General features: G+C 34.1%; 2 protein-coding genes across 2 annotated transcripts in view; one reads left to right on the top strand and one right to left on the bottom strand.

The window, feature by feature from the left end:
• Positions 1 to 26,203: 26,203 nt before the first annotated feature.
• On the bottom strand, positions 26,204 to 58,668 carry LOC128231338 (sodium- and chloride-dependent glycine transporter 1-like). Its single transcript, XM_052944013.1, has 14 exons — positions 58,062 to 58,668; positions 57,022 to 57,268; positions 54,155 to 54,286; positions 51,400 to 51,558; positions 50,606 to 50,675; positions 43,421 to 43,553; positions 42,748 to 42,882; positions 40,114 to 40,342; positions 39,317 to 39,429; positions 37,570 to 37,710; positions 35,360 to 35,459; positions 34,787 to 34,887; positions 33,484 to 33,648; positions 26,204 to 32,966 (listed from the first exon to the last, which is right to left on the bottom strand). Exons 1-14 carry the CDS (start codon positions 58,347 to 58,349, stop codon positions 32,586 to 32,588), a joined length of 2,394 nt encoding a protein of 797 aa, XP_052799973.1. The 5' UTR covers positions 58,350 to 58,668; the 3' UTR covers positions 26,204 to 32,585.
• A 3,989-nt stretch (positions 58,669 to 62,657) lies between these two features.
• Positions 62,658 to 72,089, top strand: part of LOC128231773 (methylglutaconyl-CoA hydratase, mitochondrial-like) — a 10,757-nt gene continuing 1,325 nt past the window's right edge. Inside the window, exons 1-6 of the mRNA XM_052944956.1 lie at positions 62,658 to 62,807; positions 66,198 to 66,268; positions 66,622 to 66,709; positions 68,179 to 68,358; positions 69,159 to 69,215; positions 71,871 to 72,058. Of these exons, the coding sequence (XP_052800916.1) occupies positions 62,672 to 62,807; positions 66,198 to 66,268; positions 66,622 to 66,709; positions 68,179 to 68,358; positions 69,159 to 69,215; positions 71,871 to 72,058 (720 nt within the window). The 5' untranslated portion in view covers positions 62,658 to 62,671. The remainder of the gene's footprint in view (positions 62,808 to 66,197; positions 66,269 to 66,621; positions 66,710 to 68,178; positions 68,359 to 69,158; positions 69,216 to 71,870; positions 72,059 to 72,089) is intronic.

Raw genomic sequence — 72,089 nt, 5'->3', positions numbered from 1 at the left:
AGTAGTTATAAACTAGACACCATATGCCGCGTTTATCACAAAAGAAGGGCTATTATTTTGTCCATTCTCCATTAATGTGCATCAAATATATTTAGAGTTATGAACTACACAAGTTTACCGGTCAAGAAATGCCTTTTTAGCATATTAAAGGGCAATATTTTTGTATTAACTATGCTATATGTATGTATATATGGTATGTCACGTGATCTAGGCGCGAACACTCGAATTTTGAATGTGAAAATAATTTTGGAATTAATTAAAAATAAAAGCTTTATAAGATTAGTTGAGTTGTGGATTTAATGTATTTTAGTGCATGGAACACATTCACAATGAAATATAATGACTAAATCTAAAAATAAAAAGAGAAAAGATAGAAATAGTAGTGACAATGAAACCAATATCCGGAAAATATGTAAACAAAGAGGCCCGTCCGGAGATTCGGACACTGGAATTACATCTGTAAGTGATATTCTAAACAGGACTAATTCTGTGCTTTACGGTGATGAGAATTTAGACGGTAGTGTATTTTTGAGCACAGTTAGTGGAGTTACAAAGATCAGTACAGCCATGGCAGAAAGCAGCAGTGAACCTACAAACCGGGACTTGTTGAATGTGTTGAATGCCGTGAATGGTAGGCTTGAAACCGTAGAAAAAAAGTTATGGGCCATTGAATCCTTAGAAAAAAGAATGGCATCTTTTGAGGTCGACATAAAAAAGTTGTGGGTAGCGCTGGATGACCGAGTGAAGAAAGTTGACGCGAGAGTAATACGTCTCGAAGACAAGGTGGAGGGGGTCGATATGCACGCGGCTGTCCTGACAGAGCGGATGCAGAATCTGGAAAAGGAGAGAGATACTCTGCGTGACGACGTATCATATCTGCAGTCTCAATCTATGAGAAACAACTTGGTTTTCACCGGGGTGCCCGAGGATAACACCGACGGGAACGAGCAAGCGGAAGCGACAGAGCGGAAGCTGCGTCGGCATCTCCAGGACGCCTTCAAGATCGCCCGTGAGGTAGCGGACAGTATTCGTTTTGAGAGGGTTCACCGGTCACCAGGTTCCCCAGTTGCGGGCAAGACCAGGAATATTATTGCAAAGTTTTCTTTTTTCAAAGACCGGGAAATGGTTCGTAAATCATGGAAACAGCTTGATGGGACCCAGTTTCGGGTTTTTGAACAATTCCCCCCGGATGTCATTCAGAAGAGAAGGAAGCTGGTTCCCCAGATGAAAGAGGCGAGGCGGCTGGGTAAGAGGGCTTACCTAGCCTACGACACCCTCTACATCGACGGAACTGCTGTGAGGGCATAGGGGCACGACGGCGGTGAGGTGTCCATCCTGTCGTGGAACATCAATGGTTTAACTGATTGTAAAAAGAGCAATACTGATTTTACTGATTTGATTAGTTCATTTGATATTTGTTTTTTATATGAAACTTGGACAAATTCATCTAGTAACGTTAATTTAAGCGGTTATAGTTCGTTTAATTTCTACAGAAAATTTCAACACAAAAACGCCCGTAGAAATAGCGGTGGTATCGTTATTTACTTTAAAGACCATCTAGCAAACGGCATTCAAATTGTAAGAAAGCATTATGATAGCATTATCTGGCTAAAACTAGATCGTAATTTCTTTAATACTGAAGAGGATGTATATATTTGTGCATCTTATATATGGGTCGAAGGTTCGCCAGTTTACAATACATTTAACGTAGATCTATTTGAAATTCTAGAAAATGACATCACATATTTTTCTGATTTTGGTAAAATATTTTTATCTGGTGATTTTAATAGCCGTGTAGGCAACAAATGCGATTTTATTACACATGATAATGTTAATACTGTTTTTGACGACCTAGACTATGTCCCTGATTATGCCTCTGCTAGGGCCTCTGTTGAAAATGTACATAATAGTCATGGGATTAAATTGCTAGATCTTTGTAAATCAACTTGTATTCGCATTTTAAACGGTAGAATTGGTGACAGTTGTAAACATACTTTTTATTTTCATAACGGATCTTCCGTAATTGATTACTTATTGACCCATGAATGTAACTTTTCATTGATATCCAACTTTACTATTGGCGATTTCAATGAATGGAGCGACCACGCTCCTATACAGTTTTCATTATATTGTAATAATTTTTCGAATAGTTACGATACATACACTGATGTTAAATTTAAATGGGATAATACTCTACGTGAACAATTTCGCACTGGGATTATTACAAAATTACCTGTGTTCGATGATATTGATGATTGTATAAACTGTTCAAATAGATTGTCAATTAATGATGTTTTAGATAGATTTACGGCTACAATCCGCAGTGTCGCGGACCCGTTATTTTCTAAACGTTGTACTTACAGTAACAAACCATTGTTTGATATTGATAGTTGTACGAAAAATGCGGATTGGTTTGATAATGAATGTGTTAATGCACGGCGATTATACCAAGAAGCTTTACATATTTTTAATTCGATTAAAACCGATATTAATAGAGCTAGTCTCTGTGCACAAAAGAAGTCTTATAAGGATTTACTTCGTAAAAAGAAAAACTTTGCTTATCGTCAAAAAATGAAGGATATTGAGAATTTAAGAAAAAATAAACCTAGAGAATTTTGGAAATTTTTTAAATCAAAAAATAAAGTTAATAATTGTAATATCCCTTTGGAAGATTTTAAAACATTTTTTAAAAATCTTAGCAACAATACGTTTGATTGCAATAACGACGAGGCTGAACAGTTTTGTTCAAGTAATGATTTTGATGAAGATAACTCTACATTTCCAGAGTTAGACCAACCTATTTCTATTATTGAAGTACGTAACGCAATAAAGCATTTAAAACGAAATAAATCGGCTGGTAGCGACTGTATATTAAATGAGTACTTTATTGAATGCGCTGACATATTAACAAGCCACTTTTGTGATGTATTTAATAGCATTTTAGCGTCTGGGTTTTTTCCAGAAAAGTGGACAGAAGGTGTCATCATTCCACTCCATAAAAAAGGTTCTGTTAATGATGTCAATAATTATAGAGGAATTACACTTGTTAGTTGTTTTTCAAAAGTATTTACAACAATTCTAAATAAGCGCATCGAGTCATTTTGTGAGGCTAATGCCACTATTTCGGATGCACAATTCGGATTTCGAAAAGGTTGCTCAACAGTTGACGCAATTTATATTTTAATGTCTATTGTGCAAAAATATATCAATGATAATAAAAGATTATATGTTATTTATGTCGACATGTTGAAGTGTTTTGATAGTATTTATCGCAATGCTCTGTGGCTTAAGTTGTATAAATCTGGTATAAAAGGTAAATTACTTAGAATAGTGAAAGATATGTATGAAAATGTTAAATCTTGTGTGAAATCATGTACATCTTACTCTGAATACTTTAGTTATGCCGTTGGCCTGCGCCAGGGGGAGGTTATGTCCCCGATTCTTTTTTCCCTGTTTGTAGAGGACTTAGAACTATATATGCAAGATAGCATCACTTCCGGTTTAAGTATTGATGACATTGTTTTAATTATGTTGCTATTTGCTGACGATATGGCCATTTTAGGGAAATCGCCCGAGGAAGTCCAAAACCATTTAAACACTCTTTACTCGTATTGCAAAGCATGGGGGTTAAATGTAAATACATCAAAGACAAACATAATGGTTTTCCGTAAACGGGGTGGAATACGTCGTAATGAGCATTGGACATATAATGGCCATACTATCGATGTTGTTGATAACTTTAATTATTTAGGTACTGTGATAAACTACACTGGAAGTTTTACATTGAATCAAGAGCATTTGGTTGGAAAAGCTCTTTAGGCCATGAATACTTTATTATGTAAATGCAAAGAATACGACCTTAAACCTAAAATATTTTGTCAACTATTTGATTCTTTTGTTGGCTCAATATTGAATTATGCCTGTGAAATATGGGGTTTTAGTAAGTCAAAAGAAATAGAACGTATACATTTAAAATTTTGTAAGCGATTGTTACACGTTAAAATAAACACATGTAATGCTACAGTGTATGGAGAACTAGGTAGATACCCTTTATACATTAATCGATATGTAAGAATTATTAGTTACTGGTTTAAGATTTGCAACAGTAATAACATTATAATAAAGTCCGTGTATAAACAGGCTATTAATGACTGTAATAAGGGTTATATAAACTGGGTTTCTAAGGTAAAAAAACTGTTAAATGATTATGGTTTTGCATACGTATTTGATAACCCAAATATTGCGCATGTTAATGTATTTATAAACGAATTTAAATGTAGAATTATAGATACATTTAAACAAGAATGGTATGGTAATATTAGTAACAGTTCTGTTTTGGATATGTATAGAATTTTCAAAACTTCCTTTGATTATGAAATATATTTAGATTTAGTTCCAAAGAATTTACGTTTATACTTTGTTAGATTGAGAGTTTCTGCACACCCTTTAAGAATACAAACAGGACGATATGCACGTTACAATATACCTCGTAACGAAAGATATTGTTTATGTTGTAATCGTAGGGACATAGAGGATGAATATCACCTCATATGTATTTGTCCATGCTATCGTCAGTTACGTGTAACTTATATAAAACGATGCTATTATGTTAATCCATCTGTGTTCAAATTCCATCAATTATTGGTATCATGTGATAAAAAGGAAGTTATGAATGTTTGTAAATATATTAAAGAATCATTTATTATACGCAACTCACTTATAAATAATTTAACTTGATATAGTAGTTATGAAACATTCTCTCACTGCCAAAGTTAACATAATAATTATTTGGTATCCAATTTACATAATATTTTTGCTTATATTTTATTTTATTATATTATGTTTGTAAGTTTAGATACGTGACATGTTTATATGTATAACTATATGTATTACGACGATGTACACATGTATAAGTCGAATAAACTGTCTGTTCTGTTCTGTTCTGTTCTGCTATACTAACCACAAGGTGCAAAACTTCATCACCTTAATAACATTCCTTTCAGGTTCCCTGACGTTTGGAAATAAAGTTTGAAATTTTTGAACAACAGGAGTCCACAAATGCCATTTTTCTGTTAATTCAAGAGCGATACCTTTGTTTTTTTCTGTATCTTGAAACGAAACCAAAGGTGCAAAACTTCATCACCTAAATAACATTCTACCAAGGTTTTTTGATCGTAGGCGAATTAGTTTTTGAGTTTTGAGCGACACAAGTTCGCATAATACTTACGGACGGAAGGACGCATGGACGCACGGACGGACAGGGGCAGATCTATATGCCCCAACCTCAATTGTGTGTGGGCATAAAAACAGTTTTCGGATGCACGTCCGTCTTTTATAACCAGAAATCACTAATAACCATTTGAAGCAGGTATATTGAATACCACCGCTCACTATTTGCTAACGTGTTATACCTTTGCAAATGACAGGCAAATGTACAAGTATATTTATAATTATAATATGCCAAGTTTTTAAATTAAGAGAACAATTTAATAGCGAAATCGGTTAAAATATTCACTTACGAAGTATGCTTTGTCGAAAATGATAAACCATATGTCAGGGAAAAAAGGTTATAAAACACTCAATTGTTATTAAGATTGTGTAATATAATTATCTCAGTTTGTTCCATCGCTAAAAGATATACACGTATTAATCATGATAAACTTTTATTAAAAGCATCATGAAGTACTTGTATTTCGTTATCGGCAAACTTTTATAAAAGGTTCTTCGATATAATTAACAGTTGTTAGTTTAAAAAGTGTTAACATATGCTTCGACTCTTAAAGGGGATATAACATTGTTGTTTATGTTACCACTATGTAATGACTTGTATTGTGTTAGAGGGGCTAGACACCAGATGGTCCCAACATCAGCAAATACATTATTTCAACAAAATAACCCTAGAATTGTCAATACGAGCTACTATGAGGCTTATAATACATCATTTTAAATGATTTGAAGAATATTTCGTCGCTGTCTCAGCTCACGTGATTAGTGCAGATACATATACCGGTGCTATTAGTGAATCAACTGTGTTTACATGGTAGACAAACCAAGTAATTTCGAATTGGAAAAATGCGTAAAAACTGATATGTATGTGCCGTAAGGGATTTGACACACTAGTAAGTATTATGCAATGCGATATACACAACGATGTCAATTTTATTAAAGGTTTGGACAATTTTCTTTTTTTAAATCATTAAAGGGACTAGACTCCAGATGATACACTTGCAAAAAGAATTGAAAATTGTAAAAACCTTAAATAAAATTGAAGTTTAAGGTGACCTATACAATGATTATACATAATGCGGTACTCATCGACTGGTGAAACAATGCGAGTATGGACTTGCCGCACAGCTGGCGATGCTAGTCGATGATACCATAACAATATTTGAAATTACTTCTACGTCATACCTTTAATATTTATAAGGAATATTGTATACATTTAAAGTAGTGATACATATCACTGTTACAAATAAGCTGCTATTTAATATATTAGTCGTATGCTTTAAAAACGACAATTCTAATAAAGGTATTCTTTCAATTTCAACACAGGTAGTCACAGGACATGGTTATGTATCAATTGAACGTATTATTAAAGCGTTGATCAGGTGGTGTTTGCCTTCATGGACACATCGATGGCTTGCAAATCGTTCAAAACATATTTTATCATTGTTTAGCCAATGTTTCCATTTCCTATATTTGAATGTTTAAAGCAATATTCCGATAAAAAGTATATTCATTTTAGATGTTTAGTCTCGGACATGAAAGGTATGCTTGATGTTTTCATTCTGCTTCTGACACATCATCTAGGTTTGGTTAAGTATTGAGAATATATACATACACATGAAAGAGTAAAGTTGAACTAATTTATTAGCTTACACTGAGTATAAAGAAGAAATATATGTATAAAGCCATTCGGAACACCTTGATTATTTTCCATCGAAAACCACCTCGGATGTATATGGACGGTTTACAATGTCAGAAATCTTTACATTTTACTACTCTGCAAGAAGTCCGTGTAGTAATTTCATTTAAGCAGTAAAACTTAATTACTTCACTCCCGAGAATCTTAATTATTCATGCCATAAAAGAATTCACTGGGAATCAATTTGAATTGACGACACTACAATCAATTATAATTATATTATTTAAAGAGTACGAACTACTTCTACTAATGTACTGGTATACATCCAAGATCGTTTTCGATAGTAAATGGCCGAGGTGTTTCGAATCGTACAAAGCCAGAGTTACCCAGCTGTTTGACACTGCCATGTCTTTAGCTTTTTCTCAACTTAGGTGTATTCTACGTCGTATTTTCAGCCTTATCGTTCGATCATCACGAATTCGAAAATTGTCTTGTGTTCATCGCCAGATCTGTATTTCGTATTTAAGTGCAGTTCTCATCACCCACGGTCTGAAGCATTAACATAAACGTGATAACTAGATTTGATTAAGGGTCCGTGTGGAATTGCCGTCACACGATGTTAATTCCAGATGACGTATAAAAACGTATGTCTGTCAAAATGCAAATAGAGATAAAAACTTAAGGCGACACCGTTCTTAACCATTTTAAACTGAAACATGTTTGTAGAAGTTGATGATGATGTCCCTAGAGGAATATAATATGCATCCTATAAAACATTGCAATAGACCTGTTGATACTGACTTAGACTCAATGCCTTTAAAATACGTTCACGTTGAAGAATAAAAACTACATAGTGTCTAAAGGTAAATAAGGTATCTAAAGGCTAAGGCCAAAAAAAATAAAGTATACTACGAGACTGTGTTATTTACTTTAACTTTCAAAAATATAAAAGTAAATACGTTTTTGAGTGCCTTCCAATAGACCTTCATGGTCACTTTAATCGCAAAATTGAGATTTTCTGTGTTATATACTTTTAACTTTATGGTTGTTCACACTTAAATATAATAATTTCTGATACCCGTTGCCTATATTACATAACGGATATCATATGAGTATACGGTTTAATCTGCATATGTCACAAGGTCTGTTTAAGAAAATCCTTTCCTCGGGATTTGTGGTGTGCATATCGCCCTATCTTCGTAGATTTATGCACGGGTTTCATCAAACACCCCGAACGCTCCGTCATATGAATCCCTTGCACAGGTCTTTTTTACGCAGAAGAAATTAAGAAATACTTCAGTATGAATTATATTCAGTTTGTTTCGGAAGATGTGTTTTCGCCATCGATGGGAACAATTCGTTGCAATGTCCACATCCGCTGATTAACAAGAACAGCGAAACAATGCGGGATTGATAGCCACATTCATCTCGCAGACGTGTCATTTTAGGGTAATTCTACAATGCCGACGTGATCTAAAAAGCGAGCGGGCGTACCTATAAGATAGCCAAAGGACAACGTATCAATAAATGGGCTCGTCATTGGTATATATCGCAAGAAGGGATTTCAATAAGAAACATAGCGGTCAATAGCATTAACAAATGAAAATGGTAAACGTAATATAGAGTTCTAAGTATTCCTAAGAGATAAGGTGAAAACTTTACATATTCAAATTCCTTTTTAAAAGAACAACAATTTAAAATGAGTCCAACTAGAAATGAAATCGGTTTAAACATTGCTCAAAACACAGACAGACTTTCCCCATGCAGATTATAAGCTGTGGGAGCCTGCTTTCAAATATCTTTGGAGTAGCAGGTTAAGAATTTCGCCACCTGCAGTTTCCTGAATGTGTTGACCATGGTAGCTTGACAAGATACAAGATCACCTTGCTCAAGGATTTGGAAATAAAAGTAAGAACTGATATCTTGGACGCTTATCAAGTTACTACGTATCTAAATTTTTTTTTAAAAAAAAAATCGGATATCTCAATAAGATCTTTGTAGAGCTTTAAGTAATGCAATGAAAAAAGCTTGATGGAAATAAAATCAATAAAATGGAAACACGAGTCAGATATACCAGAGTGTCCCAAGAGAGCATCTCAGGTTCGAGTCAACCGAGGTCACAGTTCTGATTGCCTTAACTGAACGGGACATAATTAAATAGTCTATTTACGGACACCGGCCTTACATGTGCAGTTGAAATAATTTGTATGTGCGATTATTCTCTAGAGTCCAAAACGCCAATGCGCTTACAGAACTATCCGGAAATTAACTTGAAAATAATAGAATCAATAGTGCAGTCAACAAGAAAGCATGCCAGGTTTTGCCAATTCATCCACCCAGGCAATTACCTAGTTATTATTTCGGACATGTCAAGTCTCTCTGATAGCTTGTCAGTCAGTCAGTCACTTACTCTGTCAGTCAGACATCTAGTGAGTTTGACACTCAGTCATCCAGTCTGGCTCTGTCTCTAACAATAAGTAAGCCAATCAGAGAATCCATTGATCAACTGCCCATGCATCAATCAAAGAAGTACACTATACGAGGCTTACATTAAGCACTTTCGTACCTGCAGGATTAATTGCACGATTGATCTCTCAAACCGATAAAGTCTAGAAGATAACCTGATTTAAAAATAAACCAGTTTAGGCAATGTAAATTAAAGCAAATCGTGTCCTATGAGCAGACATAACGCCATGTTAAGCTGTTTTCGAGTATTTATGAATTAACTGACACTCCGTTTTACTGGCTGTTAACAAATATATCGATGCATGTACATAACCATACTAAGTTTGTATTTCATGTTTTGTAAAAAAGGGATTGTTGGTCATAAAATGTTTGAATTTAAATATTTTCTTAAGTTGCTGATTGCATTTAACTGCATAATATATATTATATTTCCGTAAGGATATAAGTAGGGAAAGTCACATAAGAAAGCAATCCACCAAGTAAGTTAATATATCAGTCAGTCGGTGTATCAGGCACTGAATTAAAGAGATTATTAGTAAACATGATATTCAAAAAATGTTTTTGCGATTTTTCATAGCATTATTATATTTATCACTTTCAGTTTTAAGAACTAGATTCATATACTATTAGGCATTGTTTTGTTACAAGTAAAAACAGCCATGAATACAAAGAAGCATATGACAAAGATGTTGGATAACATATTTGCATTATACGATTATAAAGTTGAGACACTTATTAACATGACCGTATTAACATCATTTTCAAAAAATGACAAGGATGGTTGAACTAATGTACTACTTGTAGTTACTATAATATTTCTCAGAAAAAATAGACAACTTCAAATGGATACATACAGATCATTGCTTTGAAATAAGTGTTTGGAGTTTGGCATTAACAAGCATCAGATAAAATAGGGAAAGTGTTTATTCTTGTCAACGCTGAACAATGAGCTTTCAATAATGTAGTGGATTTCATCACATTTGAATGTTTAAAACTCTATCATTTTGTTCAAGTTACACTCTTTTTCAAAAGCAATACATCAATATGTATAACAAACATACATTTTTACTGAAAATCTTTTTACTACTTACTAAATAATGCATTTATGGAAACTTTTAATTACTGCTAACACGATTGTAAGTGTGTATTTAATATCAGAAAGCGAAAACATATTAAATGATTGGTGAATGCTTAAAGATTTACTGTGATCTACTATAGTCTCATAAGGTAGAAATACCGTGTTTTATGCTCACTCTTTCAAAAGAACCATTGTTTTTGACATTTATACATCTTTTTTGGAATATTAAATCAATATTATTAATTGTTTTAAATGTTATTTGGAAGTAAGAGTGCATCTTTAAATCTTTACAATTGGAAATTCATGATAACAACATCAAACGGATATCGCTATTTAAAATTTCGAAGTAAAGCGTTTAATTCAGTTTTAGAAATTCTAAATTAAAAACATTGACTTAAAGAGTGTACGTTCTCATACCATAATTGTATGTGATTGTCTTTCATTTAAGTTATTAAACACTATTTAAAAAACTCAGCAAATCGTAACTGTTCTAATGACCTATTTACAAAAGTCATCAATGGAGAAAGATAAATGGTATTTTCAACGAGCTCAAACATAAAAAATATTTACCTTACATAACAAATGTTATCTTTTTTATACTGTCATTACTTTACATCGAGATAAGAATTTTACTTTTCACAAAATTATCAAAAGGTAATGCACCTAATTTACCAAATATCTTAACAGTTCTTGTTGATTTCTTGACATTCAAAGTGAGTTTCAAATAATGAAGCTGAAAATTTACAATATTAGAACTATCCACAAATGCCCAAACCTCACAACCATAGAAGTATCATTTGTGATACCATATTATCAAGTGAATGAAGCTGTAAATCTATAATATGAAACAATAATCTTCATTGTTCAATAAACAAGCTTTGAATTAACGTAAGCTTACTGGTATGTATCCCTGTTGCATGGCAGTGCATTCACTGCAAGCGGGGAACCAAATAATATCATCAAAGAGTTTTGAGACGTTGTATAACATTCTCATTTAAAGTTTGGTATACTGAAGATGTGTTAATACAGGGAACCAGTAACTCCTGTTTTCGCCGATTGTTCCAAGGCGGTACACAAGCAATATTAAATTTAAATACAAAATGATATTTTAATATTAATGTTATGTCGATTGTCTAGAAGCATCATAAGCAAAATTATTGTTAAAATTAAAGGTTAAATGGTAAAATTCAGTTTAGTAATATAGATGCATTAGCCTCGTTCTGGGCAAAACACGATTTTGCTGGATCGGACATTTCAGGAAGTTGTATCACATTACGTTGGTATATCCTGAATCGATGTTCTTGTGTTTTCCATTTATGATACCTCGTTGTTGGTTAGACGTTTAACATATAGCGTTGTGGCGATAGTTTAGTTTGATTCTGAAGAGATTAATTTGATTCCACGTGTTGTTTTTAATTCACTTCATTCCATGCATTTTATTATGTGTCAACCAATCGTAAAGAATGAACGTTTTGGCTTGTTTTCAAACATAATGATATGTAATAATTGCGTACCTTTCCAAAAACGGATTCATGGGGTTGGGCCCCCGTCAATCCCCAGCCCCCGTCCGTTTTATGTCAATATCGGAGAAAAAGGAATAAAATACATGTACGCACAAAATGCACCATCGCGGACTAGAAATTGTTAAAATTTGTCTTAGGTGAGTACCCTTAGCCCATGCCAACATTTTCAACCATTTAAATTTCGGTTCTGAGAAACGGACGAATGTCAAAAGGATGTGTCTATAAGTAATGACCCCTTTAACGTATATTTCTGGATCTGACCCTGGTTTTGGCAGGTATTCCTCTCAAAGAGTTAATGAATTGTCTAGCCACCATGGTAAACAAACCTACGCAATCGCGACGTAAATTTCCTGCAGATGTAGTAATGAAGTGTTAAGTAAAACCATCAGAGATTGCCAAAAGCTAGGTTTTTGTACATACATCAACATTCACATTTTGAAACAAGAAAAGCCACCGAGCGCCATGTAACCATAGAATATATTTCGCCTGAAACTTTTTATTATCTTTGCTTAAGCTGATTTACTTTACCAGTTCGTTGAATAGAAACCAAATAAACAACATTGACATTTCCTAAGTTTTACTTCTGCATAATAAATATTATAAACGTATAATAGCCTTGCTGCAATTTGTACAACAGCTTAACAAACAAAAATAAAAGGATTGGCAAAATATGGCCGTGAAAACGAAACGGACTCCATGATAGGTCATAGTGACACACGCCTGGAAGTCCGAATGGAAAAGAACCACGCAAGCCGAGAGAGGCTAGGCTAAGCCGTTGTATTCAATGTATATTCAAAGTGTACTCTATAAATACTATAGTGTCCTATGATATGCCCGTGCCGGAATAGACTGTTTGGCAAAATGCGACAACCCAGCAACTACGGTCTACGTGCAAATGCTCCTTACCAAAAGCAACTGCAAAACCCGCAATATACCCGCAATCTCCTAGCAACGCAACGCAACGCAACGCAACGCAACGCAACAATGCAACCCACAATTGCCAACAGCCAATGCAACATCCGCAATATATCTCCGCAATCTCATCGCAACGCAACGCAATGCAACGCAACAACGCAACCACCGGGACGCCAAGTACTAGGACGTTCCCGGCCTTGAGCAACAGACATGCAACAGACTCCTTAAGAACTTGTTATTCCAGCAACGGGATAATAAACGTTATTTATATCTATATTCATCCTAATTAATTGATTTTAGTTGATAATTCCCAATTTCACATGTATAGCCCTCTTGTTGATTCCCATACCGAGTGATAACTAGCACCGAGGTGCTCGACCAAGGTAAAAGTTCTCAACAAGCCCAAATACATCTAAATCATAAATTATATATGTATGCATTTTTAAATTGAAATGGATGACATCCTAGCCAGCTCTCGGCTTGCGATTTTTTTCCCGCCACAAAATTGTTACACAATTTCCCCCAAAAAAAATATGTTAATGAAATTATACGTAATGCATTATCGAATCCATCAAAGCGTCAATATAAAATCCAATCCCCCAGGCAGCCGAGATGTACTCTATCCGGGCGGAAAAACCCGATCCTCGTGTGAAATATCTACGTTGAGTAACCCATAGGCCCCCGTGCGGCCTGATTATTTCGAGAGAAATTTGCAGGGGTTACATTTGCATTCTGGTTTGGCGGGAAATGACTGCAATTAATCTCAGCATGCCTTGCACCACACCGTGAACAAACATGGTTAAATTTACACATGGCCCATGAGCAATACCCTTTATTAAAATCAATGCACGCAAAACTTGTAGACGATCGTGTTTGGCTATGGTTTACCGGGACCGTTCGAGTTCCCTGGGGCGTGTCACGAACAATCATACAACGCCACCACAGATCATTATTAATTTTGGACCATGGTGACGGAGTTATGGCCTGGCGTAGCCTGAACTGCTCATCATATGAGCGCCATGCAAAGCCGCCTTGGCGTGAAGACCCTCTCAAACATTGTACATATATTGTAACATTTCGTTTGTTTTATGGGGTTGCAAAGCCAGATAGATGGACATGTAAATCAAAAATGCATCAGTCCACTTTTCGACGGATTGTACCTTTTCCTTGCACTGTTTTGGTTTGGCCTCAAAGGAGCCATCTAGTGATATTGAGAGTGTGTAACTTTTACACATATCGTTCAATTCAATTGCCCCTTTTAACAAGATAGCCAAATTTATGTATTCTCCCCTCATTATTTGTTGCTTCAATTGCGTTGGTACATGTGATGAAAGATCATCGTTCGCTAACCTATATATGTCCATGCTACCATCAAAATTTGCACCCATTTGGAACTCTCCACCTTGGCCAGACCCCGCCAAGCCACACCCAGTATCTGAAGGACTTTGTCTATTACCCGTAGGAACCACAGTCTGTGGGTAAAGGGGGCAAAATATGAGACCTAGTAATAATATCATGGAAGTCAATTACATTACTCTCATTGTTGTTTCCCAGCTCCGCGTCTGGCAAGGGTATCTGTGGCGCCTGTTGGAGTTGTGCTTCCAAAATGACACGAGGCGGTTGCCTTAGCCGCCGTGCACGTGGCTGTTCCTCTTCCTTTACTTCTGCTGCTTCCGCCACCTTCCTTTTCCTCCATTTAGGGCGTCCTCTACCCGGCATTGTTGTAACAGGCGTATTAAGCCGCGAGTGTCAGATATTAAAGTACTAAACTTCTTTATTTTCCTATTTATTCAAGAGCTTTTTAATTTCGGTCCTCTCCGCACGAGATTTCGCTAGCAAAGAAAGATTCCCCGTTAATAGACCGGTTTAATTTAATTCAAAAGTGCACTTTAAACTAGTGTCAAACATCGAGAACCAGTCCGCATTGACTTGACCGATAGAGGCCGAGAGCGTTCCGATTGCTTAGCAACGGAACAACAGACATTAAATTCAATCTCGCGAAAATAATAAAATTTATTTTTAAGCAAAATAAATTAACTTATTTCTTCGAAAACTAATTTTACTTGGATGATATAATATATCATATTAGGTAGAATATTTGCGTTTTTTTACAATCACCTAGGTGCCAATTATTAATCCAATGGTATTTTTTATCGATATGGTTAAATGTATTAGAGACGAACTTGCAATGTCAAACATCAATGTCAAAATATTTTTCTAGATGTCATTCTTAAATTGGGGACATTACACAGGCATCGATGTCCTTAAGGGTTATCATTTGTTATTTTTCTAATCATAGCCATTAAAACTGAACAAAGCTTCAGAATACAATATGAATTTGCCGTATGAACTTTCTTTACTCTTCAAGTCATATTATTGTCTCAGTATTTGTCTCCTAAGAACGATTTAAAAGTGCACATCCCTGTCCATTCTCTTCATACAATAACAACCCATTGGTGCGTAACCCCACTTGCTAAAACTTGTCGGCGTAACAGAATTAGTCTGAAATGACACGTCTGCGAGATGAATTGTGCTATTTACAGCCATGTTTTCGTTTATCTTATTATTCAGTAGATGTGCAAACTGATAGAAATTGTTTTCATCCAGGATTGAATTAAACTGGTGCGTACAGACATTCTAGAGAAACTGGTCAACAAACATTTGTAAATACTTTCTAAACTTCGTATAGTTTGGTTGATTCAATGGCTTCTGTTTATGAGTACAGATAAATATACTGACGCTATGTTTTAACTTACTGGGATTTAAGTGGTAGGCACTCCAGAATATTTTGATTTGGAAAAATACGAAAAAAAACGCGAAAGATGCATTTATCGCAAGCGATGAGATACATCATTAAGTAAGATTCAATGCAGTGTACACAATGATGTCAATGTACATTTTTGACAATTTTCTTTTTTTTTCTTGTAATTGTATCATCTCTGCTGTCTGTTTCTTTTAATTGATTCCAACTGTTCAAAAAAAAAATAGTTTAAATAATACCATTTTTCAAATTAGGTATGTAACAACAATAAAAATGGTTGCCTTTAAGGTAATCATTTGTTAAAAGATTCAATAATAATAGCCATATGAACAAAGCTTTACATAATGGTATAATCTTTTGAGTCCTTCAAGTCATATTATTGTCTGAATTCTTGTCTCCCAGCAACTATTTATTAGTGGACCATTTCCTGTAAATCTGTTTGCAATGTCTGTTTAACTTTCTTAACCACATACCGTTTTCTTCATACAATGCAAACCCATATACTGATTTGACGCAATTTCTAGAACCCGTCGGCGTAACAGAATTAGCCTAACATGACACGTCTGCGAGATGAATTTGGCCATCAATATCGTCGTTGTTTCGTTTTACTTTTTTAATCAGCGGATGTGGAAACTGGGGGAAATTGTTTCCATCCATGATTAAACAAACCTGTGTATCGAGCTCTTCGAGAGAAACTGGTCAACATATGTTCCTAAGAATTTTGTAATTTTCGTATAGTTTGGTTGTTTCAATGGCTTTGTATGAATGACTGACTGATTGACTGGGATGTCATTAACCGGCTGACTGGATTACTCATGACATTCACAATGTTTACGTTTGCATATCAACATTGATGATTTGTTCAACGAAGCGCTACGTAAGATCGACCTTGACCTACATTTGGGTCCAGTCAAACGCTTTATATATCGAAAACACAATGTAGAATATGTAGAATATTAAACTTTTTTGTTGGTTTATATTTTAAGCGAAGGTGTACCAAATGGGTTTGTCGTAAAAGCATCAATAACTTTTTACGAACTTCAAGGCTTTGTTGACACTGAATGTCTTTATTAAACGTGGACTGAGGGGCTCAAAGAATGCGATTACGCACCAAGATATCGTGTATGGAACAATTACAACATATGTTATTAATTGTCCCGCAGACATTTAATACGACGACTTGTTGTCTGTCATTCGGGTGGTGGGGGATGCATGCTTTATTAAATCTTAAACATGATTCTGACAACGTGACGCTCTCTTGATTTAATATGTTTACCGGAGTCTACCAATTCATATCACCCTGCTTATTTCCATCACTTATGAGAACGTTTAAACTTATGTTTATACTCATTCGAATTATGATAAATATATTTCATCATACTTGCGGCTTTAATGTATTGCATCAAAATTGGTCTTGTAATGCGCTTTCAGTCATAAATTGATTATTAATGTACTCATTTATAAAATGCGTGAACCTGTACGAAGCGAAAAATATGGTCAAACAAAAAATCAGGCCATTCGTTAGGTCATCTGAAGCCATCGTATGACTTCGTGAGCGGTTGCAAAACCTTTGACATGCCAAAGATTGCCGAAAGATTATGCGAAGATTCATGTTAGTGTTGATTTTGTGTATCCATTTTGCCCTTTGTAAGGTCATCGTGAGAGCATCGTGTCAAAATGTGTCATTTTCACCATCACTTCGTATGATCTTCGGAGCTATCGGGCATTTTCGCCCCACGAATACAATTCTAAGCAACAAGAAGAGCCAGATTTCTAAGGAAGACAACACGACTACTTGAAGCCCTCGCGACGCCGTCGCGTAGCCATCCGTAAAATAGTACGATGACATCAAGATGGGACACGGTATCGGGGAAGCCAGCCGAATTTGAGAAGCACAAGTGCTTCCCATGTGGTCACGTGGACATATAAAAGGCTAGCCTTAGAGCATTTCCCTCAGGCAGTTAAATCACTAAATTTAATAGCAAGCCTATTTTTCAAACATAAGAAATGTTTCGGTTGAAATTTGTAAACTGACCTCCTAGTGGTTGCCAAAAGTTTTATTTTTTATGTCACTTGAGCCTATAGTTATCATGGTTCATTGTTGGAGGGCACCGTGTGTCCCTTTCGAGTATTAATTAAGGCGGTCACACCAACCCTTAATGATATTTTGATGCCTGTGTTGACTGCTGTGTGGCTCTCGCTTAGTGCCTGTAAGCCTCAGACTTATGCCTTTAAAAATATCTTTTTTAAAGTGTTGGCTTATTGGATTGTCCCTGTAGTTAACAAATATATTGTGAATGTGCATGTGCATGTCTGAAAATACTTTTGTTTGGTAAATTGTTCTCCTCAGGAACTTGTATATATAATATATTTCAGCATGTCTCTTATCTTGTCAAACGTATCTAGCAAGATACATACCTTTCCATGCACCTTTGCGCACTGGAAACATTCACGTTGCTATCAGTCTGACAAAGCAAATCTGGGGAGTTTGTCACGTACATGTGACATCTCTTGTTCTCGTCACTCCTTGAAGTATGTTGTAAATGCACGAATCGTCTAGAGGTCATCTTCGAATCTAAAAGCTGATATATTGCAATTTACGGTGTCCATCAACCAAAGCTTGAATCATGAGCATACTCAGTCAGAATCATAAACATAAACGCAAATCAACTAGACATGATTTTATTGCCCTCGGAATTTCTATTGAGACCATTGATGTTAGAAAGCTCATGAATGACCCTTTGTCTGCCATAATACAGATGGTTACAAACTGTAAAAAGCAGACAGGACAGAATCACATTATTCAATGTACTTATATGCAAGAAATATATAACAAAGTACAAACAGGCATTATTACAAAGACGAAATGACAAAGATATAAGCTAACATATTTGCATCATAGTATCATGAAGTTGATCATCCTTGATAAACATACATGTACTGTGCTGTTTGTGGAGTTTTATGTTGTTGTTCCATGTTACTTGTTTGTTTTTGTGTTCCATGTCTTTGGCGTTTACCCAGTGTGTCATTAAACGGGGTTTATGTTTAAAATTTTGGCTACTGAGCTTGTTTCTGTAGTTTTTCACATAAGTATTGAGACGGTTATACACAAAATCGTATTAAAGTTTGTTTCATATAATAAAGCAATGAATGTGGAATTTAAATACTACTTGCATAATATTTCTAAGAAAAAATAAAGAATTTCAAAATATAGATCCATGTAATTGTTTCGAAATAAATGTTTAAAGTTTGGCGTTAACATACATGAGAGAAAATGTGGAAAGTGTTTATTTTTGTCCTCATTGACGAATGTGTTTGCAATAACATAGTAAAATTCAACACCTCAGGAATGTTTAAAACACTTTAAACATGCTCTGTCATTGCGTTTTATATCATAAAACTATAATTTTCAATTTATAATTTATGATAACAACATCAAAAGGATAATGCTAGCTAAAATTAAGTATAAGTAGAGCTTGCTTTAAAAAACTTATATAGTTACTATAATACATTTACTTTAAGATTGTACGTGTTCAATTCATAATTGAATATGCTGGTTTTCATTATAGTTTCACCAAAAATATAGGGAGATGCACCAGAGATGTACCAGACCACAGCAAAACCTTACTTTTCTAATGATATTTTAACAAACGTAATCCATAGAGAATGTTATTTTCAAACAAACATAGATCTATAAATTACATTACAAAATGATGTCTTTTAATACTATAAACAACTTTACACCAAGTTTAGAACTCTACTTTTCACAACACAATCAAAAGGTTATACACCAAATTCACCAAATAACAATGTGTGTTGTTTTCTTGACATTCAAAATGAGTTTCAAATAATGAACTCGAAATTTGACAAAATTAGAACTTTTCACAAATGCCCAAACCTCACAACCATAGAAATATAATTGGTGATACCATTTTATCAAGTAATTGAAGCTGTAAATCTATAATATGAAACAATAACCTTCAACGTTCAATAAACAAGCAACGAATTCACGTTAGCTTACTGGTGTGTTTCCCTGTTGCATCGCAGCGCATTCCCAGCAAGCGGGGAACCAAATCGCAAACGATAGCCGTAAACACATAATGTAAGCCTTTGGGGCCTTCCTTAGTGCAAAGGTCGTTTATAGGACCAAGACATAAAATGTTTAAATATTTAATATTGCATTAGTTTTAAGGATCAATATTAAGTAAGCTTAATGCATACATCCGTTGCAACATGTGTAGTTGTAATTAGGAGTTGAGCAAATATTACGAAAGAGGATTTTATTACATTTTCGATCAAAAAGCATTTGCATTTTTTTCGGAATTGTCTTTACACAAATTGAATATGTTTTGTGTCAAAACTACCCAATCAACATTGTCTTAAGGCTTTGTGGGGATTGCAGCTATTGCAGGAATTGAATTTAATCATGTTTTTTTAATATCTTTCTTATTACAAAATATATCATCAAGAAACATGAACGTTTACAAACATTTTAATTTTTGGCCACTTTAGTACTGTGGAAGGTTCTTAACTGAATTCAGTAGTTTCTATCTTTAATCGTCATTCGTGTGTGATTCATAAATAAATATCAGGACAAGTGTGGGGTTGCAGTCATTTAACCGGTCCAACACCTCATAACAGAATTCAACTAAGCTCGCTTCTTCTATCGGTATGATCTGTGTAATAATCTAATTTTAAGGGGTTTGATACTGTGTATAATATTCCCATTAAAACGTGTTTTGGTATACTTAAGATGTGTTTAGAAATTGTGGCCAGTAACTCCTATTTTCGCTGATTGTTCCAAAGCGGTACCCAATTTAAATATAATTTAAACACAGAACGATATTTTAATATTAATGTAGTGTTGATTGTCTATGTTTTCGAAGACTAATAAGCTACATCATTGTTGAAATTTAAGGTTAAATAAAAAAATTCAGTTAAGTTATGTGGATACATAAGCCGCGTTCTGGTCAGACCAGATTTTGCTGGATTGGACATTTCAGTGTTAACTCGGAAACAACTTTCTGTAAATGTTTTGTTTTTATTTTCACATTACGTTGGTATATCCTGAATCGATGTTCTTGTGCTGTCCGTTAATGGGACTTCGTTGTTGGTTGAATGTTTAGCATCTAACGTTGTGGCGGTAGTTTAGTTCGATTATGAAGAGATTAATTTAATTCGATGTGTTGTTATTTATTCACTTCATTCCATGCATTCTATAATGTTTCTACCAATCCGTAAAGAATGTACTTGGTTTGTATAATTGATATGTAATAATTTGAAAAGCTTCGAAGGTATGAGTGCGTATCTTTGTTTCCGGAACGTTTCCATAAGCGGCGTTCCCCAACCCTCCTTCCGTTTTATGTCAATATCGGACAAAAAAGGAATAAATACGCTAAAAATGGACCATTTCGGACTAGAAATTGTTTAAATTTTCTAAGGTTAGTACCCCTTAACCCCATGCCAACTTTTTAAACCATTTACATTTCGGCTCTGAGGAACGGGCGAATGTCAAAAGGATGTGCCCACAAGTTACGCCCCCTTTTACGTCTATTTCTGGATCCAATCCTGGTTTTGACAGTTATTTTTCTTAATGAGTTAAATGAATTTTCTAGCCACCACGGTAAACAAACCTACGCAATTGCGACGTAAACTTCATGCAGATGGCGAAATGAAGTGTAAAGAAATACCATCAGAGATGGCCAGGAGCTAGGGATTTGTAACCATAGAATAATATTTGCCTAAAGCTTTTAATTATCATTGCTTATGCTGATTTTTTCTTCGTAAACTATTTTTTACTTGTATGATATAATATACCATATTATGTAGGATATTTGCGTCTTTTACAATCACCAACAAGCCAATTATTATTTGAATCGTTTTTCTATCGATATGGTACGGACTTGCAATGTCAAACATCAATGTCAAAATATTTTTCTAGATTTCATTCTTAAATTGGGGCATTACGCAGGCAAAGGTGTGCTTAAGGGTTATTTTTAATCATAGCCATAATAACTGAACAAAGCTTCACATTACGATATGAATATGCAGTGTAAATTAACTTTCCTCTTCAAGTCATATTATAGTCTCAGTATTTTTCTCCCACCTCAGATAAGTAGATCCAATAATTTAACCATGCTAGAAATTCTTATCTTGCCCACGGGCGAAGATAAAATGCCCGTATGGAACTCCTTTTTAATGGTCGTCACATTGTAATTACCTCCCTTGTTAAATACTGTCGTCTGTAGCACCATGGAAACCTTGTCTTGTGGCAATATTTAGAATGCTGAATAATTGTTTCTCGCTTCAAATGTCACTATAAAACAGTTTTTACGCACCTTTCAAGAAAAAATGCTTCACTCTCCTCAGAACTTAATGTTGTATTTAAAGACCGATTTGACTGTTAACATAACCCGAATCACTGCGCGCATTTCCATGACAACCATGAATTATCACATATCCATTCGCATTTATTTTTAAAAAGCACAAAAGAGTTCCAGCAAAAAATACATTTTTACTTTATTTTGTTTAACTGAGGTGGGAGAAAAAGCATCTACCATAGCCGCTCGTGTAAGATAGGTTCATCCAGACCCTCGCGCAGGTTTTTTTGCGGAAACTCGGTAAACCTCGTTTCCGCAAAACACCCTACACTCTCGGCCATGGAAGATACTTATAATCCCCCATCAACGATTTAAAAGTGCACATTTGTCTTGTTAATCTTGTACCAATATCTATATCTCTGTCCGTTCGCTTCATACAATAACAACCCATTGGTGCCTAACCTCACTTTCTAGAACTTGTCAGCGTAACAGAATTAGTCTGAAATGACACGTCTGCGAGATGAATTGTGCCATTTACAGCCATTGTTTCGCTTTACTTATTATTCAGCGGATGTGGAAATTGGGAGAAAGTGTTTCCATCTATAATTAAATTAAACAGGCTCGTAGAGGTCTTCGAGAGAAACTGGTCAACACACGTTCGTAAGTACCTTCTAAACTTCGTAAAGTTTGGTTGTTTCAATGGATTCGTATGCTAGACAGACTGACTGACAAACTGGAAAGCCATTACCTGCCTGATTAAAGACCCAGGGGATATCTTGCTGATTTGCCAGATGAGTCAGATTGTTTACATTTGCATTTCTGTAGCTGATGTTTTTTAATCGTATTTGTATAGATTTTTGCGAAGAACTCAATTTTAAAATTGATATAAAAATAATAACATTATTGTGTATTGTGTAAAATACATACCAGCCCCTTCGATAGCGTCGCGAGTCCAATCAGGTTTCTTTAAATGTGCTGATTATCTTTTTTTTAAAAGTCTTTGTTTTATCAAGGCCTATTGCTTAAAAGAGACTAGACACCAGATGTTTAAAAAAAGAAGTATTTCCTCAAAACAAGCCTAGACTTGTCAATACGGGCAAGTAGGAGGCCGTTAATACATGATTTAACATTATCAAAAGAATAAACCCAACAATCATGTTGCTGTCTCTTCTGAGTTTCCATGTTTAAAAAGAGCATTTAACAGTTTAAAACATATCAATTAATGAGTACAGATAAATATACCGACGCTACTTTAAAACTTACTGGGATGTATGTGGTAGACATGGAAAATTGTGAGAAAATAACTGCGAAAATTGCATGGATCGTAAGCGATGAGATGCATCATTATAAGATTCAATGCGTTGTACACAACGATGGTATCAATATTATGTAAGTTTTTGACAATTTTCTTTTTTTCTTGCAATTGTATCATCTGGTGTCTGTTACTTTTCATAACTTCCAACAACGGCTCAAAGCATTCGTGTAGATGAGACCATCCTCAAATAAGGTACAATACAAAGGAAATGGTTGCCTTTAAGGTAATCATTTGATAAAAGATTCAATAGTAATAGCCATATGAACAAAGCTTCACATTATGATAAAACCATTTTTTCCCTTCAAGTCATATTATTGTCTGAATACTTGTCTCCTAACAACGATTTAACAGTGGACTATTTCCTATTAATCTTGTTGTAATATCTGTATAACTCTCCTGACCACAGTCCGTTTTCTTCATACAATGCAAACCCATATAATGAGTTAACGCAATTTCTAGAACCCGTCGGCGTAACATAATTAGCCTAACATGACACGTCTGCGAGATGAATTGTGCCATCAATACCACCATTGTTTCGCTTTACCTTTTTTTAATTAGCGGATGTGGAAACTGATGGAAATAGTTCCCGTACATGATAAAACAAATTGGTGCGTAGAGGTCTTCGATAGAAACTGGTCAACATAGGTTCGTAAGAATTTTGTAATATTCGAATAGTTTAGTTGTTTCAACGGCTTTGTATGAGTGACTGACTGAATGACTGGGAAGCCATTAACCGGCTGACTGGCTAACTCGATCACAGTTATATTGTTAACGTTTGTATATCAACATTGGTGAATTGATCAACGTAGTGCTGTATAATATGGACATTGACCTATATTTTGGCCCAGTCAAATGCGTTATATATCGAAAACACAATGCAGAATATATAGCAAATGAAAAGTTTTTATTTATTTTTTATTTTAAGCGAAGATGTACAAAATGGGTTTGTCGTGAAAACATAAATAACTTTTTACGAAGGCTTTGTTGACACTGAATGTGAAGCTTCATTAGGCGCGGACTGAGGGGCTCAAAGAATGTGATTACGCACCTAAATATCGATCTTATATGTATGGAACATTTTCGACATATGTAATTAATTGTTCCGCAGACATTTAATGCGAAACGACTTATTGACTGCCATTCGGGTGATGGGGGATACATGCTTTACTAAATCTTGAACATGATTCCGACAACATGGCGCTCTCTTGGTTTAATATGTTTTACCGGGGTCAACCAATTCATGTACTCCTAACTTAATTCCATCGCTTACAAGCTTATCAAGATCTTTCATCGTACAGACTCATCTTAAGAACATGTTTAATATTTCAATTTATTAGAAAAAAATGGAATATTTCAAAAGAATCATATTGGAAGTATTTATCTAAATTTAACCACAAACATCCTTTATATTTAAAGTCCTAGTCCCAGTATCTTTGAGTGATGTAAACTAAGCGAAATGAATGTATATCCAAATGACTTCTCTTAACCTTTTTGACAGTTTTTTTTAAATGTTTGATCAAAAAATGCATTTATCGTAATAACAAATATGCCAAAACACTGAAAGTATAGTCTAAATTTAGCGCGCACCACGTCACTTCGAAATTTGCATGTCACGTGACTTTATTAATGCTAAGAATACCATATTGCTTTATATACGAATAATTTTCAAATTCTAACTAAGAAGTAATTCGTTTAAATAACACTGATAGTTTCATAAACTATTTCAATTGATTGAAAGTTAAATTATATTAGATGAAGAAAATGGAGGTAATAAGACAATGATGCGGCTATTTCAGGCCCCGGCAGTAACTTCGTGAGCGGTTGCAAAATCTTTGACATGCCGAAAATTGCCTTGTGTCCATTTTGCCCTTCGTAAGGTCATCGTGAGGACATCTTATCAAGTCGTGTCATTTTCGCCACCACTTCGTGGGAATTTCGGTTTCATCGGGCATTGTCCCCCCCACGAATACAATAGTTTCGGTGTAATTTCGTAATATTAGACCTCCTAGTGGTTGCAAAAAGTTTTATTTTCAATGTCACTTGAGGCTATCGTTATCATTGGTCATTATTGGATGGCACCGTGTGTCCCTTGCGGGTATTGATTATGATGGCCACCCTTAATGCATGTGTAGTCTGTCTTTATTGATTTGTAAGTTGTGCGGCTCTTGTTTAGTGTCTGTAAGCCGTACACCTTTGCAAATAATGTCATTTTGACTTAGTGGAGTGTCCCTGTAGCTAATAAATCTATCGTTTATGTGCACGAGTGGCCGTTCAAAAATATGTTGTAGGTTTTGGTAAATTGTTCTCCTCAGGAACTTGTTTATAGAAATATTTTCGGCATGCCTGTCACCTTTTGAGTAGAACATGTCAAGCAAGATACATAGCTTGCCATGCACCTTTGTGCACTGAAAATATTCACTTGGATTTGAATCTGACAAAGCCAAGGGAGGGGAGGGGAGTTTGTCGCGAACATGTGACACCCCTTGTTCCCATCACTTCTTGAAGTTCGTTGTAAATGCACGAATCGTCTAGAGGTCATCTTCGAATCTATTATCTGATATATTACGATGCAATTTACGGTGTCCATCAACCAAAGCTTGAATCATTAGCATACTCAGTCAGAATCATTAGCATAAACGCAAATCTGCTAGACATGATTTAGAGTCCATGAGGAATTGCCCTCAGAATTTCTAGTGAGACCATTGATGTTAGATAGCTCATGAATGACCCTTTGTCTACGATAATACAGATGGTGACGAACTGTTAATATCAGACAGGACATCGCCAGAATCACATTATTCAGTGTACTTATATGCAAGTATGTTCTTGGGCAAAATGATACAAAAACATGTATCACGTTTTGACCAATGTTTTATATTAATAAATCAAGCTTGTTATTGGTTATTAAATAACAATTGTTTGTAAATCAACTAAAACTAGAAAGAAGAAAACAACAGAGATATTTTTACTATCACATTTTATTTGTTCGTCTACAGTAAATCATCTTTTTAAAACACAAAGATTGAGTGACAAATAAATAAGACAAAAAAGAACACATTCTAAAACTGCATTTGTTATTTGTGATATAAATAATCATCAGTCGCAAACAATTGATTATAAGCTTTTTAGTTAAAGTACAGTATATTTCAATAATAAGTAGAATATTCGTTATAATCTGCAAATGCTTTCCTTACTTTTACATTAATGATTGCTCTTCATTCGTTTATTGATGCTCATAAACAGGGCACTAGTGTTAAAATACAGGAAAATCAGACCAAAATAGTAACAATGTCGTAGGTTTTACAAAAAAGAGAGCCGCAGAGTGAACCCCAATGCTCGCCCTTTTTTTTTGTTTTTCAGACAAACAATGGGGCATAACTTGACAAATATCAAAGCCAGCGTTATTGGCCTTGCTATGCACGTGGATAGCATCTCTGGTAACATGTATACCAAGTTTCATATAAATATCTTGAACACTTTTTTTTGAAACCTTGGCCACCAAGGCTTGAACTTTTTAAACCAATTCTGATGCGGTGACAGCAAGACAGACAAAACCTCGATATTTCTTTCCAATCGACCCACTTATACAAAGTCCTATACCATACAAAAACACAGTTATGTGAATAAAGCTAGTAATAGAGACATATGTAGTCTTTAATACTCATACTAAGTCATGGAATCAAACCAAACTAATTCTATAACAAAAAGTTGTGCATGTATAGATACACTGTATATATATATGGCAGGAATGACGAAACATGTATAACATACCCATAGTGAGATTCTTAATGAGAGTATACATGTAAACAGAACAGGTATATTGCAGCTCCTAGGGCTGTGATGTGATTACCAACAGTCTGAAGTCAGAGTCCAGCCTTGAGTAGCAAAACTGCAAATCTTCCAATTCATTGTAACTTTTCTTTTAGTCAAGTTTGTTGAATTTTATTACTATTTGAAAGTGTGCAATTATTTGCTTTTGTTAAAGTTAAATGAATAGATTAAAAATGATAATGAAAGTACTTTTCTGGGTCTGAGTCTGAACTTGGACTTGAAGCTGTTCATAATCATGGCCCCTGACGGCAATGAATATGGGCCAGAATGTCTTACAGTACTTCACGTACATAATTAATGATACAATCTGTACTTATCATGTAAAAGCTAAATCATCAATATAACTATAACAAAGTTTTCAATGAAAATCAATAAGTGGAATCAAATCAGATTTATTGAATATGTAAATTAAACAATTTCATTTCAGAAAAAATATTATTGAAGTAACTCCAGTACATGTATGTTGAAACTTTCAAATTCATTTACAAATTACAGGTATGTTTTCCAACCCAAAAATACAACCTCTTCTATTCATAGGGATCACCAAAAATCTTTGAAAATAGTGCATGAAAATGGTAGGATTTTTTTATAAAAACAAACGGCCCTACTACTTTTATTAGACAGGTGTGTCGAATGCCTTATTGATATGAAACTGAACACAAACATTGCAAAAAGACCATAATAAAGTAGAATAACATTATGAATATTAAAACATAATTATGGTAAAAACTCACACTCCACATAAAAATCACACAGACTGAATGTGACAGTACTTTACAACAATAAACATAAACACAATTCTCAACCATTTTTTTTTTCTTATCATGTTTTTAAATGTAGAATACATCAGTTAACATGTACAAATGTTTTTTGTGTGTTTTAAAACTTATTAGTATTATGCAACCCAAACCCCTTCTCCCAAAAAAGCATTAAACATAACTTGCAATATTTTGAATTTTATTTAAAACAATTATTTTAGCATGTAAAAGTATTTGTAAAAGAATCAAGATTTTCTTTTCATAAATTATTAAAATTTGTACTTTGTAAACTGATATCTATTATATTCTTAAAAAACAACAACTCAAAATAGCATAACTACGAAATTTCTACTAAAGTTGAGAATTTATTTAAAAATAAAATAAAATAAAAGCATTCATTTTGACATATATACAGATTAAAACCCATTAAAAATTGAAATGTAACAACTAAGGCCTACTTTAAAACTATATTTTAAATAAGCTTAAAACATTAATACATAATATTACTAAGGCATACTGTAAAACTATATTTTAAATAAACTAAAAATATTAATATATACAATTGTACAATACAATACATAACAAGCACCTGGATAGAACATTCAATGTTAGGACTAGTTTGCCACGATTAAAACACCTGAGCATCACTTTAATACAGTATTATTGGCCAGGCCCAATTCTTAAACAACACTATTTTTTTGTTTTGTGGAAATTGTTTATTTTTTTTCCAATTAAGGAGGTTTGTGACTTTTTAAGGAGACAGTTTTTAAGATCATCTCAAAATTACTATTTTTGTTTTGTAAACATAAAATGGCTCACTGAAGAAAGCATGTTTATTTTGGATATTTTTAGAAAATTGGTGCCAATTTTACTAATGAGTTCATGACAAATTACAATGCTAAGATCCTTTTAGCAAGCTCAATACATTTATTAAGTCGAAAAATCACAAATCTGATGATCAATTGGGTGAAAGAATTGAATCTTTTACAAAACATTTGTAAAACTGATGTCTTCAAACGCTTGACCTAAACAATTTGACAGAAAGTATAATAAAAATTGCATCTTTAACTAAATAATTAAAATGCATGTTTTAAAAAATTAAATAGCATTTAACTTCTTGATATTGTCATAGAAATTTGGTACAACACTTTTGACAGTAATGTTTCTGAAAATTTCCGAATATACTACGATAAAATCTAGAATACATTTCATGCATAATATAAAAAACCTAAAACATTAATTCTTGCTCCATGTGCTTAAGTTAAAACACTGTTCTTTGCCACAATTAACAATCAAATCTGGATTCAATTTTTATGCATTGACAAATTATCTTCACAATTATAAGTCCAGGCTAACCAAAAATACATGTAAGGTATAGGATGATGGATTTACTTTCAAATTTGATTGTCCATTTGGGCAACTGCCAAAATCAATTTTTGTCATAATCATTTTAAAGAGGTTGTTTCTGGATTTTTAGACCATTTTTACCATGAATCTCTTCTTCAAATTAATTTAAAAATATAATGGACTCCTCTTTATGCCATGATGATAATAATGATATATGCTTGTGATACGTTTTACAATGCCTCTTCATATGTATAAGATGTTCATGCCCATTTTGTCATGTACCCTGGTAAGTATTTCATGACTTAACCCTTTAGCACATAGACAAGTGGCCAGATTACACCTCCCAGTCAATAGCCATCTTACTGATAAGCAGTCCTTATCTGCATAGATACTTTTCTGGATATTTGAAAATGAGAAAATGAATACAGCAGTATGACCTTAAAATCAATGTTACTCCAAATAATTGTGTCCAAATCTTTTTTATGTGAATTCATTTTTTATAGATAATTAAATTATCTAATAAATGGTGTCAATGATGAAATATTAAATTATTTTATTTCAGCTGTGAATGTATTTTCAAGATGGATTTGTAACATTTCTTTGAAATGTCATAATTGCATTAAATCAAAGGGTAATAAAATGCTGTGATCGATCTAATTTTTATTACCCCTATCATAAAAAAGACCCATCTGGATTAAAAAGCCGACAATTTATGTTCTTGTGTATTAAGACACAGAAATATGTCAGGAATATCCGGTGTCATCCAGCTGAGAGATCCAGTCCAAGGTGTCTGTTTAACTTTATTACCCCCTCATAAAATTGTTTACAAAAAAGAAAGCCGATAAATGATTTTCCGGTATGAATAAAAAGATCTAGATCAAACAAAACGCTTGCACATGACCTATTTTACAGCCAAAACTATGATGGACATTATATAAGCTTCACATAAAATTTACCCATCATTTTCTCATTTACTAATTGTTTCTTTTGTTTGTAAACAAAATATTACCTTTAAGTAAATATAATCTCAATTGATTTTAATGGTAAACTGAACTGACGTAATATATTTAATGATTTACGCATCAATGAATTTGGGGGAAATTCCATACAGTACTTAGCTCGTGGTCTCATTACGTCACAATGGGATATCACACCTGCGATTGGGAGTATAAACACCTTCTCAATTTAGCAGACGATATTTTCAAGGGAAAATCAATACACAAAAGGTTAAACTTTAATTTTATAAACATCCGGGATATTGTTTACAAAAAGAAAGATGCAAAATTGAAATATTGAAATGACCCTATTGAAATATGCGGGCCATGCGTTTACATCCAGTAATGGATACGGTCGGCCAAATGCGTATACATCTGGTAATGAGCTATGTCGGCCTATCTCGTATACATGCGCTAAAGGGTTAACTGAATAAAACTTGAATAAAAAGAACACAACAGAATTTATATTCCCTGTTAAATATGTTTTCAATGCCTCGTCCTATGTATGAGATGCTCACTTCAAAGCTCATTTTGTTATATACCCTGGTAAGTATGTCTTGACTTAACTGAATAAAACTTGAATAAAAAGAACAGTATTAATATTCCCTGTTAAATACTTCAGATTGTAATAACTGTTATAAATGAAAACAATAATTTGTACACACATAATATTTCATTATTAATCAATCATTTGGTGCGGTTTTAAAATCTAGTCAAATTCCCAACAATGAACAAATGTCTCTTGAAAAAAACAGTTGCAACACACAAAAAACGCACTACATTTCCATACAATCCCTTCTCATACCAACAAAATAAAATACAAATGAAATATGTACAATGTTTTGTATGATAACTTAATAATAAAACAGAGGATAGTTCTAAAAAATACTCTAAGGAAGCTAAAATTTCCATCCATTAGATGTTCGAAGTCTGAGATCTAGTTATATAGAACAAAGTCATTACCCTCATATTTCTTTGTTTTCAAGCCATAGGTGGCAGTAGCAATGTAGTATGGTAAAAGGAGTATTTTCTTTTCACTGTTTATATATAGAAAAAAACAGAATGAAATTAAGTATTTTGATATCTATTTGATGATATAATGAGACTGTATCCTCACAACGCCTGACCAGTACTGCCACCTATGCTTTGCAATTATTATCATATGGTTGTTGATTGTTTGCGCCCATTATCATATGGCTATTGATTCTTGAGAAAAGTATCATTAAAACAAAATATCTTGGCAATAACAGCTTCATAAATACTCAGTCGATATGATTAAAAAATAACTGACTAAACCTTGGCAATTTATGTGAATTGATAAAAATATTTGTAAAAGATCACATATATGAAGTAACTTTGATTTTTCCCCATTACTTAAGGTGAAAAAAAACTTTCACCATAGTTATACATACATTGGAATCATTAACATCATATAAATTATACATATAAAGCAACTAAAACAGAAAACCGATACATGCTCATGTTCCGAGCCTAGCCGTCCCAGAGTGCCACTTCGCCACCTGGTTTGGAAAGTCATAAATGGGTGAAAGCGAAAAGATTTTATTTGCTTTTTTAATTTGAAGCCAGTGATATAGAGGATTATTGTTTGCTTCAGTGTAAGATGGAAATATTTTTCACTGAGTGCGCATCAAAAATAATATTTCACAAGTGGCACATTTCGGAAATGACGTTGCTGAAATTTTGTCCCAGCCCTGTGCCCGCTGATGTTTGATTTGGAACTGAGAAACTCTATAATCCACCGGAAAGCATATAATAAAAAAAAATCACTTTCACTCCTTGTCATTAGTTTACATGACTAAGCCCCCTTGCGGTGCCTTGCTATTGTTTTAGGAAAAAACAATAAAATATTAAATTATTTCTTTGTTCATAATTTTGCTTCACAAACCAGAAAAGTAAAAAATGAAAAAAAATACAAAAACATACTGCCTATTTAATATTTCTGGTTTGAGATATTCTTATAATTATGACATGATCGCATCCTTCCTTAAAATTGACAAACACCACTGCTACAATTTAACTAAAATGAAAGTCTATGATTCTTACCGAATTTTAAATAATATGTTAGTTTTTTTTAACTAAATGGAAACTTTTACTTTAACAACACTGAGTTAACAGTCAATCTGTTTGAAATCTCTTTTAAGGTGTAACCTAACAATGCTTTACACGATTTCTTTCGTTAATGTATATCCAGGTCATCACTTTTATTTTGCATCTGGAAGCCACACAGTTTGTTTATTGTCATATATCCTCCAGCAAAGTACAGCGTTATTTGTTTCATTACTTTCTTAGACTGGTATAAACATCTGCCCAGCAGCTGGAACCAGTCTGGTTCTGTGTTGACCAATCAGACACCATGAGCAGAACTCAGAACAACACAATGATGGCTAGATCTACAACTCGGAGCATTCACTGACTGTATGGCTACGTCGACTCGACCTTTGGTGCAGCTGGGAGAAACTACCGTTGGAACGCGCGATAGCAAGGAGGGACGCTGCGGGGGTCAGGTTTGGGGTTCCTGCGTTGCTGGCACTCGTGATTATCTGTAAAACAGCTTCTGACTGAGCTGGGGTCAGCCCTCGTAGTCTGTTTCTCATCTCTCCCTCAGATATATTTGATATGTTTGACATATTACTGCCCATGAGTTTGCCCAGCAGGACTGGGTCCATACATAAAAGTGGCAAGAAGTCTCCATGGTATCGTTGGTGTCGCTCGCGATCTACTGTGTTGGCTGGGCCCCAGTCTTGTGTAGGCTGCATCTTCAACTTCATTAACTGTCAATGTATAGTAACAGTATAAAGACAACTGAATCATCTTCTTTACAAATGAAAAACATGCACTTTACTTTTAGATTTATCATAGTGATCAACATGGTATAGTTGTCAAAACAATTATTTAATATAATTCACCTTATGTCAAAAGTCATTGCATAAATATTAGATAAAGATAAACCAAACCAAGATGAACATTATTTGTGCTAAACAAATGAAAGCATATAAATTATAATCCATAATTCCAAAAGCCTCTCTTTCACATAAAAGTATGTCCATCTAATAATCAAGGCATGTTGCAATTGGATTTGGCTTAAGGTCAATTATTACACTTAAGCACAAATTTTCAAAGCCAAAAACAAGTTAAGTCACTCAAGTTTTTTTCCTGGTACATTGTACTTCTTAATAATATACAAGAATTTTCCATAAAAAAACAATATTTTGTGATTTGGAAATGAAATTTCTTAATTGTTACCTAAAAGTTGCAATAATCAAAATGTTTATGTTACAAGCTGAATACCTCATATCCGCCACTATTTTTACAATATTCGTACAGGAACCAGCCAACCATGACTGCCATTGGAAACATAGCAATCAACCATGAAACGACCTTGGCAGAGGTTGGATATAACACACCGTCAAGGTCAGGCTCCTTGTAGAATACCATGTTCATCAATATCGTCAACTGAAATGTAGATGCAATTGATTATTAAGATATTACGTTATAAAGTTTCTTATCATCTCTTATTTCTGTAATAAGTCACTGCCATTAAATCTTGGACAAAATTTCTCAATGCTTTGCTTGTTAAATTTATAAAATTTCTATAAAAATCTGACAAAAAATCTAAGATGAGTTCAAACAAAGTTGTATAAGATTATAAGATGACAAATAAGATTTCCAAGCATGACCCTTTCTACCAATTTTTCCATGAGTCTGATTTCGAGACCCGAGACTCAGACAAAAAAAAATTGTTGTGAAAAATTAGTTTTGTAATAATACTGTTACAGGAGCTGTAAGATGATGAAAATTGTTTGTCTAGTACAAATGATCTAATCTACTATCAGGCACATCTTTACCAAAATTAGTTAGTTATATTATACATATTTTGAAACATTAAAGGATTCAGTTTTCTGAGTCCGAAACTCAGGGTGTTAGTGAATTCTGGTCCCAGAAGTTTAAAACCTGGGTGCAATCTTATCCATAAACATATCATACATTCAATTGCTATATCCTTTACTCTTGGTCTAATGAGATACAATTTTAAAACTATTAGGTAGACTGGAAACATAAGATTACCAATTTAATTCTTAATTGAATATCTGACACTTGCTCTGAATTCAACCAAATTTGAACCTTATACTATTCTGTTACGCGCTCATTGATAAGATGGTCCAATATTATATTACTTGCATAAAATGTTTGTTATATGCAAGATATGAGCTAATGACTTCCATTCATGAAAGAACACATAAAAATCACAATTTAATATTCTATTACTAACAATAAAAGAAAAACGTTTTGATCCAAGGTTTAGGCGCAACAAAACCGAAACTTTCCTGTTTCAGAAACTTACCTGTTTTTTTGCACCCAACCCTAATTTTTTTATTGCAACAAGGCAATTGTGTTCTGACCATAGTTTTTTCTTAAGGGAAACATTTCTCTAGTTTCTTACATGGGAATGACACTTAAACGTACCCAGAAAAAACTACAAGTTTTCAGTTTAAAAATGATATTTAAAACCCCTTTTTTTCAGTAAAGCTGTGTCAAGATTGTTGCAAAATATTTTTGAAATCAGAAACAGTTGAATTTTTTTAAGGCTTACCACTATAATAAATGGAGTGAGAAATTTCCAGCATATCCGCCAGTAAATGCCTGGCTTATATCCTAGCATCATTTCAATATCTTCTGCAAACCTTTCAAAATCTGAAATGAACAACACAAAGCTCAAGGTTTAAATTGGGTATGGTTAGCATCAGCAGATGACAACAAATAAAAGTAGTTAATTGTTTTAAAGTTTCGAAATTGTAGGATAGTTTTTATGTAGTATGATTATGTTTTAAAAACAAATAGACATGCATCACATAATGTGGCATCATTGTGCATTGTCGATGAGTGAACAATTTCAGACCATAGTAAATTGATGGAGCAAATACAATGAAGTTGTGAATCAATGCACTTATTCAATAAACAACTTAGATTGATCTTAATGTAAGGAGCAAAATCTAAGTGTTTTCATTGGCCAATTAATCTTATAGTCCAACCAAAACAGCTAGATTTCAATTTTATCTCTTAAGTTCAATCTAAGATGTTTATTAAATACGGCCCCAGCATGATTCCAGTTAACAATTTAGAATGTATAATAAAACTACAGTTGTTGCAGGTCTAATATACTCACGATATATCCAGTTGAGGGCGATACACTCCAAGAGACCGACAAAGAGCAGAGGGAAGCCACTTACACTGTAGTCAACCAGATTTAACAACCACATACCACCCTGAAACAGACAACAGCTCATTAATACTGGTTCGATGGAGTGGGTTCGGGTTTTGAGTTTATTCTCAATTTTAATACTTGTTATTTAGACTTTTATACACCAGGAATCTGTGTAAAGTCACTGACGCTGTCATTTATTTAAGCATAGGCTTAGCAACATGTAGGCACTGTAAGCCGGGACTTGCACATTATTTCAGAAAATATGCTTTTTTCCAGGAGAGACAGAGAAAGTATAATTATACTATGTTTATTCTAGTATAAGAAACGGTGGAAAAAAACTCCTACGAGGATGAAAGAATGAAAAATTTCCATGAGGAGCAAGTAACAGGCCGAATCTGCACAATGAAATTTGGTCTAGCTTTGCCAGTGTTTTTCCCCCACTTTATGGGTATGGTGGCAGAGCCCTGTGAAAGAGGAAAAAATAGCACTGTTTTGGCAAAAGGGGATTTATATAAACATGATTCATATGCCGGTAATGTACAACTTGTTTTCAAACCTTGCATTCAACAAACCTATGGACATAACCATGAATGGCACTATATTGCTACAAAAAAAATAGATATAAATGGAAAGTTTTTTTTATCTGGGCAGGTGAAAAATGTATACTTTTTCAGGAGAGAAATAAGGGCCGAATTTCACCCTAAAAACACTTTATGCCCTTGTTTAGCAAAAATTATAAACATATTACATTGTATCAACTGTATCATTTTATCCTAACATGGCACACATCAAGGAATATTCTCTTTTTAAGAAACTACATAATATGCTAACTTGCACCTTAAAAGGGGTAGTAATGTTGATGGCTCTTAACAATTAGTTCAAGAAAGTTGTTGCCCCTGACATGGAAATTTTCCAAAATACGTCGTGAACTATGAACTTGAATACACTCCAATGATCACGAATGGCTTATTGATTGATAGACTGAAGTATTTCCTAATGCTGGTATGACGTAAACAAACAAAGCCAACCATAGATAAGTTTGATTTACTGTCGTCATATACTTCAATGTTTTGAAAATAACAATGGAAATATTGTCTCATTTGAATATGACGTGTTCATTCCATACGTAATAGTAGTTGTAATTTTAATATGATTCCTTCACAAAATCATTTCAGCTTTTCCAAAAAAAGTTAATGTCAAATATATCACAAAAAAAGATGAAAGGGTTTTTGCAATAAATAAGACATGTTTTTCGGCTACACCGAATGAACACACTTACATAACTTTATTCAGACTATAAACCAGAATATTCCAGTTATAGGCAAAACTTTCCAGATTAGCAATTCTTTGGTGCGGCTTTTGGTATAATCAAACAAACCTTTGTCAGCTTTTTTTATTCCTTTGGGTGGGTGCATATTTATATGATGTTTCGTAAATGGTTATGCCCTAGCTAACTATAACAATATTGTTTGTTTCTCACAATAAAGAATAATACGCATAAAGAATAATACCCTGACGTCTAATAAAACTATGTATAGAAAAAAAAACTGAATGAGCAACAACTGGAAGGCATCCTAAGTATCTAACGAGTTCCTTTCATTGTTGATATGATTTTGTGGTGAAGTTAACATTTGATAATTGGTTCTTCCAATTCATCAAAAATATTATTACTTTAAAGCGAATGCCAACAGTTTATTGTTTTTTTTCCCATTAGAACAAGTTGCATAACTTGAAAATTATGAAAGTCACCAGTTATAGGCCTGGCTTTACATATGCGTATTGTCAACATGTGACTAAAGTTTCTGTTAAATATATCTTAAATGTCCTAAGGTTCTTGAGTAATGGCCAAGTTTTTGCACAATGATGCAGCAGACAACAGTTTTTGCACAATGCAGCGGACAACAGTTTTTGCACAATGATGCAGCGAACAACACTAGACTATCACAATACCCTGTCTTGTCTTTTTGAAAGACAGATGCACTAACATTTTTTTTATATTTTAACATCTAAACATTAGCAATTTGTTTGGCCAATATTGATTTTTCAACCAAAAAAATCCAGTCAAAATTGATCAATGTAATATTGATGAAAACCTAAGTCTGATGGACAGACTGATAGTTTAGTGTAAATGTCTGGAGTAAATCATTAAGACCCATTTGTTAAGTACATACGTTAGTGACCATTGGAAGGCCGAGAAGAAAACAGGCAAACATGACTATAGTTCGATACAAAAATGATCGAACACGTGTCTTCGTCAGCCACTGGGGGTATTCATCTGCAAACGCACTCAACAGGCACTCTACCATTGAAAACTGAAAAAAAATTAATAAAAAAGATAAGGCCATTTGAAAAGCAAACAAGTATACATAATAATAATATAGTAGAAGAGGAAGAACGCTTGTTGTAGTAAAATCTGATCAATATTAATATTAGAGGTATACCTAATTCTTAAAGCTGCACTCTTAACAGTTTGGACGTTTTGATGACTTTCTTATTTTCTGTTGAAACGCCCATAATTTTGAGAAAGTGCATGGAAACCAGTGATATAAGACTGCTGACAAAAAATCAGATCAATGGTTTTCATATTTATGATCAAAATTTGATGTTATATGCATTTTTCTGAAAGTATTACTCACCCTTTTAGCCAAATCATTAATATTCAATGTAAATTTGAAAAACTGCAACCTGATCTTTTGTTAACAGTCTTATATCACTTTTTTTTTTTAGATATTTACGCAAAATTGGCTCATTCCGAAAACAAAAAATAACGAAATTATCAAAACTTCTGTAAAAGAGCAGCTTTAATATTAAAATCGTTCAAGGACTTCAACCTATTCTTTGCAGATCTATAAAACATAAAAGTTTAATTAGAAACAGTTCTTCAATATTCATGAATAGAATGGGTAGGAATCAATAAAGGCTTGTAAAACTTGTCATTTTCAAAACAATAAAGGAACAGTATTGATTGATTTCATTGATTGTATGAGGCACAATTGTTTAAGGAAATCATCAATAATGCTGTAAAGATCCTGTATCAAAGGACTGAGGTAACTCAGGTAAAAAATATTACATCCGATTCAGTTACAGTTGAACACCGCTATTCGGAACACCGTTCATCCGAAATTATCGCTATTATGAAATTATTTTTTGATCCCGATTTTACTCCTTCTTTGTTCAACTAAGTTTTTGGTCTTTATTCAGAATTTGCTATTCCAAAATAATCGCTATTCCAAAGTAAATATTACGGTCCCGATTTGGTTTTTCACACCTATTTATCAATTCATATTTCGAACTCGATCGTGTCAAAGTTTGAGGTGACAATGGAGCACAATTAGCTCTCGTTAAAGAATGACATTGAGCACGCGTTATGTTTCAAACATCGACTCATATAAGTGATGTAGTGTGTATATAACTGCTGGTTAACACAATCTAAATATCATTCGAAAATGTCTCATCTGATTCGATCGCTGCATGTTTTATGACGTTTTAATTAAGAAGTATAATAACAAATTATTTGTCAATTACTAAACACTAAATCAACAAATATTTTTGTATACAAAAGATAACTCAAACCAAGTGTATCGTATTGGTAACATGTAACCGACATTGCAATCTTTACGACTGAGTATTTCACGTCATCTATAATTCGCGAACTGCTATTCCGAAGTAATTTGTTGGGTCCGTACGATTACTGATTAACGGTGTTCAACTGTATATGAAATGAGCTTCAATAACATTTAAATAAACAAAAAAAAAGTAAATTATCTTTATTGTCTTTAACATACTCATAAATGTCCTTGAAAAGTCTCAAAACACTTTAAAATGAGATTATTTCACCAATAAAACCAAACAAAAATAGAAAGCTAAGCTTGATGCTATTGTTAAGAACTAAAGAAGACTCTCTTTTTTCACTCTTACCTCTGATCCGAAGCCCAGCGTAAGCATCATCAGGAAGAAGAAGACTGACCACATCGGGGCCACGGGCATCTGGGCAAGGGCCTCTGGGTATACCTCAAACGCCAAACCTGGGCCTATTTGGGAGAAAGTTATTATAAGCTTTATGACAAGAAAAAATGGATACATACGCCATATATTAAAGAAACAAGTTATATATTATTATCAGAATAATATTGAAAAAGAAATTTAACAAAAGTCAATCTTAGATACTATACAGAGCACTGGAAATATGGCATCTTGTCTACAAGTTGCCATTTAATTAATACGAATATAATGAAACAAATTTTAAGTTATAAATGCAGCTTTTTCCCTAATTTAATAAATGTTTAAATTAAATGGCAACAAATGTAAGAATATTTTATCACATGACAAATAAGTCGCAAAAGATTTTATGCAATTTTTATAAAATATGACATGAAATTAACTGACATCAATGTCAATATATATTATATATTTACATAAGTATAAGAAAGTATGTAATTGCTGTATCATACTCAAGACTAGCAAAGCCATGTGATACATTAAATTTATACGAGAGCTTGAGAAGAAAACTGAACAGAAGTCCCCAGGTTTTGATTCTGGCAATAGGTCCAGAATTCTTACAGAAAGTCTAAATTTTCATTTTCCAAATGTACCAAGAAACAATGCTTAGAAAATATTTTTTTACTAGCATTCTGTAATAACAGATGAATGAATTTATGGTGTTTTTTTTAAATGTAGCAACTTCATTAAATGTGTTCTTTTAAGAATGAACATACCATCAGTGGCAACTTCCTCAACGCTGACTCCCTTCTCATGAGCTATAAATCCAAGAATGGAGAATATCACAAATCCCGCAAATATGCTTGTGGCGCAGTTTACACATGCAACGATGATTGAGTCCCTATAACAGTTGTTGTTAAACTTGTTGTAGCTGGACATGGCGATCATACCACCAGTACAGGCTGAGAGGGAGTAGAAGATCTGGGTAGCTGCGTCTGACCACACCTGGAGTAGAAGATGTGATGATTTTGATTTCATTGGTTTTTATTTTAATTGTGAAATAAGACAACCACAATAATAAAATAGAACTAGGGCATATAGCCATGGTGACAAAATAGAACCAGAGCATATAACCATGGTAACAAAATAAAACCACTTTCTTTGTATATGATGACATTTCATGGGTATAAAGAAAGCTTTATTAAGAGAAAAATGCAGGGGTTCTAACAGTTGACACACATCGCAAAACCTTCAGTCAGACGGTCCTGACCGGTTAATTTGTCTCGGTCAGACTACATTTGAAATGGAGTTGGTCCATCTGACTGACAGATTTAATCTTCATCAATTATCTTTTAAGTTTGAAACGCTGCTTAAAAGTAAGAATTTTTTTATTTTGTTAAGAAGATAATCATGTTTTATCAATGATATTGTCAAAGAACCAATTGTTTATGTGTCCGATGTCATTATTAAAAGTGTATATGTTGGAATGCATACCACACTTTAAGTTATACACCATGCAGCATTTTGTCTCCCTTTGCAATACATTAACAAATCATGTATATTACTGTGTATATATTCCTCGATGTTTTGAAACGCTAACATGATAAACTTTCGTCATGCATATTTGAATGCTTAAAAGGAAAGTTATAAATGTTACAAAAAAAATCTCATCATTTGGATCATGTTATTCGATTCTGAAATGGTCTATGGTCCGAAATAAACACATCTCGACCAATCAAAATTTTCATTACGTTAAAGAGAGAGTCAAGAGCTAATTCCTACTGTTTTTCGAGCAAACATGAGACAAAAAAATCAACATTTTTCTTTTTAAACCTTTCAAGTGTACAGTAGTCTAAAGTTAAATACCAGTACAATTTAATTAGTGAATCTTTCATTATTGCTGATATAATCTGTAAAAGCTATCCGTTTAGCAAGCAATAGTTATATCTGATGTTAAGTATCATTGGTTAGCAGGAAACTGTCACCTACAGTACACTCAATGAGTTAGACCCACTTTCCTTGCTCACTCCGAGGGATTGATCGTGGGTTTCCTCCGAGGGTATTACTGTTGCCCTCGCTAAAATCCCCCCCTGAGTTCCTCGGAGTGGCTGGCTTACCGCCGAGTTTAATATGAACGATAGCGTTGAGAATCGTCCAATTTTATGATCCCGAGGCGGAACTCAGAGTCTAATCAGATAAGCAAGAAATCATTCTTGTTTAGAAGTTATTTATTTTTATGCTTATGCACATTGTTCAGCGTAAAAGATTCTTACATGTACCAATGTTTAATTTGTATTTATGTCCGTAAACGCCAATTGCATATTGAATATTGTCTTAAATAATAAACATTGAATCATTAAAGTATTGCCACTAATTTTATTGCCTCATAAAGCAGCCGACTATTTACACGATTCTGAACCATGACCTCTGACATGAAGTGCGTCAATACAATGTAGAATATACTATTTATTATTGGTGGTTAAAAATAGCTTTGACGTTTAATGGAATTTTCAACAGAAAACGCGGCAAGTAGGCCTTCAAAACCATGCGCTGTGAACTTTGAACGTGTGTTTGACCTCCTGTTTTCTGAGAATGTGTAACCTAGAATTTCTCGGATGAAATGTGTTAATCAGTCATTAGCAAAAACTTGTTTATAAGATCCATGTGTAACGAGTGAAATACGACTGCATTCTTGTGGTTAGCTAACTTCATGCGAAATGGGCAGAGGAAAAAGAATAATACATGTACAGTTGCAATTTACTGGAGCCGTCGTAATCGATTGAAAATTTTAATAAAATAAAATAACTTTAGCATAGATTCTTATCAAGTGTCTGCAGAGTTTGCTGAGTTAACCCCTCCGCAGAACGCCGAGTTCATTAATCTTCGGTCGACTGATCACCCTCCGAGGGCCTTAATTTCAAACTCGGACAGTCGATAAAATCATTGTGTTGGCCGCAATAGCAAAAATCTGCAGAGGGAAACGGAAAGTGGGTCTTACTCGTTGAGTGTACTGTACCAGTATTCACAGTATCATCAAACTTGCAGGCATTTTCATCATTCAGTTTTGCTGGGAAACAAATTACCAGTATAAGGCCTCGAGCATAGCCAGTCATACATTCCATGTAGAAGAGTAACAAAAATAGATGCTTTGACTTTATAACTTCAGTATTACCTTTTGTACTTAATTGCGGCTAAAAAATTCCATTAATCAGTATAATGGAATCATTAATTGTTCTAATGGAAAAAAAATTGGCAACTTAGTTTTTCATTGAAACAGGTCAATAACCATGTACCATGCTTAATTGTTCAGAATTGCAGATCACAGACATGACATCGTAATCCGACACATACTGTACTGTCAATATGTTACATTTAAAATCAGTATTAATGACTACAAAAAAACAACATACCCTTGGGTCAGCAAGCTTCTCAAAATTGGGTTTAAGGTAGAAGATGATGCCGTCGATGGCGCCATCTAGTGTAACACCCCGAACCAACAGGATGGTCAACATGAGGTAGGGAAACAGTGCGGTGAAGTACACAACCTGTAAGCAGCAAGGAAAACGTTGAAATTACTTGAATCCAATAAAGCCATGGAGCGAACGCCAACTTAACTTGGTAACTATGTACGCCAGAGTTATGGGCCTTGAACATTATACATGTGCATATTTGTCTTTGCCAACATGTGTTCCAAGTTTCATTAAAATATTTTCAAGGGCTTGAAGTTGTAGTCAAGGTTAAAAGTTTTTGCACTCAAACAAAAACACCAAAGCTATCACTATACATGCTCCTTAAATTTTTTCTTCGAACGGACAAGTTTACTGGTATTATATCAGAATTATAAGATAAAATGTAGCTTAAAATCCCGGTTCAATAAACTTTCATGTCAGGTATTTCCTTTCAGAAGAAAGGCATTAAACCATACATCTCAAATAGATATATCTAATTCTTCTTAAAATCATACAGTCATGAATAATTCTGCTCACTTCTTATATTGTATCATTTTATGCTTATGTTCAGTAGATAATTATGAGTATACATATTTCATTATTTGTTTTTACGTTTTCAGGTGTAAAATATTACCTTTCCGAGACTCTGGATGCCCTTAAGCAGCACAAGCCACACAACGACCCAGGCACACAGCAGACATAGCGTCAACTTCCATGTCGGCAGACCAAAGTCCTCGATGGTAGAAGACTGCTCCAGCACATATCGCCTGCAACGAAAGGTATGAGCAATTTAGCAACAGGTTGCATATTTTTAACAGGGAATAGAAACCATTTGGACATCAACTTTCACTGTGGCAGGCCAAAGCCCTCAAATGCAAAGAACTACTTCAAAACTCCCTGTACGGAGAAAGAATCTGTTTTGATCTTTTGGTGTGAGCATGTTGCCAAGGGAACACAGGACTCTCAGGAAAGAAGACTTAACTTTATAGTCAACGGAGTCCCAACAAAGACCAGGAGAGAGGACAGCAATTACTTCTTTATAAACTGTCGGTGCTACGGGATCTTTAATTATGGATCTCTCAGCATTTGACTACTGAATTACCACTTTGGCATATATACTCACAAACAGGTTGAGGTGAATTTCCTGCATTGGCATCAGAATTCCACTTTAAGTCACACTGAGGGACACAGTAGGATAAAGCAATATAACAGCCATATACACATATATTTTTTCTTACTTTTGGTCAGGATTCTTTTCTTAAAAGTCTTTTAACTATAATAATTCATTCAACATCCTAATGAATGCGGGATGTAAAGTATTGGGCATTATTGAATTCAGAAATCATTGTTTTTCATCACATTCAGAGATCAGTATACAATATTAACAGTCAAGGTTTATTTCAATATATATATTTATACTCACAGTCACACAGATTAATATTTCAGTCATTTCAGGTCATTTGAAAGGGAAAAGAAACTAATATTTTAATAATTTCCTCATTTGCAGGAGATAAAAAAGCCCATTCTTTTAACTGTAAAATTCCCTATTTTTTATGTAAAGCGATTATTTTTCCCAAAAAAGGCATATTTCACGACATAAATTTTCCAAAATGTCTAGGGTCTTTTTCAAAAAATGGAAAGAAAAGGCCTCGTAATAATGAGATAAGAAACCTAAACCTTTTTGCTTTGAAAATCAGATAAGCCAAAATAAAAACACAAACCAGAATAAATATGCTGAATAAGGATTTAAAAACCGGATATTTTTGAGATATTCAGGCAGGACATGAAGGTGTGTTTCGAAATGTTAATGCCCTCTTTATCTTTATTGACATTCCCAAATACCTGAATAAAAGATAAAATCTTTCCACCACCTACACAACTGCAAAACTCACATGAATGTAGTAAATGTTACAAGTTTATATTTTCATTCATTACCAGTATTGAGTTATCAATTAAAATGAAAGTTAAATCTTTCCACCACATACACTATTGCGTAACTCACTTAAATTTAAATGTTGAGTGATTGTATTTTTGTTCGTATTAAACCAATACTGAGTCATCATTTCTGTATTTCAAAACCTGGTTTATTTTGCAACAGGGTTTAAACAAAAACAGAAATTAGGCAATGAACCATATATTTTAAAATAGTAGATTTCAACAGCCTGTTAATTCATGTCTTGGCTGGGAGGGCTTATCAAAGACCAGATTAGAATAATCAAGCCTTTATTTAACTTTTAAACTCACTTAACAGAGTTCAATAGGCCATTTATTTTACGGTACATAAACAAATAGAGCTTTGCTAGTGTGAGAAAGTGCACGATGATGAAATACTGACATCACCGCGGGCCATGTGACGGCCAAGTCATGGAAAACTACTTCTCACAGTCAAGATCAATGCAATTTTCATTAGACTTAGCAGATGTTTACCTAATTAATCTTTGTAAATACTATCTGAATTGCAAAATAGAGGTCAATTGCACAATGGTATACAAACAAAAAGTCAACAGGATTATAGTAATAACCAGAAGTCAATAAATCCTGCCAGAGTTCAAGTTGGTAACCTATAACCATATGGCCTGAATATCAATAAAACCACAGGGAACAGAAGCAAACTAAACTGTATTTTTTACGTTTTGCTAGCCTATATTTATGTATACTATTTATTTATACAAATGATTCTGTCCTCTGTGAAAAGAACATCAATAAGACCACAGGGGAGAGTCGCAAACCACTGTATTTACCAGGTATGTTTGTTTTCCTAGCCCATAATATTATATACTATACATATAAACAAATGATTCTGTCCTCTGTGAATAAAACATATTAAGAAAGGGCTCAGCCCAACACAGACACATCTTCACTTTCATATGGAGTTATGTTAAGTTTCTCCTGAGATCTCTGTTATAAAAGCCTTATAAATCAGAAGTAAACCATTGATTTCCTTCCTCTGGGAGCTAAGTAGGCAATGATAGGAGATCACAATCTTTCAACATATACTGACCAATGACCATCATGAGCGACTGTCACGAAATACAATATATCACATAGAACTGTCATACCCTACAGAAGTGTTTATGATATATGCTCAGAGCAAGATACCAGGTTTCCAACTATTTTGCAAAATTTAGCAGTGCAAAATCTTTAAATGACCTTTGTATCATAAAAATTAACTTCTTTTACTGTGACTATTGTCATTCATAAAATGTTTCATACTTTATATATACCAAATCAATAAAAAAAGTTAAAATGCTTATAGTAATTATTTCAAGAGTCAAATTTTCACCTGGTGTTTATAAATGCTCCCATGGTATTTATAAAAACTTGTTTTCTAAAAGGAATATTTCGCAGAACGAAAATTGCCGCTCTTATCGTTCATTTTGCTAACACTCCCTAAAGCTAGCGATGACATTTAAAACTTTTTTTTCTTGTAACATGAAGCATTAAAGAAAGCAAAATCTGCACCTTCATCTTCTTAAGAAACTACTTTTAATAACATATGGTACATGGTGCTAATATAGACATCCATTGGCAACCATAGAAAGAAATATTGACAGATATTGCATCATCCGCAAAGAGTCTTGTCTAGATAAAACAGGAAGAATCTGGGTCCAGAATACAAGAACTGTCTGCCAGTAATAGATCTAAAATGATCAATGATCACACTAGTATTGGAAAGAAACAACTTCAAGTCTAGCCGAAAACATTCACCCTGATCTCTTACACAAGCAACAGAATCAATACCGTTCCAACAGACACAAATTGATTCAGTTGCTTATTTTTCAATTAGGCCAGAGTTTTTATATCTTTAGATTTACGGGAGCGCCGTACCTAAATATTGCAAAACCCAAATAAAAATAAAATTCATTTTCGTAGTTTTATTTTTATTTTTTCCGACGAACGTTGCTCCAATGTTAAGAAGAAAATAAAATTAGTGTTCTATAACCCATATCCCAGAACCAACTGGTGTACCAATTGTCATTAATTATAGGTCTTTTTACTGCACAAACCACGTAAACCAGTCGGAAATATGCGAGGAAACAGAACAGGTACCCGTTACCATAACAACGTCCTGTCAAAAGTGAAAGTAGTTTTTGTCATACCCCTTATTTCTCGCAATTTCTGCAGCTATATAGAAATGTTTTACTACAAAAACGTTCCGATGTTTATTTTTCATTATTTAAATCAAACCGTGGAGAACTTTAAGCGTGTTTATTGTGATTTTTTTTTTATAGATTCAGTATGTTGTTCGCGTTTCGTGAAATGATTGCGAAACTTCCGGTCAAAATAAGGAGACAGAAATTCTTGGGTTGTTTTGTCTATTAAAAGTCGTTGGCGCACGTCGTATATTAACAAGGATGAATTGGATTACAGTGCAAAAATGTATAGCTTCTGACAAACACAAACTGCAAAATGATATCGTGTTCATCATAGTCAAAATGGATATTTTTTTCTGAATTTGACTCTGGGGAGCATTGAACACACTACTTCACGATCACATATTTGAAGAGAAAAACACAAGGTATCGTGATATTCGTAGTTGTTAATTAGTTTAATAATGAATTAGAATTTAAATCGCTAAAGAATACTGAAAATGATGTAATAATAACATAGTGTGTGTTTCCGATAAAACAGAAAAAATCTGAACATAAGATATCTGGCAGTCAGTGCAAGAAGTCAAACTTATCCGTTGCTTATTGCCAACGGGCATAGCTGGAATTAGGATATTTATCAGGACTGCTTCTAAAATCAGTTCTTAGACCTGGTTTTTTGAAACATATAACACTTGTCAATTTATCATAATGCTCCCGAATTTTCTTTGGTGAAGTACATAAATGTAGATTTTGACTGTCCGTGTATCCGTAAGCCCTGTCAAACTTTGAAGTGAAGAGGAATTTCCATCAGGGCGTCAACTTTTTTTGGTTATTTTTTCTATATCAAAACCACATCACGGTAAGTTGTCATGGTACTATTTCGTTAAAAACACATTTGACCTCCTTATTATACCGTGTCTGAAACTTTGTTCAATGTTTGATTACTTCACAATGGAAAGGTTATGCTTATACTGTGGGCAAAAGGTTAGAAATGGCCATTTAAACTTCTTTATTACACTGACATGTTTCATAAAATCCATGGGTTGATAATATAAGCACCTCATATGCATAGATGCATTCGAACAAATGTATACAATTAATTTTAATGAGCGCTTGAACTCAACAGTGTTGAGGTCAATATTTTCAGTCATTAAAAGGATCTTATAATTATGCTTTTGAAACTTTATGGTGATCTATCACCCTTTTTTCAGCCTATGAAATAGCTGACACAAGTATGGTGTGTTTTGTCTTCATGATATAAGAAGATTTAAAAAATAAAAAAAATCGGAGAAAAATCCGTTTTATTTTTATTTATTTCTCCTTCGGGACATTTTATGCATTTTATTTTTATTTTTATTTCCTCCTCCTTACCCAACTTTTTGAAAAATCTCCCGTAAATCTAAAGATAAAAAAACTCTGGCCTTAGTTAGTTCTCCGTTACCAAGTTAACAAGATATCAGTAGACAGTGTATGAAACCAGGGAAGACAAATTAGATTTCTTTTTTTATGGGCATCCTAACTCACTTCAGTAAGATCCATTTACAGTTCCACCTGCAGAAGAGAAAATTTCATGTGCTCAAGAAGACGATCCCATGTACTCACAACACTTTAACCTTGACCTTCACCTAGCTTAAAATAGTCTCTTGTTCATCTTATTTAAAGAACTGTCTGTGTTCTTAAGATTTATTTTGAGAAAGCATACAAAGAGACTTGGGTGTTGAGCTATTTCAAAGTGTGATCTTGCAGTACTAACATCAATTACTTTTTATTTCCTCAGCACTTTCTCTATAATGGGAATTTTAAGTGCCAACTCCAATTATATCCCATATTTTACATTTTTTATTGTCAGATACAATGAAGTTGTTCTTAACATTCACTGTTTTGCTTTTGCATCATTTATTTACAGTAAACATTTGTAAGAGAACTATAAAATGCTGGCATTCTTCAATCATTTATGATAATGAGCAGGGCTTCTAAAAACCGGCAATTTGCCGGTCTGGACCGATTTTGACCAAGCCAGACCGATTTCAGTTTCAAAAAGTATAAAAAAATCGGTCCGAAATATTCTCATTTTTTATAATTTTTAAACTCATACCGGTATTTCCAGTTTAAAATTCATCATGGAAGCTCTGTCAAGAGTCTGCCAACTTTATTGTATAAAAGATCAAAAATAAGCACTATTGCTTATTAAGTTACCCTCATATAAAAAATAAGTAAAGAAATGACAAAATATTGCGCGATAGCTGGAGGAAATCTTTCCACAGGAACATATACACAATCAATAAGGCTGTAATCACTAAGGCTTCTTATGGCATTGAGAGTTCATGTAATTCATCAAGAGTTGCATCAAATATCTTCCTCTTTCACAAGTAAGAGACAATCAAATGTTTGTTGAAAACAAAATAATGTGATTGTGTAATAAAACGCAGGTCCTTATTAATGGTTTCTAATTCAATATATGTGTTCAGCCACATACGCCTGATAATAAACTAACTAGTAGGTAGATGACCTGAAATAAAATCTTAATTATAAAGAATGGGCAGAAATATCATAGCGATTAAGCACTTCATATACACTATGATTTTACTTCAGGTCATCTACCGGTAACTGACTTAGACCGCAACCTCATACACTGACACATTGTGAATGCAAAATCTGACACAGGGAGTTGACAATACTAGGCAGCATTAAAAACATCCAGAAAAGTTGAAATTCTTATTGATTAAGTCTAGTACTTAAATTGCATATAAATATATCTGTCATTTCATTGGCTGAAAATATAGGTTGTATTCTTATACGTTCTTTACCTGAGAAGCATTAAATGATGCAGAATTCTCTGCAATATTATAGAATCTATATTTAAATCACATCATACTTCAATTATTTTTTTCTGAGGAACATCATTTTCAGGGTATTCCAAACTTCATGCTACCAGATCAAATAAGATTTTTTTTCAAATTGAAAGTCATCCAACATATTATAGAGCTTAAGCAAACTAAAACTGTTCTTTATACTTTTTCCTATAAAATCTATCTTATCAACAAGATGCTGAAAATACAGCAGCTATTACTATGGCTCTTTGTTGAAAGTATAAAACAAATTGTCGCCACCTTCTTATAATTTTCTATCTGACATTATTACATTTTCAAGAAAATTGCTCCTGAAGTTGTCATTTTCATTGCAAAGGTACTATAGAAAGAGCATTATGTTACTGGAAATTGTGAAAACTAAAGTGTTTTAAGACATTATAAAATCATCCAACATAAAAGCTTTTGCGAGACAGATGGCTTAAAAACAAACCCATTTGGTTTAGGTTACCTGGCCCTTCCTATGAAATAGACGCCAACCCATTTTCATACAATTTTTATAGTCAGTTGGTAAAAATATAATGAAAAAGATATATATTACATATATTTATGCATTTTGTTTTTAATCGTGAATTCAAATATTTAGTTAAAAACCTTTAAACAGAATAAAATTTTACCCCAATTCAACAGTGATGACAATTACCTTCTTACATAAAGCCCTAGTAAAACAAATAAAAATCCTACCTACCCTCTCTGTTTTTGAAAAGAATGTAACCCTAACTAAACTATTGTTTTGTTTGGCCTCATCTAAAAATCTCATTGTCCACAATTTTTAAGATAGAACTTTATAAAAATGAGGTGACCAAATGGGTTGACTTATGGTTTAACCAACTCTGTAAGACAGACCGTTTCTCTTCTCACCTATAATATTCTTCTGACGGTGTCGCCGTCACCGTCAAGTTTTTCGCTGCGGCTGCAAATCTTGTTGCATCTATAAACAAAAAAATAATAATAATGGGTTTTAAAATGGAAGCACATACAGAACAGAAAACTGCTCCACACAATGGTCATGCGCTTAAATAGACCCATACAGACATCGACAATGCAACAGTGGTTTGCTTAATCAGTCGGGTGGAGGACTGTTGACAGGAGGCAAACATATACTTGTTAACATGGCTTAAAACAATGAATTATTCCTGTCATGCAGAAAATGATAAACAAGGGTCCGTATCCACTACCATCCTGAGTCTAGGTCTGAGATTCAGACTAGAAAAAGCTAAATTTTAATTGTGATGTAAAAATGCTATTATTGGAGTAAAATATGGTAAAAAATGATGCATGTGTTACAAATAATCTGTTCTACCTTTCAACAAAGTTAGTTATATAATAGACACTTTGAAACATTTAAGAATTCAGTTTACTGAGTTATTGAAAACAGACCCTGGTAATACAGTGATCTAAGAGATTTACTTTTGATGCATCTCAGCCTGTGTTGGAACATTCCCCACCCAAGGTATAAAGAAAATAACCCAATAAAGTATGGTAGTTCATCAAAACCCCTTTTATCTGCCTGCTTAGGAGCTAAACCATTAGGCTCATAAAATATTAATGTTAAAACATTGCGAATTGATAAATCACAAAATGTAGGGACTGATACAGAAAGATGGCACTCTTGGAATGACTACATGCTGGAAGTCAAAAGAACAGTTACTTACTATCGAATGTACAGTTGGGCGTATTCCATTCATTATCGCATCGTGTCCATGGTAATTCAGATGTCATTGAAGCGAAGAAGTAAAATATACACTGGGCTACGATAACATTGTAGTAGAGGGCTATAAACCAATTAACGATCACAGACGCGTATCCAACACCTGAAAATGATGAATATTTATTAAGTATGACACTTATAACATACATTTTGTTTGTTACATGTATATAAACAGTTCTGCTCCAAGAAAAAAAAAAACAGTTTTAAAGGAAAATAATATACATTTATGTAAAAAGAACATTGGACCATCCATCAATCAACGAATTAATCAATGGTAATAAAAGAGAATCGTGGTTAAATTTGATGACCATTCTGTAAGCAATGGTTAGTTTTCATAAAAGCCTATTATAATCTTTAAGTCATAGGGAAGGTCTAAAAGTCATAGGGAAGCTAGGCCCAAGAGTCATTCATTAATGTAGGGTTGGCACAAAAGTCATACTATCTCTGTATCTCATAGGGTACATGTAGGCCCAAAAGTCATACGAGATGCAAGCTTCTGGTTTCGTCAGTGATATATGTTAATTAATTATGTGTCCAGAGTAGCACCATTACTGTCAAATATACATGTGTAAATAGGATGTACATGACAACCTATCTGCTATAATACTCATAAATGACAATTTTTATCTGCCACTCTTCACTTTTATTTCTTTAGTAAATTTAACTTTTCCGTTCTGTACATGCAGTCATACAGCTGTATTACTATTTCAGGAGCCTGGACCGAAGGTTTTATTTTAAAGTGACTATACACCAGATGGTTCCAAAATCAGCAAAACCTATTTCCTTAAAACAAGCCTAGAATTGTCAAAACAAATAGAATGAGGTTGATAATACATCACTTTACATGATAAGAAGAATATTTGACAAGTTTTGAAATAGCGCATAATGTTTTCCCAGTTTATAGTGTATATATTCAGCATGTGAAAGTCACGTGAATAGTACAGATACATTTACCAACGCCATTTTTAAATTAACTGGGATTTAGACGAGACCCAATAAATGTTTGAATTGGAAAAACATGAACTTCGAAAAGCTTGTGTCGTAAGCTTTGTGATACATCAGTAATTAAGATTCAATGCGTACACAACAATGTTAATTTTTATGTAAGTTTTGACAATTTCTTTTTTTCTTACAGTTGCATCATCTGGTGTCTAGTCCCTTTAAATACAAATGCAGCATTATAAATGCTTTATCATGTATTTTTGCCTTCAATATAACTACATGTGGAGCAGAAGGAAAAAAACAACAACAAAAAACGTTGTGTTTCTCATACTTCTTAGATATATATGTAATATTAAAGTATTATAGAAAATTGAAGAAACATTCATAAGAACTGAGTCACACACTCACAGCAGGCAGTGTGAATACTTCAGTATCGAAACATCTGTGCCAAGGGGAAAAGCACTAACTTTGTGCACTCCAATACAGGAACCAGATTTTCTTTTACTTTCAATAGGTTGGTACATGTATGTATGTAATATGTGGTAAAAACTTGTACAAGCCTATAACTTTTAGGAAAAATCCCTGTTAAAATCAACTTCGAATTATTATCTCAATAATGGAGATTTCTAATAATATTGAGATTTTCAACTGTTATCACTTTGAAAAGGATGTAATCAAGTGGTACGTCAAGTGTTCTAGGAACCCTGATGTCAAGTAATTACTGTATAAGGCAATTTAAACAACTACTGTATTGACAATTTTTTTCTTCATCATATGATAATTGCAGCGCAAATAGGATCTTTCTTAACAATTCATTAATACAGTCAAGATAGAAAAGGTCCTGCTTTGTTGTAAGGTGTTGTAAGGTGTAAAATAATTAAAGCTGTGGTTTGGGTAACCTGACCAATGGTGACCCTACCCATTTTCATTGAAATATCGGTAAAATAAGTATGAACATTGCTTGGATGAATAGATTAAAAACCACAACAATATAAGTTTCAGAATAAAATATTTTCCTTCCCTACCTTCCTAGCCTGTTATTATTGTCAGCATGTAAATATCTTATATTGGTTTGACCTAATGACACCATGCTTACTCAAATTTCTACAGTATAATGCAACTGTTGTTCTGCTAAATGTTAGCTGTCAAGACATCCTGTTGCATTGTGCATCTTACAGGAAACAAGACAAGACATTTAAATTGCAATTAACCAATGTTATCAGTACCAATATCACTGTGTCTGTGTGATGCTTTAAATATGGAACAGGATCCCCTTTCAAGAAGATATTTCATCTAGACCACAAAATTCACTGGTGTTTATTAGGGAGGCCATTATATTGGTCACTGGTTTCTGTTATTTGTGGCAAAACTGTTCACTGCCTTACTGGTATCCTCTTTGAGAGGACTGGTGTCTGTGTTTTCAGTGGGCAAAATGGTCACTGCCTCACTGGAGTCCTTTTTGAGAGGCCACATTGGTCACTGGCGACTGTTTTCAGTGGCCGAAATGGTCACTGCCTCACTGTAGTCCTTTTTGAGAGACCACATTGGTCACTGGTTACTGTTATCAGTGGTCAAAATGGTCACTGCCTCACTAGTGTCCTTTTGCCACATTGGTGACTGGTTTACATTTTGTGAGCCCACAAAAAAGCCACAGGGGGTCAAATAATTGGACTGTGATTTGGTGGAAGAGTTATATTTGGCCCAGTTATATTAACCTTAATAAAAACCTGAAGTTAAAATTTTAAAAACTGAAATACCTTTCAATAGTGGGTTGAATTTCCAGATGGTAATGGGTCCCAGGGAAGCAAATTGTCCAATGGAGAGCTCCATGTAGAAGAGGGGCAGACCAACCACTCCCAACATGATAATGTAAGGGATCAGGAACGCACCTTAAACATAAGACATACATGGTAACATTTTTTTACCAAACTGGTCAATAATGAACCTATGCTTAATGTGAGGGTATTGATAATTGATGACTGCAATATAGAACAGGGACATCACAAACTGAAGACAACTCTTACAAGTCAGAATTGCTTATTTGTATCACATATATATATTTATGCTATGAAGATACCTCCACTTTCTTTTCCCCATAAAAGTGTGTATTTTCTGACCTGAATTTGGGGTCGAAATTCGCCCTCATTCCCATTGATAAAACATACACTTTTTCCCCAAAAATCGAAAAATCAAATAAAAAGAATAATATTCTTTAAAAAAAAATCGTCAACAAATTGGAATAAGGTTTTTGTATAAAAGTATGACCAAATAGTTTCCATAAAATCAAAAGCTTCTGGTTCCATTTCCAAAATGGTGAAAAACAAAAAATAAAAATGAGAACCTAAAAAATGTGCTCTATAGATCTATATTAGTGACTTTTTCAGCTAGTTCTTGTCGGTTTTTACATACAAGGTTTTTCCATCATGAAGAATCTTATATTATAAACTGCAAAACAGATTACGCCAAGGAATTCTGCAAATCTATTCAAGTAAACAAAAACATTAGTAACATATTTGTTTTATCTGAATAACATTTTGTCTTGCGAATATTGATGGCACTGTTTCCTAAAAAAGAAACAAACTCTGAAGATTGTGCCAGAAAGCAGACCCAGCATGATGCAGAGATCATGTCGTATATTGTGCTTAGCTGACAGCCAACAAGAACAAAATGTAAATTTATACAATTCTGTCTGTTCTGATACTGCTTCCTTGTTTACATGGACAGGAAAACAGTCACTAAGTAAAAAGACATACGTGATTCACCTTATTGACTATGATATTTTTGTTTCTTTGGAATCTACTGAATCCGAATTAGGACTGGTGTAGCTAGACTAAAGTAATTCAAGTTTATCATTATGCCTTAAAGGCCTAATTTAATCCTTCTACAAGTGACCCACCCCCAAAACATGTTATTGTACACAACCTCCGTGTATTGATCTAAATCTAACTGGCTCATTGTCTAATCAGATCTCTGATCTGAGTATCCTGCTGTGCAGTTTCGGAGTTTTTTTGGGGGTTTTAAGAAATGGACCATATTTAAAATGGCCTTGAGCCAATAAACAAATAAACAGGAAAATGGCCTCTACTGTGACCCCAGTGCAACTAGCAGGAGATGCACAGCATAATGAACAGAAAATCTTATTAATTTACTTAATATGTCATACATGAACTAGATAATCTTATTAATAACTGTAAAGGCCTTAAGTTTAAAACAAAAATATCAGTGTAACCGGCAATGGCATCCAAATGATAAGAGGGAAGGGACAAGTGTTTTGATAGTTATGGTTTCTGAAGTCCATTCAAAACAAGTTATGAATGATAAGAATGACACTTCGGCTTGTTGTAACTTAACAAATCTTAACTACTTTATGTTTTCAATTGTAATTATGATGACAGACATCAAATACACACATCAGATCCAGTTTTAATTTATATGATTATAAGAGTTCGAAAAACAACAACTTATTACTAAGGTTGTTGGGGGAAGGTGCATGAAAAACATTTGTTTAAGGTATAAGTTTAAAAATTGATTTATTAAGCCAAATTTGAAGTATTGACTGAATTACTTTTACAGTTTATTTAGAACTGTAAGCTATGAACAATTGATTCTCCTTCATACAGGAGCAGTTCAAGATCTGTTTCACCATAAGTATTTCCTATTGAATTCTTGGCATTTTCTCAAAGGAATAAGAATTCATGTATGCAATAATAAGACTGATTGATGAAGCAGATAAAAGCTGCTTCTAGCCCTTTAGCGCTGAGATTTCCATCTGGCATCAACATGAATGATCTACATTGGAAAACACTGTCTGATGACTTATTCACATGGGGAATGTATAAACATACAATGTTCATATATATACTGCAGTATCCTTTATTTATTAACTACTATTTATTCAATATAGAACATGAGCAGCACTATCATTTATCGATCACACAGATAATGGAATGATAACAACAGCACACACACAAAACACATATGAAAAGGGTTAATTGACCTTGAAAAGTATTTAAAATCTCAGGATGGTAAATTTTCTTAATTCCTTGAGCAATTGATTTTTAGAGTTTGATTTGCTAATGCAATTAAATTACCATATGAACTTTATATTGGTTTACCTTTACTTTCATATGAATCATTGTGCACATCCTCATTCCCCTTTTGTTCCATTACTGACTTTAAAACTTCACTCTCACAGATTTATCAATTGGACAGCTTTTGTATTTTTTGTCTCAGTACCAGCTGTTTTTTGCATTAATCTTTTCAATAAAGTCATATAAGATGTCATAACTCACATTAGAACAGATCTCAACTGGTTGCAAAATGCCGAAAATTTCATTTTTCTTAAAAGGTAAGAAAAACATAATTTTTCGAACTTAAATTTATATTGAATATTAAATACTGCCATCTGATCTGTTATCTGCTGTCTAATGTTTTCAGACATTTACGCAAAATTTGGCTCATTCCAAGACAATAAGAATAAAAAGTTGTCAAAATGGTCAGTCTGTGAGAGTGAAGCTTTTACCAAATGTGCTATCTATAATGGTACATAGATAAAGCGGTGCATAGTCATGTTAATTTAACACTATGATGCATGTAATATCATAAAAAAGACTTTTAAAATTACCTCCTCCATTTTTGTAGCACAGAAACGGGAAACGCCACACGTTGCCCAGACCGACCGCATAACCAACACATGTTAGAAGAAACTCAAGCTGACCGCCCCAAGTAGCCCGCTCAGGCTCCCCATCCCCAGATTTCTTTTCAGCTGTGTCCACACTACTGTCGCCAAAAGAGCCCGTGCCCGGGGGAAGGGAGAGATCACTGTTCAGCACTGAAGGCTGTCCTGGTTTTAGTGGTAATTCAATTTCAGTCTGAAAAAAAACAACATCATATCAATGTAAAAGACATGTGAATAACTATTAACAAGGCCTTGAAGAATCGTCATAGCCTATTAGAATTACTTAGAGAATTTTAACATTCAACTATGCAGAAATTCATATAATGAAGTTTACCTTATTTCTGTACTGTATATAATATAACATAATATTATTACTTTTTATATTTTGCATAATAAAAAATACTCTACTTCAATCTTATGAAATAATCCCGCAATAGTAACAAAATAGATTGTGACTTGCAATATTTATAAGTGTGCCTAGATTTACAGTTTTTTAAGAATTGTTTGAAAGATAAGTTCATTAATACAGATGATCACAACAATTAAATATTTTAACAACAAGTCCCAACCGACACAACCCGGATTAAACAATACGGCCTTTATTGAAAGATGTCCATTTGAGATTTAATAACTGATCTGGGCAGGTATTCATATAACATCTTAAGTTATTTCCTAACTTAAGTATTTTTTGTATGCAGGTACCTCATTGGTAAAATTATATAATATCAATATCATAATTATATCTGAAATACTTTATTTTTAATTAATTTTATGTAATATATCGGTACATACTTTAATGTTAAATACACTTGTACCTGTTTAACTCTTCTTTAAATTTCACTGAGAAAAGTTTAGGAAATTAACTTAAATTACGAAATGAATAAAGATGTTTTTTATAAATATTTGCCCTGTGTTGTATGGTCAACAGATTTGGGTCGTATCATGGATGAGACGTATCGTCGCACATGTATACACATTGTACATACCACTTCAACAACCTCCATATCATTAAGATTGTATGTCAGCCTCCCATTCTCAGATTCTCTCCCCAACATTGGAGTCGATTCAGCGGGCTGTTCACCTGATCCTTCATTGTCACTTGGAATTGACACAGAAAACGTAACTGGTGGAGGTTTTGAAAGATGTTCAACCTCTTTGTCCGTTTCATCGCTTTTGGACTGGTTTTTCGAGTCATCAGTAGCATCTTCATCTACTACATCTTCATCCTCTTCCTTTATCACATCCACATTAATTTCCTCTTTTTTATTGTCCATTTTGAATTGATGTAATGCAATTTCAGGAGCAGTACTGAGTACACTATTCCGTTACGAATGAGTAAGTCTTTACTACTAAAACCACGTGTGTACTACAATGTTTATCACGTTGATATAAATGTTTCATAAATTATGTTTTGAATACTAATTAATATGAGGATATCATTGATAGTAAAATGTAAAAACTTTGGTATGTTTCAGACAAAAATATAACTGACCGTTTGCTTTGACGGTTAAAACATTTCTGAATCAAAATTTTGGCGGTACAAACCAGACAATCCCGTCACTGATAGTAGTAGTTTTCCATTGTGTGTATGCCTTTCACGCCTGTGTGATCAGGAAAGTCATTCATAATAAGGTCACATGTTGATTTATAAATATCTACCCGCGCCCATTGGCTGCGTAAATCTCCGTACTTTTCCGTACATGTACCGTAGTTTTCCGTGGTCGATATTAAAGCATTAGAAATAGTCGGAACACCTCGGCCATTATCAAACAGAATTGAATCTCGAAGCCTGCCGGAGAGGGCCGAGTTATTACGATTGCATTTGGAACTGTCACTCTTTATAGCAAACGATTAAGATGGAAAAGATGAACAGTGGTTTTCTCCCATTTCTGCCAGTAGTAAAGGTGTTTAGGGCACCTAATAGGCTATGTCAATGTTTTTTCATAAATCATGATAAATGTCCGGGTACCTAATGAGTATAACTTGGGACAAATAACAAATTCTACTCCCAGGTAAAACTAAATGCTAACAGACCACAGGGGTTTCTCTCGTTTTGTTTAACCATACTGTATATATTTAATATACTTATCTAAATAAAACATTATATATTGGGTCCAAATATCGAGAGAAACCCCTATATATAGCTGATGTCCAGGCTGCCATCTCTAAATATCTAAGATTAATGCTACTTTAAATTTTGTAAATTTGTTAAATAAAGTCTGAGTGATGCACATAATTCATAGTATTTTTTACTTAAAATTCAGTCCAATACCTGCCCTCAGAGAAAGAAAAAAAATCATAAATATGTCAGAGATTCAATATTTTTGGTAGAGCTGATGTTGGCTGTCTTCCGGCCTAGTGCAGCTTCCTTGAAAAAGTAATGGTGCTATTAAAACTTTAACGTGAGTGGATTTTCCAAGGACAAACGCGACATATACCATTAAGTTATTGTTTAATCAATTGAACTGAATTTTACCGAAATGTTTGGTGTTCATATACGTGATCGAATGCTAGAAATGTTTGGTTTTTTTCCAATCTGAAGTGTTGCCTGTTTGCATTGAAAATCATCAGTACTTAGTGACATAACCTCGAACGTGCATGTAGAACCGCCCTTAAACAGCCATAAAAATGGTTTGTTGTCGGATGAGTCGAAAACCCAATTGAAAGTCTTCTGGAATCATGTATTAAAAGAAGAAAGGACAAACTGGCCGTACTACTGGTTTACCCCTAGACTGAAGAAAGATATAGCCTTACATCATGTGCGATGCAAAACAGAAAACTGACATCCTCGATGACCAGTTTGTTCTTCGTGTTCGCTGATGAAGATCTTTTACACCACCCGAGACGCAGGCTCCCCCATTTCCACGAAGCTCATGAACATAGCAATACCAGGTGTACAGAAACTACTCCATAATCTAAAATCAAACAAACCAGGAGGCCTGACAAATTTCCCGCGCGCCTCCTTAAAGGCCTTGTTTAAGGAATGTTTGGCATGACAATCCCCTGCTGTGCTAATTGCACTGATGTCACAATAGGGGCTGTTTATTTGTTTATTGGCTCATGGCCATTTAGTTTTATTATAGAAATGGAATCTATAATACCCCCCCCCCCAAAAAAAAAAAAAAAAAAAAAAAAATCACAAAAAAACACAACACAAAACTGCACCGCAGGATGTTCAGATGTTCTGATGAGACAAATTTAGATTAAGATTACTACACAGACATTGTGTACTATACACGGGTTTTTGTTGTTGTTGTTCTTGTGTTGTTGTTGTTTTTTGTGGGTTTTTTTGGAGGGGGGGGGGGGGTCCTTATAGAAGGATTAAACTAGGCCTTTAAACTAGCCACAGAAGAAATGTCGATCTCCACTGGTGGCATATATTACTGCCTTAAACTGATAACGTTCGTATGGTGGCATATTGCTGCCAATAGATAACCTGATAGCGTTCGTGTAAACCACTTAATTTTCGCGAATACATATAAATATAAGAACGACACTTAATGTGCTCTAACTATTTATTGAGACATGTATTGTACGATATATAAACTAAAACTGACCATTTGAGTGTTCTGTCTTAACTAAATCCACACCGTCAATGAATAGTTCTGACATCTCGGCCTCCACTTGAACTTCGCTCACTTTCTTAGACTTGCAGCATGAAGCCCAGTGATTCCATTTTTTGCAAATGTTACATTGTGTCCCCTGTGCCGGACATCTCTGTTTTGCGGTGTGGTTGCTGCCACAACGACTACAACGTGGACCTCCCCATGTGGGCTGCGTCCTTGTTTTCTGCTTGGCTGGTCCCATCATCGTACCCGATCCCGACGATCCAGAAGGTATTGACCTTGCGCCTTGGCTTCTGTTGTACGGCCGTGCCACTGCATGTACCGATGCGCCCATGTCTTTGTTGAACGATTTTAACTGTACCTTGGCATACTCATGCTCCTGACAAGTAGTAATTGCCTTGTCCGTGGTTAGACGTGAACCTTCTTGCAACATTTTCTCACGAGTTTTATGGTTAGAAACACCAAATACAATCCTATCTCTAATCATTTCATTTTTCTTATCACCAAATTCACATTCATCTGCTTTGTTTTTGACCACTGTTATAAATTGTTCGATTGTTTTCTCTCCTTGTGTGATATTATTAAATTGAAATCTAGCAAACACTGGATTAATTTTGGGAATATCATGTAACATCTAGCTGGTTGATGTTCGCGAAACATTTTCGGTAAGATAAATATCATAAGACTAAAACATGCCACTATAACTAAGTTTAAACATTATTTATTTAATAAAATTCATTGAAACAACATAAACATTTTACTTATATTATCGTTAGGATCGAAGAGATAGCAAGAAGTTAATAATATTAACTGAACTAGATCACGCTTTTTCGATGGTTTGTTTTGTTCTCTGTATAAATTCTGGTTGATTTATTAAAATAAACAATGTTACAAACGGATGATCTTTTTCTCTTTTAAACTGTGGCTATGATTAAAATATGATTGAACTATATTTTTTTTTTATATTTGATATCAGTACTTAAACGTTGAAATTATAATGACATGAAAACAGGATTTATATTTGTAAACTGTAATATTTTCTTGACGGCAAATCCATAGCTCGCATCAAGGCCCCGGTATCACAAAAATCCTGATGCCTAGACCGCCCCAATCACAAATAAAAGCTTTGATGGCTACAGTCAGTCCAATTTAGTATCAAGTTAACTCAAGATGGGCTATGCCTAGTCCCTTCTTTCCCATATAAAGTCCTATTAATTGGGACTAAAGTCATTGTCACTTCAGATTGGCCGTGCCTAAACCGTTCATACATGTCACAAATTAAGTCTGAGGGATTCAGTCAGTCGCATTCAGAGTCAAACTTCAGATGGGTTATGCCTAGATCTCTTCTATCCCCCCAAAAGTCTTATTTGGACTATGTACAGTCAGTCCCATTTCGTGTCAAATACTAGTACTCTACGGACGGGCCATGCCCATACCGCTCCAGTCACATATTAATTCTGCTAAGGACTACAGTAAGTCCCATTTCGTGTCAAATACTAGTACTCTCCGGACGGGCAGTGCCCATACCGCTCCAGTCACATATAAATTCTGGACTACAGTAAGTCCCAGTTCGTGTCAAATACACTCCATTGGGCCATGCCTAGACCGCTCTGAACAATCACAAATTAAGTCTGATTGGGGCTACAGTCAGTCCCATTTCGTGTCAAATACCGGAAATCCAGATGGGCTCTGCCTAGACCGCCCCAGTCACAAATTAAGTCTGATTGGGGCTACAGTCAGTCCTATTTCGTGTCAAATACCGGCACTCCAGATGGGCACTGCTTAGACCGCTCCAGTCACACATAAATACTAATTTGATTACGAACAGTCTCAAGTCTGAGTCCAACCTTAAGACCCATATGATTAAATAATACTGTTGTAAGTGTTTTAAGTCCCAGTGATTATTTAACCAATGATTTCGAGACGTACGTTATATATACGAGTGCTACCAACGACGAAACATCCATATACAATAATGTAAGTGTAATGTAACCCAAAACAGCTACCGTATAGACCCGAAAACTCTCAAAATGTCAACAAATCTTGCAAAGATTTGCAAACGAGTTTTTCTCCATCAGAGGAAATGTCACCCCTTGACAACTGCATTTTATTGCACAAAAATATCTGCTCCTGATAATGAGCTGCAGATCGAGTATCATCTTGACGGTAAGATGGCCGGAATCTAGTTGTTAATGGTATTCTTGTAACTTGGTCAAGTTGTCTTAAGTCCAAACATTATACCAGTAATGTTATATAATGATATTGAAATACATGGGTCGTATCCAAAGACCACAGCTAAATATAAAAACAACATTTTTTTTTAGCAAGCAGTCTTGTATTATATTTTTTTTCAATACATGAAGTTCCACATTCCTAGGATAGTCTCAAATGATAGACATATTATCTGGGATTCTTCCAATCCCTAACATCTAAACAGGTTTGTGCAAAAACCAGGGGGGGGGGGATATGGATAATAAAGGTTTATATTCATATATTTACACCTCAACTTCCATTCCTTAAATGAACTGCCTTTCGGCAATTGCGTTCATCAATCGATGAACGCAACATCTTCGGATCGCAATTCATCGCATAACAATATACATGAAAACTATTGATCTTGTTTTTGTTTGTATTGTGTCAGCAGGTCCCGTAAAATATAAATCACCATTTTAGAAAGTGCAAAGTTATTATATTTTAAACGTTTTGTTGCCCAAAGAGTTTCAATTTTACGTTTAAAAGTGATTTCAAGTGGTTAATCTTTTCCCTTGTTATTGTGACGTCATTTGAAAAAAATGTTTCCGGTAACAGTCGGGTTGTCCTATTTACAGAATGGGTCAGAAAGGATTACTGAAAGGTAATCCGAAATTAAATGAAGTATTTTTTTAATGTTTTTTGAACAAAATAATGAACTATTGGTGTAAATATAAGGAATGAATTGCAGGGTTGATGTCATTATCAGGGATATGAACGCAATTGTGCTGGTCAAAGTACGCGTGGAGTCCTTCGGACTCCACACACTTAGACCAGCCCAATTGCGTTCATACCCCGATAATGACATCAAGCCCGCAATTCATTCCTTAAATATTACCATGTAAGTGCAGAGCTATTTTGCACACAACAAGCATTAAATGCATTAAAACACATGATTTACCTTTTCCAATAAAACGAAACACAGACAACAATTATGCCAAGCGGAACAACTCGACCCAATCGTAATAACTCGGCCACCTCCGACAAGCTTACTCGTTATATATTAATGTTTTTGTGTACGGAACTAATATAAAATAACATTATCTGGTAATATTTCTTGTTTTTATGATATTTTTCAAACACAATATGCTTTAACCCGCAATCCCAATCGGAATAACTACCCACTTTGGTACAAAACAATTTGTACGTGAAGGATTTGCCGTATCAAAAATCGTAAAAAAATCTGTCAACGTACAATTATTTGGACTAATTCCCCAGTATACATATTAGTAAATATTTCATTTATACAAGTAAAAAATATACATGAAAAGTCTGGACTACATTTCCTTTTAGTAATATAAAATGAAATTCCATGCTATATTATTCAAGAAAACCCCCCAAAGTAGGACACATTGGACCAGACTGTATAGATAACTGGACCCTATTGATCCGATCCTCTTAGTTTAGCTATCATTGCACATATTAGTCCATGAAACTTTGTGTTGATTGGCTGACATTGGTATTGCCATATTATTGATTTGCTTGTATTTAAAATGACTATCCTTTAATAATTATTAGTACTGACTGGCATTGATGACAGCAGATGATAGAGAACTTGGATTTGTTTGGATAGTGTTTCACATTTACTATTGACGATCTAGTAATTCTCATTTAAAAATAAATAACTATATTTTGAAACTGAAGTACATGTATCTAACTATGATATCAGTCATGTCAAATTTAGGTGTGTATTATCCTTAAAAATTCCCAAGCAGCTTAAATGTAAATTTGCAGCATGCGGGGGAATGACATCACAGACTGCGTGCACATTTTTGAGGCTCATCTTTTGTTAATAATAAATAATTGTAACTGTAACTATTATACATGTAGACGCATCTGCGTTGCCAACTACTCTATTACCTTGTTATTTTTCTTCCCTCTTATGCAAACATCATATATTTTTGTTATCTGGTTTCTGACATGTTTTGGTTAATTTTAAGTAATTGCTCATTATATTTTTGATCGTAAGCATTGCCCTGGGTTATTATTATTATTAGATTTTTGAAGCAAGGGATGTAACTCTTTAAATTTCTTAGCTGATTTTGATTGAGTTGATTCCCATTCATAGCACAACAGTTACAGAATACCAATTTTTTTTTTAGATAAAAAATAATGTTAAAAGTGATCAGGATTTTCAATATCCATGCCAATAAGTGAAGAGTGATTTACTGTCTATAAAATGAAGGATTTTCAACCATGAATCAAAATATTTTGTGAATATGTACTTTGGCATTAATGAAGTTTGAATCAAACATGGTTCATGCCCCATTAAAGAAACTACAACCAAAACTCGAAAAGTTATTGTTAAAATGCTGTCGAAACTGTTCGGATTTACAAACTCGACTGGTATTGACCTAGCCATATATATGTAACTATTGATTACTTGGAAACAATTCTGCTGTCACCGACATCAGGTTTTGAAAAGTTTAAGGGTCTTAGACCTTTTAGAACTTTTGTTACACTGGTGTGTTAAGCTGGAGGGCTATTTTTGGATTGAAAGAACTTAAATTGAAAAGACAGGTATATAAACTTTATGTATTCATGTAAAGCTTTAAGGGACTATACACCAGATTGGCACCAAAAAAAGTTTTTTCTGTAACGAATCTCAGGACAATTATTTAATAAAATGTTTTACTCTTTGATATCATAATTGTAAAAAAAAATTTCAAAATGTAAAAAAAGAATCGAGTCAAGAGACCGGGTTCGAACCGGTGTCGCCAAAATTGCAGTCCAGCGTTGTATCCACTGTGCTACGTAGGCTTACCCTAAATTGTTGGAATATTTAAGCTATATACCTAACCGTAACTTGGTAATATCCAGTGTTAACATCGACTAGCCAATCACGCATACGAATGAATTCTACTAGGTATACATACCTAGTAATCTTTTTGAATAGAAAAATACGAAAAAACTGCGAAAAATAAATTAATTGTAAACTATGTGGTACTTCAGTTAGTTAGTTTCAATGCATTGTACACATCGATACCAAGTTTATGTCAGTTTTCGCCATTTTTTGTTTTTTATCGCTATTTCATCATACAGTGTATAGCCCCTTTAAAGGGCTATAAGATATAGAATTCATGTAAATGTATATGGTGAATGACATATCACTTTTTTCACACTTAGTTCTGGGTCTACACTTGGTCATGACTACCGGTATATTGATTGTGCCAAAGATCATCGATGCATGTAAAATTGTACATGTATTATAATGGCCAACACAAAATATTATATATATGCACACTCATGCATTCAAATACAATTAACAAAGATGTACACATTTTCAAATTCATTTATTTTTTTCAGGATCTGTGGTTGTTGTTTCACTGAACAGACCGAAGGCTAGAAATGCAATTAGCAAGAACCTCCTTTCAAAGGTTAAACCTTTCTGATATTGATCATCAATGTTCTTATTAAAGATTCATTCTGTCAGATAGTGTAAGCACAGGTGAATATTTATAAACACACCTCGATTTTTTAAAATGATTGATTTGAAATTCAATTTTGTTACATTTTTTTTCAAAATGTATAAAAGTTGAGCCAGCAAATTACAAATCACTTCCCCATGTTCCTGCCATTTTTGCAGTTATTAATGAACAGTTAGTATATTTTTTAAGGTTAAGGTAAGGACTTACCCTTTGTTACACATCTTCTGTTTAGAATTAACTGCAGAATAGTAATTTATATAAAAATGTCTAATATAAGAATTGTCCATTATTTTTTATTTCAGATGGCAACAGGCCTGGAAAAAATTAAATTTGATAACAATTTAAGGGCAGTTATCATTCGAAGTGCTGTGCCAAATATTTTTTGCGCAGGTAACTGTTCTAATCTAACATTTGTATATAATGTATAACATAGTTAACTTAATCATCCTCAGGTGGAAATAAAGAGTATATAGTGAATGTCAGTAAGTAATTGGCATGTCTGCTTAAGCATTTTATATTCCCATACCAGGGTATAATTCATAATATCGTATTCAGTTTTGAGTTATCACTTAACACCTTAGTGATATTCTGTGGTTCTAAAGCTCAGGGCCCTAATTCACAAACGTCTTGACTCTGAGGTTAAGATTCGGACTCCGAAAAGCAAAATTTAAATTTTGTTGAAAAATTGCTGTTATATGGTAAAAATTAGTTATATTATAGATATTTTTAAACATTTAAGAATTCAGTTTTCTGAGTCCGAGTATGAAACTCAGAATTCAGATTCATTATGTTAGTGAATGTAGACCCAGAATTTATCCTGATGTCAGGATTGAGGGCTTTTTACTTCTGGGGCCATATTCAATAAACAACTTAGATCAATCTTAAATTTAAGAGTGAAAGCTTTTTGATTGGACTGTAAAATAAATTGACCAATCCACTGAATGGAATCACTGAGGCATGTCTAAGGATAAGGATAAGAACTATATTGAATACCACCCCTGATAGACTATTGTACATTTGTAGATAGTTTTTGGCTCAGACATTTGCATGAATACAGAATGAAGTACCTTGAAATATAGAAACGTAAAAATGACAAAATAAATGGGGTCAAAGCCCCTTGACCTTGCTTTGGGAATGAATTCCTCATACTCAATCAGACCATTGCTGTTTTTCAGAATTGACAATTTATCAGCTGTTAGAACTCCTGCACATTATAATTATTAAGAGCAGTACTATCGTTGTGTGCCTAACATACATGTTTTTGAACCAACTCAACTTACTTTTCACTGGAAAATAGGGAAATAATTCATTTATAGCTAGGCCTAAAAAAAACAACATTTGGTTCGGGTTACCCGACCCTACCTACAAAATATGCGCCGACCCTACCGTTTTTATAATCAGTTTGAAAAAAATAATGAAAAACTAAAAAAAAAAAAAAAAAAAAAAAAAAAAAAAATCTTTTTTTTTAAATTGCTTTTCAATATGTAGTTTAAAACCTTAAATGCTTATACAAAAGATAACTTCTACACCATTCTCCAATGATGAAAATGACATTCGTATATAAAGCCTAATAAAAAAAAAGATAAAAAAAAGCCTACCTACCCTACCTATTTTTGAAAAGGATGTAACCCTAACCAAACAAAATTTTTTTTTAGGCCCTATAACACTTTGGGAAGTTAGGGAGCAAACAGTTTAAACTGGGACTTAAATTCTATTGTTAGAATTTAATTCCCTTGATATTATTGGATTTGATACACATCAATAAAAAAAGCTGTTCTAGTGTTCTACATGCATAATAAGGCCTAGTCATACCTAAAACAAACTGATTATATGAATGTGATAAATATGCTCTTTAACAGGTGCTGACTTGAAGGAGCGAGCCAAGATGCCAATGGAGGAGGTTGGACCATTTGTCTCAGGGCTGCGCCAGTGTATTACGGAGATTGCCAACCTGCCGATGCCCACAATTGTGGCCCTTGATGGCACAGCTGTTGGAGGGGGATTGGAGCTGGCCCTCGCGTGTGATATCAGGGTGGCGGGTAATGTGAAAACTATTTCGTTTCTCAGTAGCAATAAATGATTATCTATGACACTTCTGTGGCCCTCAATGTCTTGGCGGTCAGGGAGGAGGATTTGAGATAGACCTTGCTTGTATGTATATATGTATGTATTCCTTTAGACCTTGCGGTCAAGGATAACCTGTGAAAGTGCAAGCACTTATTTCCAACGGGGTCCTTTGTTTTTGCTGAAGGGACAGCATGCTGAAGAGACAATGTGGGATACAAGAGAGTCCGGGTGCGGTACCCTAGCTCTTTTTCAAAGAGACTCCTTGGTTCTTTCACGTGCTTGGTGTAAAGCACGGATACACAGGTTACAACTTTCCTGGGTTAAACCAGTACTGAATACATCACTTTTCCAAGCACTACCCTTTAAATGCCGAGCGCCAGGCAAGGGAGCTACAGTACTTGTTCCAACTTTTAACGTCTTTTGGTATGACGCGGCCTGGGATCGAACCCATGACCTCCCGCTCCGTATTGTGGTATTAGGGTGGCTTGGCATGACATGTACATAACTTAAAATTTACAATTATTTTGTAAAATGATCAACAAAGCTGCTGTTAGAAAATGTTTATTTGATGTTCTTATAAAATATTTTGTTTAAGGGTGACTGTGAGGTATTTTAGCGTGATAGTTTCATAGCTATTCTTCTGAAAACCGCATGTTTATATCTAAAATTCTATGATTATCAAAAATAATGATTAAAAAGTGAAAAATACGAGAGTCTTGTTTCTTAATCTTACATAACTATTAAAATGACTGTGTTTTCTATTTATTGACAGCTGACAAGGCATCGATGGGTTTAGTGGAAACCAAGCTAGCTATCATTCCTGGGGGAGGTAAGTGTGGTTTGGCCTATACAGAATCATTATGGATACTCTCCCCTGGCTTATGGCAAGTCTCTGTAATTGATTACAATGACATGGCTATCATTATCATTAGTTTGTGTGATCTAAATCGAGGCCCTAAGCCTCCCTTAGGTGTGATGCATTGCAGCGGAACCAAGGCTACGCACACAGATCCTTGTCAGCCTAGGGGGAGATCCAGGATTTTAAGATTGAGGGGGCATAACATAGGGGCATAACCTTTTGACTTACACCCCTCCCTCAAAGCAGATTTTTTTTCAAGTAATGGCAGGGGGTTTTGGGTTAACATTTTCTAGGCTGAAATCTTTTCCCCCCAAATAAACAAATAAGGATGTTGATGTTCTTTTAATTTAAATAGAGAAAAGCATAAGGTTGATACTTTCTATGTATATTCAAAAAGCAGAACAAGATATATATTCAGCAATTAGGGATTGAAAATTGGACCAAAATATTTATGGTTGATCAAAATAACAAATTTTACTCCAAGATTGAAATATTTTGATCAACCAGATATGCAGGAGAAGGAGCAGTTGCTAACTGATATTTATGTCTCCCCTATTCATGGGGAGACATTGTTTTTTGCCCTGTCCGTCAGTCAGTCTGTACGTCACATTTCGTTTCCGCTCAATAATTATAGAACGCTTATACTCAGGAACATCATACTTGGTATGCTAGTTGGTCATGACTAGTAGATGACCTCTCTTGATTTTGGGTCACTAGGTCAGAGGTGGCCGTGACCTTTAAGTGAAGAAACGGTTTCCGCTCAATAACTAAAGTTCTTTTGGGTCCAGGAACTTCATACTTGGTATGGTATTTGTTCATGACTAGAAGATGATCCCTTTGAACTTTAGACCAAAAGGTCAAAGGTCAAGGTTAACCTCAGGTAAAAAACTATATCTTGGCAGTGACCTTAAGCTTAAGATAGTTTCTGCTCAATAACTAAAGGACGCTTGTACCCAGGAAATTCATACTTGGTATGCTAGTTGGTCATGATCAGTAGATGACTCCTATTGATTTTGAAATCAGTAGGTCAAAGGTCAAGGTCACCATGACCTTGAGGTGAAAAAACGGTTACCGCTCAGTAACTAAAGAACGCTTGCACCCAAGAACTTTATACTTGGTATGCTAGTTGGTCATGACAAGAAGATGACCCTATTGATTTTGAGATCACTAGGTCAAAGGTCAAGGTCGCTGTGAACTTGAGGTGAAGAAACGGTTTCCACTCATTAACTAAAGAATGCTTGCACCCGGGAATTTCATACTTTGTATGCTAGTTGGTCATGACTAGTAGATGAACCCTATTGATTTTGCAATCACTAGGTCGAAGGTCAAGGTCGCTATGACCTTGAGATGAAGAAATGGTTACTGCTCAGTAATTAAAGAACGCTTGCACCCCGGAACTTCATACTTGGTATGCAAGTTGGTCATGACTAGTAGATGACCCCTATTGATTTTGAGATCAGTAGGTCAAAGGTCAAGGTTGCCATGACTTTGAGGTGAAGAAACGGTTTATGCGCGAAAAATAAAAAACGCTTGCACCCAAGAACTTAATACTTGGTATTCAAGTTGGTCATGTAGATGATCCCTAATGATTTTGTGATCAGTAGGTCAAAGGTCAAGGTCAAGGTCGCAATGTCCTTGAGCTGAACAATGGTTTCCGATCAATAATTGAATAACGCTTGCATCAAGGAACTTCATACATTGCAAATTTCGTTTACAAGATTAAAAATCAACAATACTTTTTTCTATTCACTATTTAATACGCGTGAATAAACCAAAGTTCACTGTTGGTTCGTCTCCAGTCCAAAATTATCATGTCCATCATTTATTTTTTCTCAGCTATGACCACACAATAGGGGAGATAAGCGCTTTTTCCAAGAAGCAATTTCTAGTTATAGATAAAAATAAATGACTGTCAATCAAAAATATCACCTTTGCTTTGGATTAAATATTCCAATGGAATTTCACCATGTTAATTTAGATAAAATATCTCATAATATTATATGATTGTACTCTTACAGGTAATTGTTTTTTGAGAATCATAATCAGTTATCCCCTACTTCAAGGGAAAACGATTGATTTTCAACAATACTCATTTGCCGCTTAATCCCTAGCAGCAATGATTTGATTCATTGTTATCAATTCTGATGCACTAAGCCTGCTTCTTTTTTACATTCATGTTTGAAAAGGTTTTTATGAATGAACCTTATGTGTACTAAACCAAAACCTCAGCCTTTTTCTCCTCCTAATGCATTTGGATGTCAAAGATCATTCTGTAATTTTATATAAATATCTTAAAAGAATATATATTACGGTAAATAAAATGTTCTTATATAAATAATATACTAATATATGGTTATAAATTATAGCCGTTTGTGAGGTTAATATATGTAACTTATAAACTTATAATGTAAACTTATAATTATAAGATAATTATAACTTACATGGATATATGTCCAAAAACAAGATAACCCACTTCTACAATGTGGTTCTAATTTATATAAAATGCATATATATTATATATATAAATATAATATAAATATATGTAAATATACATAATACATACAGTACTTATATATTATATATATGGTAATAATTATCTTATAATTATGAACTTACTTTGACTAGGTGGTACACAGAGACTTGCCAGGCTAGTGGGTCCGTCCCGGGCTAAGGAGCTATGCTTCACTGCACGAGTAGTGGGTGGGGTGGAGGCAGAAAGGATAGGGCTCGTTAACCACGTCGTGGAGCAGAACGATACAGGGGATGCTGCATACCAAAGGGCTTTTACATTGGCAGAGGAGATTGCTCCACAGGTTTGTTATAAGCTTAGAAAAAATAAAATTA

This window comes from Mya arenaria, chromosome 4 (assembly GCF_026914265.1).
Source record: "Mya arenaria isolate MELC-2E11 chromosome 4, ASM2691426v1".
Taxonomy (NCBI): Eukaryota; Metazoa; Mollusca; class Bivalvia; order Myida; family Myidae; genus Mya; species Mya arenaria.
This window is presented reverse-complemented; position numbering and strand designations above follow the sequence as displayed.

Bases quoted from the DNA above. Each gene is read 5' to 3' on its own strand.
- LOC128231338 (XM_052944013.1), bottom strand. From the start codon at position 58,349: ATGGACAATAAAAAAGAGGAAATTAATGTGGATGTGATAAAGGAAGAG. The intron at 54,287-57,021 runs GTAATTTTAAAA...CTTATGTTTAAG, and splicing joins GTGCTACAAAAATGGAGGAG to GTGCGTTCCTGATCCCTTAC. The intron at 42,883-43,420 runs GTAATATTTTAC...TGCTGCTTACAG, and splicing joins GCATCCAGAGTCTCGGAAAG to GTTGTGTACTTCACCGCACT.